General features: G+C 36.1%; 6 protein-coding genes across 6 annotated transcripts; 4 read left to right on the top strand and 2 right to left on the bottom strand.

Annotated features, from left to right (window-relative positions):
* Positions 1–1,636: 1,636 nt before the first annotated feature.
* LOC136821704 (uncharacterized) lies at positions 1,637–8,136 on the bottom strand. Its single transcript, XM_067077910.1, has 6 exons — positions 7,877–8,136; positions 6,409–6,609; positions 5,346–5,551; positions 3,412–3,633; positions 2,334–2,591; positions 1,637–1,794 (listed from the first exon to the last, which is right to left on the bottom strand). The coding sequence occupies exons 1-6, from the start codon at positions 8,119–8,121 to the stop codon at positions 1,637–1,639; spliced, it is 1,290 nt and encodes a 429-aa protein (XP_066934011.1). The 5' UTR covers positions 8,122–8,136.
* Positions 8,137–10,533: 2,397 nt separating this feature from the next.
* On the bottom strand, positions 10,534–19,091 carry LOC136821677 (tyrosine aminotransferase-like). The gene is made up of 12 exons (XM_067077890.1): positions 18,894–19,091; positions 18,041–18,145; positions 17,477–17,544; positions 17,064–17,222; positions 16,135–16,273; positions 15,743–15,795; positions 15,383–15,465; positions 14,848–14,914; positions 14,120–14,248; positions 13,896–13,979; positions 12,366–12,464; positions 10,534–10,736 (listed from the first exon to the last, which is right to left on the bottom strand). Exons 1-12 carry the CDS (start codon positions 19,042–19,044, stop codon positions 10,623–10,625), a joined length of 1,251 nt encoding a protein of 416 aa, XP_066933991.1. The 5' UTR covers positions 19,045–19,091; the 3' UTR covers positions 10,534–10,622.
* Positions 19,092–27,239: 8,148 nt separating this feature from the next.
* LOC136821676 (alanine--tRNA ligase, cytoplasmic-like) lies at positions 27,240–53,376 on the top strand. The gene is made up of 21 exons (XM_067077889.1): positions 27,240–27,578; positions 40,474–40,662; positions 41,025–41,164; positions 41,383–41,574; positions 42,444–42,588; positions 43,032–43,177; positions 44,678–44,825; positions 45,494–45,602; positions 45,948–46,072; positions 47,056–47,200; positions 47,517–47,686; positions 48,064–48,177; positions 48,720–48,857; positions 49,453–49,593; positions 49,698–49,804; positions 50,094–50,202; positions 50,509–50,634; positions 50,816–50,935; positions 51,214–51,300; positions 52,070–52,183; positions 52,806–53,376. Exons 1-21 carry the CDS (start codon positions 27,336–27,338, stop codon positions 52,980–52,982), a joined length of 2,985 nt encoding a protein of 994 aa, XP_066933990.1. The 5' UTR covers positions 27,240–27,335; the 3' UTR covers positions 52,983–53,376.
* Positions 53,377–53,685: 309 nt separating this feature from the next.
* Positions 53,686–55,205, top strand: LOC136821703 (bifunctional peptidase and (3S)-lysyl hydroxylase JMJD7-like). The gene has a single exon (XM_067077909.1). The coding sequence runs from the start codon at positions 53,686–53,688 to the stop codon at positions 55,165–55,167; it is 1,482 nt and encodes a 493-aa protein (XP_066934010.1). The 3' UTR covers positions 55,168–55,205.
* Positions 55,206–56,730: 1,525 nt separating this feature from the next.
* On the top strand, positions 56,731–70,856 carry LOC136821693 (protein-L-histidine N-pros-methyltransferase-like). Its single transcript, XM_067077901.1, has 5 exons — positions 56,731–56,882; positions 57,435–57,625; positions 61,208–61,420; positions 69,519–69,697; positions 70,561–70,856. The coding sequence occupies exons 1-5, from the start codon at positions 56,796–56,798 to the stop codon at positions 70,830–70,832; spliced, it is 942 nt and encodes a 313-aa protein (XP_066934002.1). The 5' UTR covers positions 56,731–56,795; the 3' UTR covers positions 70,833–70,856.
* On the top strand, positions 59,445–60,843 carry LOC136821692 (uncharacterized). The gene is made up of 2 exons (XM_067077900.1): positions 59,445–59,603; positions 60,326–60,843. Exons 1-2 carry the CDS (start codon positions 59,570–59,572, stop codon positions 60,787–60,789), a joined length of 498 nt encoding a protein of 165 aa, XP_066934001.1. The 5' UTR covers positions 59,445–59,569; the 3' UTR covers positions 60,790–60,843.
* Positions 70,857–71,227: the final 371 nt, after the last annotated feature.

The raw sequence follows: 71,227 nt of genomic DNA, 5'->3' as shown, positions 1-71,227 counted from the left end.
AGGCATTAGGTGTAGAAAGTTTACTATATCCCTTTTCATAACTTATTTTCAATATCCAAGAATCTAGAGTGAGTTATATGAAATTTTTTTCTAATTTTGGTGTTGTGATATTTCCTTTAGACGTAAATTATGTTATTTTGCATCTGCCTCAAACCATCAAAAGCATGCTCATTTTTAAGTATAACCATCATTCATTCAAAATAAACAAAATCGTCTAATTCTGATAAATCTACAGGTCATTTTAATGACGACCTACGTTTTGGGGGCCGTCTCTGTTTTTACAGGCATCTTGCAAAGTCATTATGACGTCATATTTTATTCATGTCCTCATCGATGATGTCCTAAGGGAAATTAATTTTGTCATATAACAAAAAAAAATCTTGACACCCATCATCGTTATTTACATACAAATAACATACCGCAGTGCAGTGATTCTAAAAATAGACATCAAAATAACTTTTTGTCCGAGTTTTAGTCCATTATTCTTTGCACTAACTGCTTTTGCAAGTTAATTAAACTTATTGACGATACAAAAGTAATGACTTGCAGGCATTACGAATCAAGATGAAAAGGATTGTGGGATTGAATTTCGGTCAAATGTTAAAAGTAAGACGTGCTATTAAGGATAGTCATGAAGGAAGGCTCTGGAAATTCATTGAGTATTGTAGATAAAAAAAACTTTTGGATATAAATTTCTTCAAATCTGGTTGGTTTGTTTTATTTTAGTTTGATTGTGTTATGATTGTTGTATAATTACTTTCTGGTTATTTATGGTCAAAGAGAAAGATAAGTGAGAGATACATTAAAGGAAGAAACTTTGGCAAAAAAATCGCGAAATTTTGGAAATTTACTTTCACGAATGGCCCATTCAACTATATTTCATGAGACCATACGGTAGGTCGTTTACCTTAAGTCCCCCTACCCTGGGTTAAAAATGCAATGATGCTTTTCTTCAAAGCTTAAGTGCTTGTGTCATATCTTATTCATATACACCCCTTCGTCTTTTTGTCACAGGACCGCTTTTACTCCAGCCCCACTTTAAAATCTGGCAAAAATTTTGTCCCCGGTGGGAAAATACCCTTGAATTTCAGCCCCACTTGGAAATTTATTTTGATTTCATCCCCATTCGATATTCAATGTTTAAAGATTACACTCCAAAACCATCCCCATTGTTTTTTAAACCTTGGAAGAATGAAATATCCTTCCCCATTGGAATTCCCTACAGAAGAAAGAATTTCCACCGGAGCTGTGAGACGGGGGTGTTCATATAAATGATTGTAAAATAGGTATTTACAGTTTTTTTTTTTATAAATAGTCCAAATCAAAGAAAAAATCGGATCTAAAAATCTACAAATGCAATTACGAATACATCATTTTTGAATACAAAACTTTTTTTGCCCTGGGAGTACACGACGACAAAATTGCCGAAATTTGAGGAAAATAATCTCCTCAAGGGTGGTACGAACGAATGTCAAAATTTTGCCTTCTTCTTCTTGTAGATAATGGATTGAGATATTATACCAGAGGATTTCTGAGCAAAACTTCCAAGTCTGTTCACCATTTCGTTTTACTCCAAAGTCGAGATATTATAAAGTTACATGTTTTATTTTATTATATAATTCCAGGTTTTAGAATTTTAGTAAAATGGTTGTTGAGCTGGCGTATAAGGCGGTTGTTGAGCTGGTGGGTAGGGCGGTTGATGCTGCATTGGCGGATATGGTGGCTGATTGAGAATGGGTGGAGGGAGAGTAATTCCATCAGTCTGTGGCCCTGGATAAGGTGGCGGTGGTATTTCTGAAAGGTGGAATCAGTTAATAAATAATTACGGCGACTCTTTAATTAAAGATTTTATTTTTACATAAGTATTCCCGTTTCATATCAGACACATATTTCATATCATGACAGTGTCTGCCTATTGTTATATGTACTGATATAAATAAAAAAATGTTTTTCTTGGCCTCTTTCGAATCAATCTTGCTCCATATTCGTTTCAATCTAATGTGAAAAGCTTGTAAATTAACATTGACGAGTAAGCAAACGATATCACTCTTATTTAAAAACAAAACCTTTAATTGCCTGTTTTCTGAGAAAACAATTTAATAGCTTAAAAGACCGGTATACTGACAAAAAACAAGGCTAATCACCGTCACTGTCTGATTTTAGAAGACCGCTTTTCCTTCTCTTTATTCGTCAAATCCTGCAATACCGTACTGCTGAAAGTACAAACCCCCCTGAAAACTATATTGTCAAATATTGTTCGTCAATATATTGTGTAGTCTAATTAGCCCTTAAAACTATAAACATATGGTTAAATTAATCGTAAAGCATTTTACCTTCACTATTTCCATATTGAACGTATTGCTTTTGAGTATTCAAAGCTACCGTCTCTTCTGATTTGGCGCCCGACATTTCACAATCAGCATAACCTGTTAGTGAGGCATTCTCTTGAACGTTTGTTGAGGCAACTTGGTCAGTTTGTCTTCGATCCCACCAACGTTTTTTAACGAAGCACAACACACAACCAGCAATGATGATACCAACAACAATCAAAGCTATTTGCATCACAAGTATCACTTTAGCAATCAACTCATCTGTTGGTTAAGAATTCAAAAAGAAGTTCAGTTAAAACCCCTGTCTCATAGCCCCTTTGAAGGTTTTTCTATCGAAATCCGAATGGAAATGGAAATCATAGGCTTATGTTCTTCCTCTAGCGAAAAACTTTTCTTATATATAGGAAGTATATTGGTCTGCGATTAAGACTATCGAAATTCCATTGTTCTAAGCCTGGAAAGTTTGGTGGCAGTGGGGATGGTTGTGAAGCTTCAAGAATATTTGGGAAATTTCACCTTTAGACTCTCACTTATTCGAACTTCTTTTATTCGAATCTTTCTTAATCCTACCTAAGTTACGCGGCCTTTGAGCGGCCCGTGTGGTTTTAATACAAATTCCAGATTGAAAGTGAAATTTTCCGCTAAATTTCAAAAAATATACGACTCAAAAAAAACAAAGAAACCGCTAAATTCAATCCGTCGTTCAAAATATGGCGTATACTTCAAGGCTTTACTTTTTCTTGACTGAGAAAGGTTGAAGATTTCACTTTCACTCTCTCCCTGGGCTTCTATCGGAAGAAACCCTTCACCTAATTCGAACTTCATACTTAAGTTAAATACAAATTCGAATCTAAATTCAAAAATCAAAAAAAACAAAAAACCGCTGTCGTTCAATATGGCGATACTTCAAGGCTTTACTTTTTCTTGATGAGAAGGTGAAGATTCACTTCTATCCCTCTGGGCTTATACTTCATTGGAGAAACCCTCTTATAAAATACTTTCAATAATTCGAATCTCCTTGTAATTCGAACAAATAACATTCCCCCCTTTCGAGATCGAATTAGCGAGTGTTAACACTGACCGTCCCTGTAATGCACATATCCCAAGATAAATCCACGTCTTTTTGAGGGTTGGTAGTAACCACCTTTGAGTTCAACTTCGATTTCATAATAACTTGTCGACCAAGTAAATGGTTTTTCTGTTGTGCAGAACTTTTTCACATTTTTTCCTTCGATAATGACAGTTTTCTTCTTCTTGTTTTTTTTGCCATCACTTTGACCATCATTTGTAACTGAATGCTCTCCTGAATAAAGAGTTGACAGATTTTTTCTTTAAAGGGATATTAAAGTACTGACGAAATTTGTAAACAAACCGTATGCAGCGGGATACAAAATCAAAACAAATGACACATGTCAAAATAAAAAAATCAAAACAAATATGGCTGATTTTGATTTTTTCAATTGTTTTACAAGTTTGTTTTGGACACGTGATTTTAATGCTTTAATGATATTCTACTTTTATGTCCCTTTAACACCCCTGTTTCACTGGACCGCTGGGACTGAAGCACTTTTGGAAAATTTGCCCAAAATTTTGTCCACCGTGGAGAAAATACCATGAAATTTCAGCCCCATTGAGAAATTGACACTGATTTTATTCCCACTTAAAATTTTATGGAAAATTTGGACTCCAAAACCATCCCCATTGGGAAAATTGGACTCCAAAACCATCCCCATTGGGAAAATTGGACTCCGAAACCATCCCCATTGGGAAAATTGGACTCCAAAACCATCCCCATTGGGAAAATTGGACTCCGAAACCATCCCCATTGGGATTTTGATAAAAATCTTCACCCTCACTGATGAGATCAAAACTTTGACCAGGGCTGTGAGACAGCAATCTGAATTGTAGTCATCTACAAAACCCCAGGAAGTATAAAGGGCACAAATCCGTTAGTGGTTGCCAGTAGCCTAAGTGAGACAAGGGTGTTCCTAACCTATAACGAAAACCCAATCAGATAGGAATGGTTTTATTATATCATTAAATTCACAAATTTGCTTTTTTAGTCAGTTTTGGTGAAAAAAAATTTAATTAAAAAGAACTGGTCTCGCCACCAACCTTGTTAAGGTTAGCCAATGACACTTATACAGCGAAGCGTAGTGCTTTTGGATTACCAAACCCCTCACTATGTATAGCAGGGCGAATACATATTTTCAACCGTAACCGTCAATTGCTGCACGGGCATTTTATTGTCCGTTTTAAAACCCTAAAACAGTCCCAGTCTTTTTTTCGCACCTATAGACAATAGAAAAACAGGTGTGGAAAAGGATTAAATCGATTTTAGGGGAATGATTAAATAATAAAGTGGCACACGCCCGACCGCGCGACTACGGTTGAAAAGGCGTATAAACCTTTTCGACTGTAGCTGCCAATTGCCGCGTGGGGGTTTTTTGTCCGCTTTATCCCACTAAAACCATCCCAGTCTTTTTTTTCGCACCTATAGACAATAGAAAAACAGGTGTGGAAAAGGATTGAATCGATTTTAAGGGGATGATTGAATAATAAAGTTGCACACGCCCGACCGCGCGACTACGGTTGAAAAGGCGTATAAACCTTTTCGACTGTAGCTGCCAATTTCCGCGTGGTGGTTTTTTGTCCGCTTTATCCCACTAAAACCGTCCCAGTCTTTTTTTTCGCACCTATAGACAATAGAAAAACAGGTGTGGAAAAGGATTGAATCAATTTTAGGGGGATGATTGAATAATAAAGTGGCACACGCCCGACTGCGCGACTACGGTTGAAAAGGCGTATAAACCTTTTCGACTGTAGCTGCCAATTGCCGCGTGGGGGTTTTTTGTCCGCTTTATCCCACTAAAACCGTCCCAGTCTTTTTTTTCGCACCTATAGACAATAGAAAAAGGTGTGCAGATCGAGTTTAGCGGGATGATTAAATGATAAAGTGGCACGCGTCTGACCGCGCAACTACGGTCGGAAAAGGTGTATGCTCTCAAAAATCACCTGTTAACTTTAACCTGTTTTTCTTGTAGCAATCAGAACTGCCATCAAAATCGATATCCATCACATTTATTTGTATCACGTTCAACTTGGCTGCTTTGATATCCCATTCACACTCCTTACTGCGACCTGGTAAATCATCTCCAGTGAAACCTATTGGCCATTTTGGTGACGCAATTACGCCAGCTTTTCGATGCAAGTCTGTATCACTAGCAAAAAAAAGTACAATTAACTTGAGCTGAAAATTATCTACAATCAGTTCCAAAATAATTGCCATAAATGGGAAATCCCCACGAAATTTTATAACCACAAACAATTTGGAAGCGCTCTAAATTAGGTTGGAAGGGTAGAAGTTTTAACTCTGAGTTTTAACGCTAGACTTAGAATCTTAGGTTCTGAGAATCCAGAAGCTCAAAAATAATCCGGTAGGGCTTGAATTATAGCCTAGAAACCAATAAATCCCTCCAAGATCGAAATATTCGATGAAATTAAGTTGAAGGCCCGAAATTGACATTCTCGCTCGAAATTCAATTTTCGAAAAATGATGAAATAGCCAAAATTGCCAATATGTTATGGCACTGATTGTAGATATAGTGTCGTGTGTAAAATTTCCGTCCAAGAGTTATCCCAAATCTGCCGATGATTGTAAGATTGCAAGGTGGCTCAATGTTCAAGGTTCCTTTTTCGTATTGTTATGGTGTGGGGTTATGTGATTGATGTATCTCTTTGACTTCGGTTAAGGCTTGGGGATACGATAAGTTTTTGTCGCGTTGGTGCAATGCAACATCATCCATCCCACCAACCTGAAACACTTTCTCGTCTCTCCACCCCACTTTTCTTTCTACCAATAAAAGTGATATCTCACTTTTGTCACTGGGACAATGGAGCAAAATTGATTTACATTTTGTTAAACACACGCAACAACCTTCTACTCAGAATCATGTTCGAGCTCAATACTTTGTTTTGGGACACCCTGTAGAACTTTGTTGCGACCCCCCTTTTTTCAAGAATGGATAATCCCAAAATCCCAAATGGCTTATAAATTCAAATCAAAAGATTTTCTTACCTTCTGCATTGCGTAGCAACGTTAGCATATCCTGTTGAAAATACTTCAAAAGAAGCCACAAATCCGGTCTGCCGAGTAGAATTTTTCTCAGAGGCATGAAGCCGAATTTTCAAACAATTTTGATTGGTGTAAATGTCATGTGGTAAGTCGCCAATCATATTATTGGAGCAAAAACGAACCAATTTGACAGGAGATTCACATCTGAAAGTAAACAGAATTTTCATAGACAAAGCTATCCATATTTTTTTTCAAAAATTTTGATTAAAATACACTGCTTGTTAGCTTACACATTTTTTTATAAGAACATCCAAAATTTTTTAACCCTTCAGAACTTTTTAACTTTTTCAGTTTCAAGCCTAACAATGTTCTTAACATGCATTTTTCCCATTTTCCTGAGAAATATAGTGTTTTTGAGTCCAAAAGCCTTCAGATGTTCTTAACTTGTTCTTAAAATTTGGCTATCGAAGCCTTATGCTCTTATACAGTTTGTTCTCATAAAAAACGTGTACTCTTTACATTATGTGAAGAATTAAAAGCAGCAAAGACAGCTAATTCTAATTTTGACACCCTTCTTTAGAGTTGAAAATAATAAGACGGTCGGAATCGCTGATGGAAACTATATCTATTTGACACTCTTTAAAAAAAAAGTTGCACCGGGGCTGTAAAACAGGGGTTTTATTAACTTAGCAGCGACCAGAGAGGAAAAAAACTTTGTTCTATCAGTGATTCTGATCTTTCTATTATTCCTAAGTCTAAAGAAGTGCGTGGTTAAACCTTTAAACAAATCTGTTCCATGAACTTGTATCATCAGGTGAAAGAATGATACAAGAAAGATGATGAAGCTGAAGATGAAGAAGTTCAACCCGAAGACGAAAACGAGGCTGAAGAGGAATCAAAGGAGGCTGAAGAAGAAAAAAGCGAAGAACAAGAAAAACCAAAAGATTGCAAGTAAGTTTGCAGTATTAAGAAATATTTGTACACCCTGGAAATATTTGTACACCCTGTGTCACACACCCACTGGGACGCTAGCCCAGTAGCGTAGACAGATGTGAAGAACGATCTGCGTAGGAGAGCAGATTTTTACGACAAATCACTTACCTATTCATCATATAAAAACATAATTACTGTGTCGTTTCAATCTGCTCTCCTAAGCAAATGTTCCTTCACCCCTGTCTACGCTACTGCTAGCCTCACTGGAAAATTTGTCCAAAATTTCGTCCCCGGTAGGAAAAATACCCTTCAATTTCAGCCTCACTGAAAAATTGGCTTTGATTTCATCCCCATCCAAAATTCAAAGTAAAAAGTTGCACCCTAAAACTATCCCCACAGGATTTTTAGCCTTGAAACAATAGAATTTTTATCCCCATTTTGATTTCAATGAAAATATTTATCCCCACTGAGAAAAAAAGTTCGATGGAACTATGAGCAAGGGATGCATGACTTTTTATTTAAAGAAAAGTTTTCTTACCCTGAGTAGACTTCAACAAAGTCATTGTTGCAACTCGGTAAAACCCCATCAACCATGAACTCTTTCCATGTTAATTTGATATAAGAAACATGTACGCGTGGTGTGATCTCCCAGAAACAATCTTCCCCTCTGCTGTAAGGTGAGTACGATGAAATAACACCTTCAGTACCATTAAAAGTTAAGCCACATGATTTCTGTGAGTCAACTTTATTTGCCAGTAGAATGAGAAAATACAAACATAACATTCTATGTGTAGTTTTTTTTCTAAATTGCAACATTTTTGTGATTATAGGAAAGTTACCGATTCCTAAAGAGTGCTTTGTTTTCTAAAGAGTTTTACTCAGAATTTTCTGGATGTGGTGGGGCAAAAATAAATTTCTCTTTGAAGACGTAGTCTGAACAGGTGGTATTCCCAGCTGGCACACAACGTTGTTTCAACGCTTATATAACGTTTACAACGTCCATATAACGTTAGATGAACGTTAAAACAACGTTGTGTGCCAGCTGGGATTACCTTGTAGGGAATAAATTTTGTGTTTGAGTACAAGAACCTGACACATTGTTCATTCTAACGTAGTGTTGTGGTGGTCATCGTTCTTGACTCTCGTCTGGGAGGTCTGAGTTCGATTCCACTATAGTACTACGGTTCAATTGGCAAGTGAATATACCTTCGCCCGGGTCAACCCATACCATAAGAGGGGGATACAAGAATGCGGGTGATATTCCTGGTGATTGGAATTGGGAATTGGTGTAACTAACCAAGGCAAAGATTTCGGCGTGAAAAATTGCCAGATAAAGTTTTGGCCACCCTGGAGTTTGCATACGTTCTTTGGGATGGCTTTTTTAACTAAGCCCAATATTCAAACCGTGCGTCCTGTTTGAAATCTTTTTAAATACTTAAAATGCCAAAGGTCATTTTGATGGAAGTTGTTTGAATATTTAGCTACAAGGTTCTTGACCACAGAAAAGATTTTCAAATTATCATCTCTCAGCCCATGATCTTCATTTCACATCAGTATATCAATAAGAAATCATAACATGGATCTCCAGGCTATGGACAGTTGCTAGACTAAATGAGACAAACCCATTGACTTCCAAGCCCGAAGTGCTAGACTCGAGACTCCTGGAGTCACTTATTTCCCTTCTTGAACGCCCGCGCGTGGCTTTTACACAAACGCCAAATTAAAATTTACAAAAATGCAGACCTCAAAAACAAAGGAACCGCTAGATACAATCCGTCGTCATGATTACGGCGCGTTCTAGGCGCGTTTTGGATGGGAAATAAGTGGCTTCACTTTTTCTGGACTGCGAAAGGTTAAAGATTCTATTCTACTCTTAGCCTTTTAACTCAATGAGACAAACCAAATGCAAAACACCAGACCACCACTAAAAACAGAAAAGATCTACGAAAAAAGCTTATTTCAATTTATGTCTTTCTTAATCAAAAATACTCCTTCGATTTTTTTGATTCAGAATTTTTAATTCCCATTGAAAAACATCAGAAATGTAATAATACAATCGCAATCAATTCTACCTACCTACCTACACTGTTGATAGGAGCTCCCTGCTGATATAATATTGATATGTACTCTGAATGACTACAGCATGTTAAATAAAATTCAAAACATAAGACATAACTCTGATATGAGCAGGGATTTGAGATCTGAGATTTTTTATTGGTACATAGAAGTAAACTATCTAACTAAGTTGTAGTATTCATGATATACACCATTGCAATGTCTTCTGACATTACATCACGGACCCAACAGCTGATTGGTTGCAAGTGACGTATTGACTGATATTACGTCACTTTCAACCAATCAGCTATTGGGTCCGTCGAAGATATTGCAATGGTGCATATCATGAATATGGTCGATTGATACACCCCTGTCTTACATCCCGGTGGAATTTTTTTCCTCAGTGGGGGATAAAAGAATACTATGGGGATAGCAATTCTTTTGTTCAAAGGTTAAAAAATCCAGTGGGGATGGTTTTGGAGGTGCAATTTTTAAACATTGAATTTCGAATGGAGATGAAATAAAAGTCAATTTCCCAGTTGGGCTGAAACTCCGGGGTATTTTCCAGCCAGGGACGAAATTTTGCTCAAATTTTTCAGTGCGAGCATCAGTGGAGTCCCAGCGGGTCTGTGACACAAGGATGTATTAATAAAAATTAGAAAAATAGAATGGGACAATAGATAGATAGAGACACAAGATGGTTCACTTACACTAAAAATATACATTACTACCTTTTTCTGGTCAAAAAAATATAAAAAATTCTCCTTATAAATAAAAAGATTGCTAAGTATAACAAAAGTCAGTAACAAAAAAAAATTTAAACTTGTCATTAAAAAAAAGTCATTCCAATTAAATACATGAGAGGTAAATTATATAAAACACAGTTAAAACTAAAATTTTAGCATATTTTCAACATACCTTTTACTAAGATACAATAACGAAAACTTTAGACGTTTTGGGCTATTTATAATAATAATTTTCAAAATCAATTATTCCAGAGAATAAAATTTGAGAAATTGTGATTAGAAAACATTTTCTTTTCTATATAAAAAGTATTAAGAAATCATATTCTCTCAAAGCCTACTAGAATAAACTTTTGAGTTGAAAACACAAGGAAACGTTTGCCACGCTTTCCCATATCTCAAAATTATGTACCGTTGTACCAAAGCTCAGTGAGCCTTAAACGACCAACGCCCGGCGCCCACATTGAACGCCCAATTGGCGCCCGACTATGAGATAGCGATGACTTCTTCACAAAACTCTTTGATGCGGCTACACGCTTCTTGGATCATATGCGGTGGAACGGTCAAAACGATTCTGAAGAAGTTTGGATATTTGAAACACTGAAAGAAAAGAAATTGTTAGAATTAATGAAAAAAAAGTTCGCTGGTGTAGAATACACCTTTTCGACCGTACCGCCAATTTCCGTGCGGGCATTTTTTAGTCCGTTTTACCACCCTAAAACCGTCCCAGTCTTTTTTTCGCACCTCGGCAAACAGTTACCATGATTCCTATCCTTGCAAAGTTAGATATTTTTTGTTTCAAAACACAAATTGTTTGCTGATTTTAAAACAATGAATGGTTAACCCTTTAAGTGCCACGGTCATTATTTCTAAGCTTTTTAAAGAAAATCGCTACTTCAAACTTTAAAGGCTTATATCTCCGGATCTAGAAAGAGTTAGAAGCTTATTTATGGCTCGTTGGATAGCTATAGTCCGCTGCGCGGACCTGCCTGAACGATAGAAAGGTGCCCAGTGGTAAAACTTCAAATTAATTCGCTGGAGGACAGAATTAAGTAAAGCAGGGCCAAATTTGGAGGTTCTTGGATCACTATCGTTGACCAAAAATGGTCAGAAACGGTCAAATCTAAAAAAAAGTGGATTTTTGTCAAATTTCTGAATTTTTTGACTTTTTGGCTTAAAATCTTGCTTGAAAAACTCGCTTTCGACTTTTTTGCTTGACCATGAAGCCCAATCCAATTCCTACGAGTTAGACCAAAAATGACGATTTTTAACTCAAACTGGGCATTATAGGAGGGCTTAGCCCTCCTACATAGACCATGTCTGATGTATACCTCATTGGCACTTAAATGGTTAAGGTAAAAGAAAGATACTACATCATATGTGGCGCATACAATACCAAAATTGCTAACGAGATAGGCGTAAAGCTTCCTCAACCACATTTAGAATCAAATGTTCCTCCGTCCTCAAAACGATGTATAGTAGAGAAAAACTTGCCAGTATGAGTATCTTGGTCAATGATGGTATGTTTTCATCATTTAAAGGTTTTGCTTTGTTTTTGATAGGTTGGCGAATGAAAAATTAACCCCGGCGAATTCTAGATTCTAGTCCAGCGGATTCTTATTAGACCTGATATTGTATTGATTAGCGTGCATACATGAAGATTAAGAAACGGTGTATTTCTTCTCAATACAAAAGTTTCTTGTTTACGCATTCATCGGTTGATTAGAAATTGTAACTTTCACTATAATCATCATAATCTATAACTTTATGTAACAAGCTTTACTTAAGTTAGTTAGTTTCCGCTTAAATATTGAGCATTCTTAATTGTGTAGAGAAACACAAAAAGATTAGCGTGAACATGTGCTTGAGGCGGCGAACCGAATTTTTATACCGGCGAATTGTAATTTTTTTTCTTGTCTTAAAACGGCGAAATTCGCCGTTCGCCAGGCCTAAGAAAGACCCATGATCATTCTTTCCATAAATAACACCATGTAAAAGGTTTATTGTTTATATGAGAGCTCAGTTAGGCACTGTATAGTGAGTTTATGTATTTGAGGTAAATCGAAGGAGATGGCATAAAGCAAAGTTGACATGTCACCATCCTTTTTTTCCAAATTCCTGGTTAGGCACTCTATAGCGAGTTTATGTAATCGAAGGAGAAGATATAAAGCAAAGTTGACATGTCGCCAAAATCGCTGTCCAGTTAGGCACTCTATAACTCGCTCTTACCGTTCCAGGCAGACAGAAAACTGATTTGTTGGCAAGTAATTGTTCGGTGAAATGTATATCACTCTCAATGGTGCCAAGTACTTCAGTGTCTATACCAACCTACAAATGATGGAAGAAAGATTTTAGTTATTTAAAAGGATATTAATTACTATAAGGTTAAATGAAAATTAGCCTGGATATCTAAGCTTGAAATTTCAGAAAGATAAACTTATACCGGGTGTCTCTGAAAAAACTTCCCCCTGTTTGATTCAAAATTGCGAAAAAGTGAAAAAATGTATTAGCTTGATTTTTTTGAAATCGTTTAGAGGAGGGTTTAAGTTAAATTTTGGTATATCAATCTTTAAAATTGCTTCATTAGATCAAAAGTTATGACAAAAAGAGTAAAAAAATTGTTTTCAAAAAGAGCGCAAAAAGATGAAAAAACAGGGTATCAAATTAGACAAGAAAACATTGTTTTAATTTTGAACTTCTGTGTATCTTATTTGTTTTATTATTCGTTTTTAATGATTTTATTGCTAATTTAGAGCTCCTTTTGGATTCATTAATGAGCATGAAGTTTAAACAAGCAACAAACTTTTATCAAAATTTTTCCAAAAGTTTCCAAAGCTTAGCGAGTCTATTTGAGTGGAGAAGAGAAAGTTTGAGTGTCTTTTTTTCTAACAAAAGATTTGATACCCTGTTTTTTCGTCTTTTTTCGCTCTTTTTGAAAAAAGATTTTTTACTCTTTTTGTCATAACTTTTGATCTAATGAAGCAATTTTAAAGTTTGATATACCAAAATTTAAATTAAACCCTCCTCTTAACGATTTCGAAAAAATCAAGCTAATATATTTTTTCACTTTTTCGCAATTTTGAATCAAACTGGGGGAAGTTTTTTCAGAGACACCCGGTACTTCAACATACAAAGCTCTGAAATTACAGCTTAGTCTCCCAAAAATGAAAGTACGAGTCCATGTTTCCAAAATTTTTCTAGTCAACCTTGGGCGACAAAACAGAAATCAATAAAAAGTAGCCTTTAGCAGATATTTAAACCCATTTAAATCATAGAGTCCATAAGCAAGTTTGCATCATAATCATTTACCACCTAGATATTCAGGCAAAATAAACGATGTACAAAACTGTCCGGCACAGCAGCCTGTTTCTCAATCATTAACAAATTTATAAAATTGGATGTGTCAGATTAAATAAAATAGACAGATTTGGGATAAAAATAAGCGGAATCTGATCGCTTTTTATTTTACAAAATTTGTTACTCGATTAATTACTCTAACTACATCGAGTTTTAGGGGCTAGATGGGAATCTTTGACCTCAAGCGAGAAAAAGTGAAGCCTTAAGATTTTTTGTATGACAATTCAATTTTGTCTTTTTTTTATTTTTGAGCTGCATATTTTGCGAAATCTAACGATAGGGTTTACTTTCAATCCGTTGTTTGGGTGGTAACCACGTGTTATGAATGGGAAATAAGTTCATTTCCCATCTAAAAGTCTCAAATCTAGCCCCTTCGGGACTTTGAAATCAATGTAATCTTACCATCATATACATAGCACCACGTGGCTGAATAGGTTCCAAACCATTGACTTTAGACAAACGGTCCATCGCTAATTTAGCATTGTCCTGTGAAAAGTAAAAGACAAGCTTTTGTTTTTCAATGAAGTCAATGTTTTTAATCAATTTTCACCATACCATCACCTTATAAGTCCTGGTGAAGTATTGATTACTCTGTGAAAAAACAAACAAACAACGATAAAATGTACCTCGATATATCGTAGATTTTCGTCGAACCATTCTTTCGGAGTTTCAGATAAGATTTTTGGTAAAGCTCCCTGTGTGACGGAATTTGCACCCAAAATACGAGTCGCCAGGTCATATAGTCCTTTTCGTACCTGCAGAGAATTACCGATCAAAATAAAAGCAAACTGGTAATGTTATCATCAATTTTACGAGTTAAGAAAAATTCTTTGGGCCGAAATTCGTGGGGGAGGGGTTTGAGTGGCGTCTAGGTTATACTTATATTCTCAGTCTGTTTGGAACAATTTGAGTCTTTAAATCTCATAGTAAATTTTGGTTTTTAAAATGTTGCAGGGAATTCCCCTTTTTACCAAATATTGTGGCTTTGATTGTATACTGGACATTACTCTCGGGTGCCAAGTTGAGGAGTGGGATTTTTTCGAAATTAAATAGCTGTAGGATGTGTTAAGAATGTCCTAGATAAAAGAATTTTGAAGATCAAGCCCTCAGAACAGTCAAGGTAAAAGAAAGAAGTTTCTCGAGCCAAAAAGCATCTAATCCTAAATAAGATATCATCGTATAAAAACTTTTGTTGCGAGCTCCCTTGCAGACACTAGTCCGTTTCCCCGGGATATGCTATTTTCCGCTAGCCAGGGGTGTCAAAAATATTTTTTCCCTTCCTGAAGAAGAAAATGAATTAGATTCGCATTATTCAAAATGGTTTTACTTTCACTTTCGTTTTTGTTGAACATACCTCTGCCAAAACGTCGTTTCGATCGTGTATCTGTATCCAACCAAGCCTCCAACCAGGTACTAAAAATCTGAAGGGAAATGATACAATAATTTGAATCTAAAATGAATTTAAACAATTCTACAAAATATTCTTCGGTTATACCAGATGCCTTCAATCCGTAATAATATGTGTCAGCTTACGGAATACCCCTGTGTCTGATATCTTTTTTGGATGGGGCTTTAAATTTTATTTTATTTATATAACACCCCTGTCTCACAGCAGTGGAGATAGAAATCTCCATCGAAACCCCAGTGAAGATAGAAGTTCTGTTGTTCCAAGCTCAAAAAATCCAGTGGGGATGGTTTTTTGGATTGCAATTTTTTTACATTTGAATTTCGAATGGGGATGAAATCAAGTCTATTTCCCAGTGGTAAGGTAAAATTGCAGGGTATTTATTTCCACCGGGGACGAAATTTTTGCCTAATTTCCCAGTGATGGGGGGTGTCCCAGAGAGTCTGGGACACAGGGGTGTTTTATACATACTATACTACCATACCTTTTCGAAATTGCACAACAAGATAAAATAGGTACGGTCGTGGTCAAACTTGCTAAGGGATAAAATGTCTCTCCGGAGAAAACCTAAAAAAAGAAATAGTTTGGACGAAATTTAGATTTTAACATTTTAACGTTTTTAAAATTTTTCCTTTTTTTTGGATCGGCTTAGCCAGAAGTGAAACAACATTTTCATAAATTGTCGCGAGAAACTCTTAACTCGTTTTCAAAATATTGCTATAGTAATTGATTTCAAGAGGAGTTCATAAAAAGTTTAGTTTATACAAGTAACACTTGAAGACTCAAGGGATTTAATCACCTTGGCAATGGTTTCGAAACGATGCAGTCGTTAGTACTAACTTACGGAATAAGCGTAAATTTCGTCCGCTAATATCGGAATTTTGTGTCTTTCAGCAACTAAAATATAAAAATTACGAATTCAGTACAACATATTTTACAGTAGAATACAGTCAAATTTTTCTAATTCAAGCCTCCATAATTCGAATCTTTCTCTAATTCGAAGAAAATTGACGGCCCCTTGAAGATCGAACTAGAGAATAATCGTTCATAAATTTATTTGCAACACAACGCATTTGCATATAAAATACCAAAATCATGTAAAAAAAACCAAATTATGTTAAAAAAACAAAACAGGTACAGACGAGTCTTTATATCTTTAATCTCTATTTCTCGAACAAATTTTCGTTACTTGTCGATATTCGAGTTATAGAGACTCGTCAACTGTAACATTCATACCTTCTAAGATATCAATAAGATGTTTGCGCGAGTAAACTGAACCGCAAGGGTTTGATGGATTTGTGACCAGAATGCATTTCGTTTTTTCATCGATTTGTGATTCCAAATTGTTCAGGTCGACTTCCCATTCTTTCTCAGGCTAAAAAGAAAATTGTTTAAATTGTATGTACTTGATAATTACATAGGTAAGCCCTATTCAATGCAGTTTTAGTCATGACTGGCTTTTTCCTTACAGAGGATGTTCGGTTCTGTATTGAGTGGTATAAGAGTCGTCTCGTTAGAACCTTCTTACGCTGTCGTTTATACTGCCACACAGTTTTTTTCGGATCAAATGCGTTAATCCGGCGTGAACCACTAGGGAACTAGGTCAGCGCACTCTCACCTCATCCACGATGTATTGTGGAATCGATTCCTAGCACAATCACCGACAGGCTTCTTGAGTTTCTGTCTACCAATTTCCTCTCACATGGAATGGGTTGGCCAAGTGAATCACAGCAACGAGTGGGAATCGAACCCCGACCTCCTGGACGGCAGTCAAAATTGATAACCACTACACTACTGCATTTGTAAAAGTTTATTGACAGTAACTGTTGTGCCTTTTAACACCTCTGTGCCACAGACTCGCTGCGACCCCCTAAACGCTTTTTTATCCCGTAATCCTGTAAAATGGGTTTCAATAAAAGGAAATATAGAGGTTAGTGCTCTATCCTCATTAGAGTCATTCTTGATTTTGATTTCCTTTAAAATCTACCGGATTTAACAGAGCCCTGCTACCATAAGTAAATGTCTGTTCAACAAAACTGCAACTACCACTCATATTAGCCTGTACTATTCCAAACAATGGGATATTTCTTCAGCGAAGGAGAGTCTGGTATACGGGCTATAGAGCATAAACATTTTGTCCGAAAAAAACAACACTTTATACTTACGAGTAAATTATAAAATCGGACATCGAGAGCGTTTGAAACACCAATTGTTTGATATAAGGAGAAACCAGGTCTAGGACAAACGATGTTGTCTCCAGCATTTGCCAGAGCTGACAGACAAATCTCGATGGCTCCTGAACACGCGGAGGTGATGATAATATCCTTTAAAAGCATTAAAAACACAAAAGTTTAAACAATAACAATAACATTTTGCGCGTCCGTTCTAGAAAATATAGTGAAATATTCTCGAATTGCGACCCTTTCCACAACGTGCTCTTTGGAAAATCTAAAAGTACCCTTAGGGTCCGCCGCCTACTTTGAGTGCACCACCCTCCGCAGTTTTTTCGTTTCTCGACTAAAAGATTTGCAATGTTTAAAATCCAAAAACAAAAAAAATAATGTCTATTAAATGATACCTTTTCCGTAAGTGGTGCGCCAGGGACAGACATATATTCTGCGATTGCTTTCCTTGCTTGCGTTTGACCTAACATACGGAAGTTAAGCGTGTTAATCTTTTCGGATATAAAAAATCTCGAATTATAAGTTTAAGCTCACCTACACAACAGGCTCCAATACTTGCAACTTGTAATCTTAAAGAGATAATAAAATGCTTTGAAATCTTCCGCGCTGTGGATTCCTCTTATGGAAATGAGCTAAACTTCCAAAGTAGAGATACACAAGTTACAAGTCTCTCCAATTCGAATCTTTCAATAATTCGAAATAAATACTGGTCCCCTCAGCTGAAAAGTGGTCTCTATAATTCGAATCTTTCTCTAATTTGAATGATTGTTTTTATTCTGTATATGTCTAGAACCCATTTTGACAAGTCTCAAATATTGATTTTGAAACACACACCTTAGACAAAAAGATTAGAATCTTTTGTTCAAGACCATAAACGAAATCTTTATGCCAAATACTCCATTATCTCCATAATATACTTAGTGTATATAAAATTAAAAAATTATAATAAAACCACTCACCTACTGCTGGAGCATATCCATTATTCTTATGCGAGCGTAGACTTTCTTCGATGGCTTTTAAAATATTGGGATGTGGTAGCAGGTTACCGAATATCGTTGGGTCGCCTTAAAATGAAAGGAAATCGATTTATTTTATCAGCGGCGATTTTCAGAAAACTCATCTCCATGTAGAGTGCGGAACCCAGTTGGCGTGATAACCCATTTGGCGTGAATTTGACTGACGCCAACTGGGTTCTGCACTCTATAGCAATAAAACCAAACTTGGACCCAGTCCCTTAGTACGCTTTTTTATGATTCTGAGATTCTGATAGCGCTCACGAAAGGTTGTATTATATCAAGTACATCAGTAAAATTAAAGAAGTGATGCAGAGCGAGGGCTCTGGGTACGAAATTGAGAAAAATATCTCTTAAAGATCATGCACGTGTGGTACATGTAAAACGAGAGAATTTTCGTAAGTCAAATCTTCGGTCCGTACAAAATATGAGGCCCCAAGCCAAGAAGCTCCCCGATGTGATGTCGTGATAGGGACTTTCTTTCGAGCGTGATTACATGATTTGAAAAATGTTTTTTTTCGTGTTTGCAAGATTAGAGGTCAAAACGTGATTCTGATTTGAAATTTATGAGCCGTGATGCGTGATTTGGACTTTGTTCAAAGAGATACGTGATTATCCAAGTTATTTGCTGATTTGCATAATCGTGATTAAAGACAAAAAAATTCGTGATTGATATCGTGATTAGAGTTACCGCTGGGGATGCCTCATACATCGAATGTTAAATGTTTTTCAAACCAATGTTATTCTTCTTTTTCAAATTACAACTCGCTGGAAGGATAATTCTAAACTATAAACATACCAATTGAGAGTGAGATAGTTGATAAATTAGGGTTAGGTTCGATTTTCATATTATCCACTATTCTTCGAATTGGATTGACTGTCCGTTTAGCCATGTCCGATGATTGGACAACCCATTTCCGCTTTCTAGAGTGTCCGTTACATAGTTCCATCCGGTCTTCACTGTTATTATTACTGTTACTTTTGAGAATCCATGTTTTTCGTTTTTATTTTATTCGTTTGTTGTTGTTGTTTGTTTTAAGTGAGTGTAGTTTTGTAGTTTTTTTACAATATTTTGTTGTTGTCGTTGTCTCTCTAGAAAAGAAGGTTGGAGTTTCATCAGATTTGATACACAATCAAATACACGTTTTTTTTTATAAGCAAAACGTTTATAAGGAACTCGAGGCTGAAAATGGTTCAAAAAATAAGGAATTGTTAAGGAACTGCTCAGGCTGAGAATAAGAAAATAAGTTTTAAGGAACAGTATTTTTGCAAATCCAAACTTAGCAGCTATGTAAATAAGGAACTCGATAAGGAACTTTGAGGCTGAAATTCTCCGTAAAAATAAGGAACTGCAGGCTCAGAGCAAAGTTTGTTTCTTTCCTTTAAAAAGAATGCTTTAGATATTTGAACATGATATCAATGACAAGTTTATGGATCTCTCCTGAAAATTTCACAAAAATTAATCTAGAGGAAAGGAAGTTATGATAGGAGTTCTTTACCTACCGTTTCTCTGGTAGGTTTCCTTACGAGAACCGGAATTTTAAGTACCGTTTTTTACGGGAAAGAGCAGTCGCTAAGATCAAAACAATGGAAAATTGTTTGGGCGCGTGCGCAGGCGACACTACTAAACGGTGTATTGTCCTCGTGATGTTTATTAAGGTCTAACAAGAAATATTCCAAAATGTACCAGATAAAATGTGACGCGTACAGTTGATGAAAAATGTCAGTCCGACCCGTTTTTTTATCTCTAATATGTTATATTAACCTGACATAATGTTGAGTGACCTACAGCAATCTTGAAATATAGTCTGTGCCATGAAAATATGATCATAACATTCAACTTACCTTCTAACCTACATTTTCAAACCAAAATCAACAATGAATATATACAATACATCTTAAACGTTATCATTCATAATTTACCAAGGCGATTTGAAACACAAATGCATGTAATCTTATTATCAAAATCAAAAACTTTTCTCAATTCTTAATAGCATCAAGTGGGAATTTCCCTAGCTACCTTTAAAATATTTGGCTCGAATAAAATAATCTAATTTGCAGACAGATGCAAAAAAGACGCCGTTTTCTTAAGAGGAACTCGGAGAAATATAGTGATCTTTGAATAAAGAATACCTATTTTAATTGGTTTATATATTTGTCAAATATATTGTATTAAATATATTTGACCGGGTAGCTCAGTCGGTAGAGCATTCGCCTTACAATCTAAGGGTTGTGGGTTCGATCCCCGGTCACCGCCAACTCAGCGGATGAGTAGCTTAGATTGGGGTAATCTGATCTAGGCGGTAAGTTACTGGGAGCTGAGGGTAGGTGTGGCGCTCCACCTCAACATTCGATCTCCCAGGTCTAGCGCAAATAGAAAAGGGGATAGACTCCCTCACTCCCGGCTCCGCCGACAGCCACCAGATGAATATACTTTACTTACTTTACTACAAATATATACCTATGCCTCAGAAACTTGACTATTTGAATATTGGTATTCTGAAATTCATTTTAGCGAGACTCAAAAGTCCCGAAAGAAGTATGATGACTGTGAATTAGGACGAATACCAATGGTCATTATGTAATCAACTGAACGACTGAAAAACGGAAAAAAGTTTCTAATTGGTCAAAAACCCCAAAAATGTTTACGTTTGAACCTCATAAACCTAGCTGGCATCAAATCATTTTGTGGTAAAAATGATAATATATAATGACTTGCGATAATTAGAGAACAAAGTCAAAGGTACACACTAAAAAAAGTTGAAGCTTATGGCAAATTGCATACAGAACCAAACAATATATTTTTTCGAAATCTCACATTTTCAGTTGGCGCTTGCATAATTATTCTCCAAATTTAACCAATCAAAACTTTCTCTTAAGTAATTATTTCATAAGGGAACATCAATCAAATACAGGTTTTTTTTAGAACAAATTATATAAGAACAGAAGGCTTCGATAGCCAAAATATTAAGAACAAGTTAAGAATATTTTAAGGCTTTGCAGACTCTTAGGCTTAAAACTCTGAAAGTTAAGAAGATCTTAAGACTTCAAAAGTTTTGGATGTTCTTATAAAAAAACATGTGTAGAAGGAATGCAAAACGTGCTTCCGTATCTAAGAGATAACAGTCCAAATAATTATTGATAATTTTGATTTGTCATAATTATTTAAGTAAATTTACTGCTTTGTTAAGTAAATGTCATGCTTCATGCTATTATAACTGTAGAATTTAAGCATGGAAATAACCATTTAGTTCATTCGTTCATCTAATAAATAAATATTATGATCGACATAGACTGAAGTCGTTGAAAATGCGTGTAGCGAAATTTAGTTTTTAGGATCCTTTTCTACATTCTTCCAGCGTAAACTACCTCGTAAACTGAAAATATAAATGAAACAAAACTGAAAATATAAATGAAACCATAGAACTTCAGTATAATTTCATATTAATGAAAGAAGAAAGATTTATACATCAGAATTAGTAATATTTTATCCATTTCTAAAGTGTCTTAAAAATAAAATAAAATAAAATCAAAAACCAAAATTTGAATGAATCATGATTTTTTAAAAAGGTTAGAAATAGAACAAAATACTTTAAAGTTATATTATTAATAAATGAAAGGAAATGCCTCACTTCTTGACAGCTCTTCTGATCGACTATATCGAAGCTGTGAGACATGACTGAGAATTCAAATAAACGCAATTCTTGTTTGCCCTGGAAAGTGTTTCTTCTTATTCAGATACACATGTTTTTATAAGAACAAACTATATAAGAACATAAGGCTTCGGTGGCCAAAATGTTATGATTTTAAGAACATTTTAAGGCTTCCCAGACTCTAAATCACCCAATTTCTTAGGAAAATGGACCAAAATACATTAAAAATGGGGAAAATAAGAATATTTTTAGGCTAAAAACTCAAAAAGTCAGAACACCTGAAGGCTTCAAAAATTTTGAATGTTCTTATAAAAAAGATTTCCTCCAGACTTTTTTAGTTGGAAAACACCTAACCTAGATAGAATCATCTAAATAAAGAAAAATCAGCTCACTTATGAATAGGATTAAAGTCGATTCCATAATCTCATGATTAAAACTACCAAGCTTTTTTACACTGTTTTATAGTAAGCCACAATTTGACTCAACTGCATGCAACACTACACAACATAGAGAGGTCTGATAAAAAAGTCTTTTTAAACAGTTATTTCCCAGTACAAAGAGAAAAAGATAGTTCTAATGCTCCTAATCCAATCACTGGCATTTGGGTGAGAGAGAGGAAAAGACATTAATATCATAATACCACAATAATAAGGTTCTATTGTTTGAGAAATATTTAATCGCACTGCAGACAGGAGTGGATTTTTATTCGAAATTCCTCACGTCTCTACTTTGCCCTGTTTTGCAAATCAAGTATAGTATAGAGGGCAGCAACAAGGAAACTTGTCAGCAATAAACCGCTAATCGTGATGAATAAACAGAATCAGATCTTTCCTGATCATTAAAAAACTGACAGATTTATAGACCTTCTTTGTAATTAAATCAAAATAATTTGAGCCAAAACATGTTAGTATTCTAATAGAAACTTTTATTAAAAATGTACAACTCCTGTTTGCCTATCTTTTCCATATTTACCCAAGCCCTTCTTCAATTAAGAAATCCAAAATTTAGTATTTCTTATTTATCAAAGTATCTTTTAAAACTTATAAATAATAATTTATATCAATCCAGAGTCTACTCAAAGAATTTTGAAAATTTGTCATCCAAGAACTCTCATTTTCCTCATCTTTCTGTTTCTCAACAACTCGAAAATATATTATTCAAGATTTTTTCACTAACATTCTTTTAATAATTCATTACATGTTACCTCATATTATATAAATAGTCTCTTCTTTCAATGAATAATCACATTTTTTCCTGAAACATTATCAAAAAGGAGACAATCACCCAACTACATTTTCTCATGTATTCTCAATTTAACAATTTGTTATAACCAGTTGGATTTTTAATATACCCATATAAGTAAATACATGGAATAAATCATTAAAAAGTGAATTGTGAACTATAAATTTTCTACCGAGATCTTGTTACTATCAGCTAGCTTTAATTTAGAAAAAGAACATCAATTGTATCTTGTAATCTACAAAAAGCACCTTATCAATGGTACATGTGAGCAGGGGACATGAAATAAACTTTTTAATATCAACAGATTAACATTTTCTAAGTTTCTAAATCAGTTACATAAAATAATCTTCTGAGCCATGCTTTTAAATAAAAAAACATACTGAGGTAGATATATCATTCCTCATTCCTAATTTTCACCAGAGTGGTGTTTCTTAATTTCATAGATGACCTTTACATCAACATAAAGCACTAGTTAAATCTTGCTATTAAATTCAAAATACAATTTCATTTAAGCTTTTACTCTGTTTTACTAGTAAAATTTTTTGAATTAGATGTCATTTAAATTATCAAAAGTCTGATTGATTAGAATTACAGAACACTGTTCTGGTTAATAAAATAACAAACTGTGTTTTGTTTTTCTCATTCTATATCCATTCAAGGGAAATAGATATTTTCAAATAAAAACAAACAAAATGTTCAAAAAGATAGTAAAAGAATCTAATCTCTAAGAATATTGAGCAAAGTTGAGCAAATTAGAATCTCAATTCTTTCCTATACTTGATCATACTTAACTGAAATTAACCAGTCAAGCATTTTTGACTTGATGAATAACTTTTGTGAAACTAATTTTTTCTTAAGTGACTTGAAATTCTCATTAAAAACTGTAGGACCTAGGAAAAATTGCATAAAAAATATGAGAAGAAAAAATTAATGATAACTTATAATAAATCAGCATTAATGTGTTATTGTTTTAATGCTGGAGTTTTTAATTAATCAACATGACATTGTGATTAGCAAAAATTCTATAGCAATTTGATTGTGTTCAATTAAGTTCGATTAATTCAATTGCAATTTTATTTGTTTGAAGTTATTCAATTGGCACCAATCCCGTAACTTTGTGTAATGCCAAGATACCTTGTCTAATTCCTTCAATTTGATTGTGTTCAATCAGTGCATCACAAACAGCCATATAAACAAAACTCAACATTCTCACAAAAGTTGTCTTTTTGATTTCCCAAACATTCGTCTAAAGCGTTCACTTCCACAATAATTTATGTAATTGCAATTTCGGTCAGTCCATAGTCGGCTTCAACATATGCACATGTTTTTATTTACGTGTCTACTAAAACAATCCGGGGGTAAGTGGCGAAGCAACACAGCAGATTATTCGTAAAGTAAAGAAATATCTTTTGGCATTGACAATCAAATATAATATATTATATTATATTTCCTTAATTCAAAATCAAAAGTTCATTTTTCATTCGCGAAAAATAAAAAAAATCAAAATAATGAATTAATATTACATACTAAGATGCCCCTGTCTTTTACTCTCGTTTAATTTCCGATCTCGGAACGTGCAAAACGCCCGTTCGCCCAATATCCACCCAATCAGCTTAAATTCACTTTGATTGTCCTTTGACTTTCAAAAAATAGTATTTAAAAATCATGAATTTATAATAATTACAAAAAAAAAAAGTTTGATACTTCATTAGTGAAATATTCAATAAATTCCTAGTTTCAATTTTCAGTGGGCGTTTTTCTAGTGCTTCGTTTATCGCGCAATTTTTGCATCACACAAACTTTCTCAGTCGCTCGTAATAATTATGCATTGCCAAATTTGGTTCTCCTTTGTCAAGTCAGGATCGATGGTGACGTCACCTAAGCATAAAAAAAAAAGGATTTTGTCAGTTTTATGCATATATTAATTAATTGCGAGGTATTCTATTCGCCGCGCGAGCGCACTTTTCGTAGACTAGTCGGAATACTTTCTTTTACTCGCGGGATTGATGGTAACTTTCATCTTCGTTATTTTTAAAATGAAGCACGCCCGAAAAAAAACGAAACTTCAGAAAGTTGCGTATTTCCAGTGAGTAAACGATTCTGACATTTAACAAAATTGATGATAATGATTTTTTTTCTGTCAGGCAAATGTCTCGTATTGGGGGTTGGGGGTTGACCCCTAAGCCTACGGGAGATTGAAGCGTTTGGGTAAACGAGACAAAACTCCAAAAAAGTTGGTGTTTTGAAGCGCTTCCGTGCGATCGAAATATCGCTGTTTGTGACGCACTGTCAATTAAGTTTGATTAATTCAATTGTAATTTTATTTGTTTGAAGTTATTCAATTGGCACCAATCCTGTAACTTTGTGTAATGCCAACATACCTTGTGTAATTCCTTCATAGCAAATTTCTGGTGCTTTTTTTCAAAACCTATTTTCATGAATAATGCCTAAAAAACCTGAAAAAGATTTTTTTTCAAGAGTTTTCCTCATTATTTAGTCATATGTATTGGAAAATCCATAAAATTTGCTCTATTTTCTTACCAAGTATTGGAAAATCCAAGATTTTCCCATAAAAGATCTTGAATGTTACGGAAATCCTGAAGTTTTTCAAAAGTAAATTGTTGCGGAAAATCCATGTCGTCCACAAGGGGGTAAGTAAGTTAGTATTTATTTTACTTACCTTTTTAACACATCTGAAAATGATACAAGAGGCGGAATCAACAAAATAAAAAGGAAGGAGACCGCCTTATAGCTAAGCTAATCAAAAAAAGATGCGGCCACCTAAGTGCCGAAAAAATTGAAGCAATAAAAAATAGTAGAATAAATTTTTGCTTTCTTGGTTGGGGAGGGGGTGTGCTCAGTATTTCCCAAACCAGTGAGTGAAGGCAAGAGATTTAATGAAATCATAATCAGAAGTCATAATCAGGTTATATCAGGGTATGATCGCTGTAAACAATTCCATTGTGTTATGCAGGTCTTAGTAAATGATTTGTTACCAAAAGTTATAGTGTTAAAGGAAGGAACAAAGAGAACAAAAAGAAGTTTCAATTTTGCTCCACTGGGGTAACGGACTATAACTTGAACCGCCCAATGTAGCTATGTGGAGTAACTTTTTTATTCAATAGACTACTACCGTCAGTCTGAGAAATCCTTCTAATTGCACGCTTAACTTCCGCAGGCGTAAACTTTTAAATGCGCACTTATCATAGTCCGCCCGAGTCCACCCATGTGCAATTGCACGCTTAATTTTCCGCCCTGCTTGAAGAAGCTTGAGCAATATAGTGGGGCTTACTTTTTTAAAAACGGATGGAACCATGGTCAAACGGACAAAAACTGATTTTTGAATTGGAATCTTCGTAAAATTTTGCGTAAAATTGACCAAGCATTCCAGATTTTTTTCCGAGAAAACTCGAGGAAAATCGTCAATTTTGAATTCGCACAAACGAAAAGTGTTTTCATTTCTTTTCTAATAACTTGTAAATGATGTATCTCAATGTAAGCAATGATTATAATACTGATTTAGATTATTTGGAACATGAAATTGATAGGTAAAAACACTTTTAAAAACCTTACAATTTGATAGCCGTGCAATTACGCGTTTAAATCTCGGAATTTTAAGCGTGCAATTAGAAGGATTTCTCAGACTGACCGTGAGATCGGGTAACTTGCATCAGTGTGGAGGCTAACACGCATAGCCCTCAAATGAATGACCTGGCTGGTTATTAAAATACAAAATTAAATCAAAACAAAAATGGTAGAGTAGAGCTGTAAGCGGAGCTGTGTAGTTCATTTGTTTTGAAATTTTGCTGCTTAGATTGTTGTTGCCTCCACTGATGCAAGTTACCCAATCTCACGGTATAAAAAGTGACTAGTAAGGCTTTGTTTAATGAAGACAACAGAGTAAAAAAAACTAAACCAAATGACATGAAAGATGAAAAAAAAACCTCCATTTTGCAATGATATCATTGAGGAATGACTTTGAACAAGCGATAAAACAACAACTCTTATTCAGGAAAAAAACAAATAAATAACCAAACCAATCATCATTAAAAATAGATGTTGACGACGAAATGACAGGGTCGCGCGTAATCTTGCTCCACACACCTTCGAAATGCCTTTTCTAGTCACCATCTTGAATGTATTGCTCCACATTTAAGTCTATTTTCCGCCCGTTACCGCCAAATCTTTCTGCTAAAAGCCATCTTGTTGAGGTTGAGTCTGTAAAGTACACTGAAAATTGTTCTTTCGCCAAAATTTCATCAGCCAAAACCACCCCCCACGCATGACGCAGTGGAGGCCACATCGACCATCGACTTCAGCTGGCCAAATCCTGGTTCCAGGGTTGTATGTTTACTTCTAAAGTTTCATTTGGTTTGAAAACATTGGTTAATTTTACAAGAAATCCTTGTTTGAAGTCTTCTACACGAAATTTTCACTGTAAAATGGATCCTAACACAGACTCTAAGGCTTTACGCCAAAGTTTCATTGACTTTTTTGTGAAGAAGTATGAACACACTTTTGTTCCATCCTCCTCCACGATCCCTCATGATGATCCAACTCTCCTGTTTGCTAATGCAGGGATGAATCAGGTAAACTTGCATAATCAGTTTTGATGGTTTATATTTATGTGTTTTGTCTGAGAGATAAAAAGATGAAAAAAAAAGAGATTTGTTTTTTGCAAAGTCCAGCGTCTCCCTGCTGAGGATGGAGAGATGTAAAGCAATTTTTTAAGCTCAATATTTGGTTAGAAAATGTAATGCAATATAATGTAATGTAAAATTTATTTGGTCAAGAAGGTCTAAAATTTAGGCATTATTTATAAGCATTAATGTGGGCCTACTATATATATATTCTAGACGTCCGCGCTCGATAGTAGCGACTCCAGAAGTCATGCAACTTTCGTTGACGTCAAACCAAATGTTTCATTTTTCCGTGAACTTTGAACCCTTTGAACTTTTTTTCTATGTATGCTAAAGCGTTCCGGTTTTTACTAAATGAAAGCCCGTGATCTTAGCTTTCCAGCGGTATATAACACTGTGGACACGGGCTAGACAGCAAATTGGTAAAATGCTGAACGTTTTGCAACATTTTGAAAATTTTTTGCCGATGGGAGAAAAAAATTTCCAACTATCGATGAACAAATGTGTCTGGAAACGGAGGAAAGTGTATTTGAAGGCTGAAACTTTGTATGTTTATCAGAAAAAGGGTGAGGAATTCAAAAATCACAATCGCTAATTCTAATTCTTTCATTTTCATGTAGTTTTTTTCACTTTTTTGCTTCTTTTGCATGGGAATGTCCCAAAAAAAAGTTTTTATTTCTGCCGAAATGGATTTTCTTTTCATTTGGGGTTTCTCCTTTCAGAAAAACTTATTCTTTATTCATAAGTTTTTGTTCCTCCATTTCCAGAGGCCCCTTGAAAATGGGTCCTACCACCTTTTTTGACTCATTTCAACCTTTTCCAAGCTAGTTTTCTTCAAAAACAAAAATAAAACAATGCAATGTCTTCTTTTTGCAAAAAAAAGATATATCTTTCATTATTTTGATATAGTCAGGCAGCTGAGGTCACATAAAAAAGTGCAGTAGCTACAAAGTTTGCGAGAAAACTTTAAACAGTTGTTTTCAATAGATACGACCTTTCTGAACACAAAATCATCAACCGGACAGTTTGAAAAAAATTACCGAACGCGTCCGAAAATATTAGGGGGGGATGTTATTTTGCAAAAATGGCATAATTTCTTAGCCCATTTGTCAAAAGTTGCCTTTGGGTATAAAAAGAAGAAAAAATTATGTTAAAACCCTGTGGTACCCTTTTCAAGGTTGCCACGGGCAGGGTGCCACCGTGGCTCCGCCAGCAAAATCGAAATTTCAAAGATTTTCAAAACATAGTGAAGTGACCCCTCATTTGAAAGGTATCTTCATGCTGGTTAAGAAAATCAATATAATGAGGTTGAATAACACTGTCACAAAAAGTAATTTCCAACAGTTGGCAAAATTTTGAGGATTTTGCTAAAAACGCAATGTTTTGATCGTTTTTCTTAAGTTACTTCTTGTGAGAGTGTCTTTCACCCTTACAATATTGATTTTCTTAATCAGCATGAAAATACCTTTCAAATGAGGGGTCACTTCGCTATGTTTTAAAAATTTTTGAAATTTCGATTTTGCTGGTGGAGCGGCGGTGGCACCCTACCCGTGGCAACCTTGAAAAAAGTTCCACAGGGTTTTTACATGAATTTTTCTTCTTTTTATACCCAATGGCAACTTTTGACAAATGGGCTTAAAAAATTAGTCCTAACATCCCCCCCTAAAAATATTTTCGTATTTGATGACGTCACAAGCAAAATGAAAATTTTTATGAAAAAAAGCATGGACATATTTGTAGCGTCAGGATGAAATTGAATAAACAATAACGCCGTGTTTGTAACACTGTTCAGTGCATTAATTTATTGATGTGTAGTAATGTAGTGTTCAAACTGAAAATAAAAATTGAAAAATACTAAGTCTAATGAATGAAAATAAAATAATCTAACTTAGGTACAAAAGGATGTAAGTCTATGAGAACAACAGTAGAAGTAGAAAACAGCAAATGTATAAATGAATGATTGAAGTACTAATATAATGTAAAAGAAAATCTAACTTAACTTAGGTGCCACAAATAGAGACAGAGAAAAGAAACAAAAAACTCACCAGCTGGCCTGAGGTAGAATGCTGTAAGCAGGCAGCAGAACACAGGGTGTGTCAAGACTAACACCAACTGTGTGAAATGAAAATTGAATGTGCTTGTATATGTGAATAACTAAAGAGACAATTGATTGATTTCATTTGATTTGAGTTGACATCATGTCAGAGGAGGTCTTCACTCCTTGAAGTCTCTGTTGAAGTGAGGTCTGAGTGATGATGTGGCATTTATAGGCAGATCAAAAAGTCTAATTTACAGACCAAAATAAATTATGAGAAAAATTGAAATAAATTATAACAAAAGGAAATGCATATCAAATTGACATAAATTTAATGAATAAAATACTGACCAAATGCTTATCAAACACAGAAAAATGCAGAATAACCAAAATGGTGGGAAAAGTGAAATAAAATGCAGACCAAACAAAAACAAACAAAATGGCTGCACACTGAAAAAGGTGAGAGTGTTTGATTGACCAAAATGGATTAAAACTAAGGTTTATGCCTTAACACTCCCCCAACAGAATGAAAAAGATTTTTTTTTTTTTTTTTTTGATATATTAGAAAATTTTAATTTTTTGAGTTATCCAATTGTTTCATCAAATCTATTTCTATTTCCACACCACGTATCAAAACCAACGAGCGAACTGATCGATGGGTCTCACGTTTGACTTTCTCGGTTGAATTTTGATACTGCACAATAACATCCCGAATCTTTCCGTCACGTCCTTTATTGATGCTCTTAACGATTCCAAATTGATAGTTTGCGGATAGGCTCGACTCCTGCTTGGTGAAAAGAACGATGTCTCCTGGCTTGATGTCATTGTCGTTTTTGAACCACTTTGGCTGATCCATTAATGCTGGTACGTGTGAAGTGAGCCAACATTCAAACCACGAGTCAAAGATCTTTTTGTTGGTTCGTAGAATCTTGTCGGTGTCATTTGTGACTGTTAAGGGCTCTGAGGGTGAGCGGTCGTTGTTGCGGCCGAGGAGTAGGCGGTTCGGGGTGATCAAATCTGACATCTCGAACTCCTTGAAGTTGCCAACGGCCAATGGCAGATTGTTGATTGAGTTCGAGATTGTTGATGCCAGTGTCTCCCAATGAAGAATGGACAAACGTTGATTTCCGGCAGTTTTATTATCGATCGACTTCTTGATCTCCTGAATCTTTCTTTCTACACGTCCGTTGACATTATGTCCACCAACAGGACATGTCTCAAAATCGATATTCATTTTTGAATGAAGGTGCTGTTGTAGGTCGACGAAGTTAAGTTGCATTGTTTCACAACCCTTTACGAGCTGACTTCCTTCATCAACGAGAAGCTTTTTCGGGTAACCAACCTCACAGGCTAGTCGTGTAAATGCTTGGAGAAATGACGTTGTGTTGTAGCTGTCCATGACTTTGATTTTGACAGCTGTGGTTGTAGCGCAGCAGAAAACGAGTAGCCAGATCTTCACAGTGGTGCGCTTGTGATGTTCTGAATAGGACTGAAATGGTCCAGCAAGATCAGTCTGGGCGACAAAGAAGGCAGGGGCAATCTTTAGGTTGTCTTCTGAGAGTGGTCCCATTATGACTTGGAATTTCCTTTTTAATAGATAACGACATCGAGGACAAGAGGAGCGAACTTGTTTTACGAGTGATCTTCCTTCAAGTATGTAGCAGGTTTGAAGCACATAGCGCCAAGTGGTTTCGATGCCAGAATGGATTGCTGTAGGATGATTCCAGTGAACTTCTTGTACAATTGAATATGCCAAAGGTGAATTTTTGTCGATAATTGGCACACAGAAGGTTAACGCAGTTAGATCCTTCATGATGGCGGTAGCTTTTCCAATAGCGGTGATCTGATCGGTTGGGAGGATTCTTCCAGTATAAAAAAGGATTCCATCCTTTTCTTCAGATATTTTGTTGTACTTCGTTTTGTTGGTGAATTGTTTGACTTCAGAGGTTGCCTTTTTGAAGTAGTAGGATTTGGCTCGTTCAATATCCGCATCATTTAGGAGTAGGTGTCTTTCCTTGGTAGAAGCTGAGGGATTTGGTTTGTGAAATTTTTTGAAGCTATTGATGAATTTAAGTACGTAAGCCATCACTCTGATTACATGGTTGAAATTTCTCCAATTGGGGTCGATCAAATAATTTGAGTATTTGTAGTGATTTGAAACGGCTTCTGGAATCATTGACTTGGTTGAGGATATGTAGCATTCGATACCTTCCTTGTGTACTTCTTCTCTTGACTCTTTCTTAAGATGTTGTTTCTCTTGCGCTGTCAGTGAGATGTCAGTAGTAGTCATGGCTGGGAAGTCCGAAGGGTTGCTTCTCATCCATTCATATCCGTTGATCCACTTTGAATGTTGGTCGACATCTTGGATGGCTGTGCATCTTCTAGTGCCCAAGTCTGCAATCATGTCCTCTGATCTGACATATTTCCATTGGGATGTGTCTGTAAATCTGTGGACTTCAGATACTCTGTTTCTTGTCCATTGCTTTAAATTCAGGTTAAGGTTACAAATCCAATAGAGACTGATCTGAGAATCTGTAAATTTGATGCTCGACTTGTGTTTATCCTTCAGGGCTTGTTTGATTGTATGACCAGAGTGTGCATTGATCATCGCTGCATATAGCTCTGCACGTGGTTGAGTGTATTCATCTGAAATGAGTTTGGATCTACCAAAGATGAATTGACAGGTGAATGATCCATCCTTCTTCTTGAATCGAACATATATAGCGACACAAATGAGGCTTTTGCTTGCATCCCCAAAGTCAAGCGTCTGAATGTCCAAACTTGCAGCATCTTCTGGTACAACGGCTCTTTGATACTTGATTTTGTTTGATTTCATTCATCATATCGAAATGGTCAAGCCAAATGGTCCGGATGTTATCGGGAAGAGCATCATCCCAATCCAATTTCCGAGTGACAAGGTCGTGAAGATCTAGTTTCATGGTGGCAACAATCGGTGTGATTAAACCAGTGATGTCGTAGAGTTCAGCTACCTTGGCCACGCATTGTCGTCGAGTTAGGTTCTCAGGTACCGTAGATACAAGTGTTGGTTTGCGACCTCGTGATTTTTTGGCGAAGTTGAGTTCTTGCACATCGAGAGAGATTTGATCTTTGAGTGGAAACCACTTGAGTCCAGCCACTCCAACCGATTGACCATCAGCAGATAGAGACTCTTGAGGAGGTCTTGATGAAAATGTGAAGCCTTTGAGGCCGAAGCCACCGTGATTGACAGCAACTTCTAGATCGTCTGCTATTGATTGGACTTCTGTCATGCCTGATGAACCTGACAAACAATCGTCCACGTACACATCTTCGGAAACAATCTTGTGGACGGTAGGATATCGGTCCTTGAGGATTCGGGCTGTCTCTCGCAATCCTCTCTCCGCTTGGTTGCCGCTTGACTTGATTCCATAAATGAGTGTTTTTTATGACCTTCTCTTCTGGGGGCTGTGAAGGGTCCAGTGAGTCTTGCCAGAGATATCGTTGGAGTCCCCAGTGACATTGGTCCAATTTGATGGAGTTATACATTTTTTGTACATCAGTGTGGAATACCACAGAGTGGCACCTCCACCGCACAAATATATCAACCAATCGATTCATATACTGTTGCGTCCTTTTGCCAAGATGTCATTCAGAGAGAATCCTGTGTCGGTGGGCATTGAGGCGTCGAATACCACTCTGCATGGCGTTGACACCGAACTCTCCTTCCAAACGGCACGCCATGGTATGAAATTCTGGTAAGGTGATTCTTTGAGGATTTGTTGAGATTCTGTTGATAGATTTTTGACGTAATCTACATATCCAAGCTTCTGAAGTTTTTGTTCCGAATGGAGGATGTCTTCTCTATCTTTGGTGTTCTTTGCGAGGCGATGAACTTGTTGGTTGTAGACCTTCAGTGCGATATGTCGATTTGGTTGCAAACGGTGTGTTGGGTCAGCCATCAGTGGGAGGGTGGCAATTGATTGGTGATTTTGTACATCGACTGTGACGGAATCATTTATGATCTGCTGCTCTGTTTCCTCCTTGATGCTCATGATTTCGTTTGGTTGGTTGCGACACGTCTCACATCCTCTACAATTAACACAGCGAAATGACCATTCGCTGCCAGCACGTTCCGCTTCATTGAATGTGATGAGCTTCTGAACATCAACATCATCGTCTTCGTCAAGTGTGTTGTTGCTAGTGACGTCACCGATGGTTGCAGAATATCCGAGCATGCGCACATCTGGGTTGACTTGATAGCCATTTCGAAAGAGAGCCAATTGATTGGAGATGAAGTGTGTGGAGAGGTGACTTGAGCCAACATTGTTGAAGACCTCATGAGGTCCTCCGATGACACCAGTGGAACCGTCTGCGTTGATGAATTGAGATCGGTATATCGTCAGTCCAGATGGAAGTTGGAAGATGGGTTCTGGGAAGTATCGCTGATATCTGATGCCCACCATAAAATCGACGTCTCCTCCAATGGATTTAGGAACGGAAGGAAGAAATTGAAGTTTATTACCTTCTTTCAAGTATTGAGTCTTGATGTCCTCGTAGACCCTTCCTTGGAGTGGGTAGCTTGGAAAAGTCTCGGTTATGCGATCCATGCAAGGTCCAGTCATCATGGCATTAACTCCGTGGCTGAGAGGAATGGAGATGGTGTATACTCCGTGAGATGTAATATTGACTGATCCACCAACACCACCCATTGAGATGTCCCCAGAGAATTGCTTGATTGCGTTGGATCCAAGATGCCTGACTGCCTCGAAGCGACTGATAAAATCGCTGCAGCCAGAGTCGTAAAAGATGGTGTACGTTCGTTTGTTGATTTGGATGGACTGCAGCATGAAGATAGCACTGTTGGAGTCGTCTGTTGGAGTTGAATGGCTTGATTTGAATGAAGTGTGGAAGATCTTTATATCCTTGGAATACGTAGGGACTGGGAGTCTTCTGATGCATCGGCTCTTATAGTGTTCGAGCACGTCTTTGTTGGTCTGGTCAAACTTGTGATCGTCACATACCAGTACATGTTTCTTCGTGATTTCGGAGTTGTGAGCCGGATTCTTGCAGATAAAGTCTCGTTGACATTTTCCTTCGGCGTGTTTGCCTCTATCCATTTGTGCTCCGGGATAAAGGCATTGATAACAGAGTCCATTGTCTTGGAGGAACTTGAAACGTTGGCTGGTTGTCATGTCGACAAACTTCTTGCATGAGAAATACTGAATTAACTTTGTACCTCTCGGACCATTGGATTTGATATGATTGGTTGCGCCACAGATGAAGCATATTGGCTCTTGGTGTTGTTGGTGTTGGGGTTTTCCATCTGACGAGCCATAGTAAGTTGACGAACCAGACTTCCTCTTGTCTTTCTCCTTGTCATTGGTTGAGTTGGATGTCTTGGTATTCGACTGGATGACAGTGACTTGTTGCTGTACCTTGATTTCTTTCTCCAGAAATTCAATCATCTGTTTCCATTTGTATTTTCCCTCTCTTGGACTTTCGCAGGTCAATGTCAGCCATCTCATCATTCGACTTTGACCAAGTTTGTTCGACAGGTGGGTTAGGGCGTCACCATAGTATAACTCGTTCTCGATGTTGTGGTCGGATGCTAGATGCATTAAGTCCCGCATGACGTTGATGACCTTGCTTAACGATTCAGTGATTTTGATGGAGTCCTTGTGCTTCAAGTCAATGGAATTGAGTTTGGACAGCTTGTTGGAAAGGAGCAGACGTCTATCACCAAACGCATCTTTGAGTCTTGTCCAGATATCTTGGATGTCGGTCACGTTCTTGACAAGCTCCAGGGCATGTTTTCCGAGATGATTGTTTTTCAGTAAGTCAGACTGGTACGATTTTGGAATGTCTGAGAACAGTTTATTGAACTCCGAGTTGAAGGTGTAAATGTCAATGTGCGAGTCATAGCCTGTGAACGTAGGCAATTTGATATTGAGCTGACTCTTTTTAAAGTTATCAAGTTTATCAAGTTCTCTGGTTTTGATTTCCTCTTGAAGACTGCTCTGGTATGACAATCGAAGCTCTAACAACATGTCGTAATCCTTCTTCAGGCTGGCAAACTTGTCTGGTTTGATGTTGAGATCGAGGAGTTCCTTCATCTTTAGAGATAAACTGTTGAATTCTGTGCTGACGGACGATAGATCTTTCTTACGTTGCTTGAGGTCTTCATTGGTGCACTTTCCAGCAATGAACGTGATGGTGGTCTTCAAGTGCTTCATTGACTGAGTGAGATCGTCTATGGCAAACTCTGACTTGTGCTCTTGTGTGGCTTGAGATGTAGCAGAAATGGCGATGTTATATTTTGTGAGACATTTCACATATTCACTGACTTTTGATGTAATTAATGTCAATTGTTTTACTATAACTTTGCTCATAAACACCATCTTGATCTTGAAGATGAAAACGAAGTTCTCTATGTTTCTCTCTGAACTGGTTACGAAGTGTCTCAATTTTGGTAGCACACGATTTGATGAGTTCTGGCGACTCTTTGATGTCATCTGGTGCATAGTCTTGGATGATGTCAAGTATCTGATCCTCAAGACCTGAGGCTGAGAACAAAATGATTTTGATTTCTGTCTCTGCCATTGAGCGAATTGAAGTGTCGGACGACGACGACGGACGAATTGAAGTGTCGGACGACGGATGAATTGAGGTGTCGGACGACGGACGAGACGAATTGAGGTGTCGGACGACGGACGACGACGATTGAGGTGTCGGACGACGGACGAATTGACGGACGACGACGAATTGTCGGACGACGACGGACGAACGGTTGAGGTGTCGGACGACGGACGAATTGAGGTGTCGGACGACGGACGAATTGAGGTGTCGGACGACGGACGAATTGAAGTGTCGGACGACGGATGAATTGAAGTGTCGGACGACGACGGACGACTGAATTGAAGTGTCGGACGACGACGGACGACGTTGAAGTGTCGGACGACGGATGAGCGATAACCTTTTCTCCGGTTGATGCAAGGATGCGATAGTCAATACGATCTTTCTTCCTCGTGTTCATTGACCGCGCCCACAAACAGCAGTGATGTTGATTGAACGGTCCTGTTTGAATGTAGCGTCAGGATGAGATTGAATAAACAATAACGCCGTGTTTGTAACACTGTTCAGTGCATTAATTTATTGATGTGTAGTAATGTAGTGTTCAAACTGAAAATAAAAATTGAAAAATACTAAGTCTAATGAATGAAAATAAAATAATCTAACTTAGGTACAAAAGGATGTAAGTCTATGAGAACAAAAGTAGAAGTAGAAAACAGCAAATGTATAAATGAATGATTGAAGTACTAATATAATGTAAAAGAAAATCTAACTTAACTTAGGTGCCACAAATAGAGACAGAGAAAAGAAACAAAAAACTCACCAGCTGGCCTGAGGTAGAATGCTGTAAGCAGGCAGCAGAACACAGGGTGTGTCAAGACTAACACCAACTGTGTGAAATGAAAATTGAATGTGCTTGTATATGTGAATAACTAAAGAGACAATTGATTGATTTCATTTGATTTGAGTTGACATCATGTCAGAGGAGGTCTTCACTCCTTGAAGTCTCTGTTGAAGTGAGGTCTGAGTGATGATGTGGCATTTATAGGCAGATCAAAAAGTCTAATTTACAGACCAAAATAAATTATGAGAAAAATTGAAATAAATTATAACAAAAGGAAATGCATATCAAATTGACATAAATTTTATGAATAAAATACTGACCAAATGCTTATCAAACACAGAAAAATGCAGAATAACCAAAATGGTGGGAAAAGTGAAATAAAATGCAGACCAAACAAAAACAAACAAAATGGCTGCACACTGAAAAAGGTGAGAGTGTTTGATTGACCAAAATGGATTAAAACTAAGGTTTATGCCTTAACAATATTATATACCGATCGAGGCGTTTTTTGAAGTAGATTAAGAAAAAGGTCAGTAACTATGTCTGAAAATTTGATAATAAAAAGTTAAAAGCTTCCGAAGTTTTGATGACGTCATATTTACACTTTCATTTTCAGATATGGTTACTGACCATTTTCTTAATCTACGTTAAAAAATGCTTCGATCGGTATATAATATGTCTATGTTGGTTCTCAAAATTTTTTCAGTTAGCCTATGGGCACGCATGACGTCATCAGGTACTAAAATATTACCGGAAACGTCCGGTAAGTAATTTCAACAACTCCGGTTGATGGTTTCTAGATATTTAGGTTGTATGTTTTCAATTAAAAGTGGTTTGGGATTGTTCGCACCCGTCCAATTTTTTTGTGACCTCAGCTGCCTGTCTAATAAATATCTGAATATTTTACAAATATTTTTATATAATAATATTCTAACACCATCAAAGAATTCTCCCTCCAAATTTCAGGTCTCTAGCTACACTAGAAAAAGAGATATGCAAAATTGAAGAAGCATGACTGGAAAATTTCTTTTTTTCTTTTTTGACACATTTTTCGAATTTTTCCAAGCTATTTTCCTAACCTTCTTTTTGACATTTTTAGTCAAATTTTTGACACTAAAATTTGAATATCTTTACAACCACTTATCCTCTGGAGGCCTATGACCCCTCATTTTCTTTCTTTTTCAAAGCTCTACAAGATAGGATAGGTTTTGAAAAAAAAGTTAAAATTTGAAAAATCTTCTGGAGTTGCTATCGATAGGAAGGATCGATCATCGGAACGGCTCGATGACAGATCGATATGTGTGATCGATAGAGGATCGATACTCAAGATTTTTAAATTAAGCTTATGATTAGTTATCGATTATTTATCTATCTATCATCGATCTTATCGACCCTATCGACCCTATCGACTCATACTCGATTTACGATCGATAACAAATCGATTAACGATCGATGACAAATTGATTAACGATCGATGACAAATCGATTAACGATCGATGACAAATCGATTAACGATCGATGACAAATCGATTAACGATCGATGACAAATTGATTAACGACCGATGATGAATCGATATACTCGGTTGAAATACTAGCTCGATAATGGATCAACGAAGGATCGATACTCAAGACTTTTTAATGGCTGAATCTTCCATCGATCTCCCATCCGGATCGTTAAGTAATCCATCGGTCACATATGGATCCGTCATCGAGCCGTCCCGATGATCGATCCTATCGAGGGCGGACGTCTGGTATATTGAAAAACCAGCAGTGAAGGTGTGCAAGAATCTTTACCATAAGTTGGTCTAATGTCGACATCACTCATGTAATTCTGACACCCTTTTTATAGATTAAACGGAAGGTCTGAATCACTGATTGAAAAAAAGATTTTTCCCTCTCTACATTACCGTGAACAGGTAACTCGCATCAGTGGAGGATCATTAAATGCATGACTAACCAAAGCAGCAAAATTTCAAAACAAATATAACGGTGCAAGAACTTTGCAGTTTTGCTCCCAGCTCTACTTTCCCTTAGAATCTCATATTTGCTGCGCAGGCATTTTTGGTGAGTTAGTGGTCAACATGATCGCAGGTAACTTAGACTGGAGTCGTTTATAATGCATGTAATACTAATAATAAACACAAATAATGATACGGGATTTAGTTTGTATAAACGACTGGAAGAATCCGGTGTTCCAGCCTTATAGATACCGGGCCTAGCTACGCAGAAACTTGCGTAGCGAGAAAACAATTTATTAAGCAACAACAAACTCTCAAAATAAAATCAACTCAAATGAAACATTTTTAACACACAAATCCACACACATTTTATTTTCAAGAATTTTTTTTGAGCGGGAAAAAATTTTAATTGCGATATTGACACTTTTTTTTTGTTTGGAGTTAGTGCACAAAGGTTTCTAGACGACTAAAATTTACTTTTTTGCTTTATTTCTAATATGTCTGAATTAGTCGTCTAGCTTGCTAGACTACAGGTAACTAAAACAGTGTGGTTTGATAATGATAAATTACGCAAGATCCTAAATTTTAAGATGGTGGGAATTCAGATGTTTCTCAATGGCTGCTGGACATGTAATCTCAAATTTAGTAATGATATTAATCATAATTATGCATGACATGACTTTTATGGTCAGGAGATATACATTTTGCGACCCCTAAATTTTGTAGATTAGATTTGTTTTGATTTAACTTTGTACTTTAATGACCACGCAGGTCATTTATTTGAGGGATATGCATGTTAGCCTCCACTGATGCATCTCTTGGTAGCAATCAACAATTCCGACTTTCCTATTATTCCCAGGCTTAAAGAAAGGTCAGTATTACACAAGGAATGTCGACATTAGACCAACTTACACTACATGTTTTTTTATAAGCAAGTGTATGCCCCTTGGTCAGGCTCAAATTCTCAAAGCATCCGGGCATAGCTTATGCTTATTATATGCTTATGAATCATGCTTATGATTCACCTCGAGCCAAGTTTTTAGTGAAATTTCAGAAATTTTGTAAAAATTTGTTCAGATTTTGGAGCAGTGGAATGTAGAAACCGTGGAAAGTACTTGACCTCTACCAAACCTTTTAAACAGATTAAAAATGACAACTGGAAAAATATTTCAGGCTGACATATATCCTTATGTTATGTTTAGGAATTCTGCAAATCCGAGCCTTCATATGCTTATAAGCGTTATGCTTATAAAAAAACATGTATTTGGCTTATGGTAGATTGTTCTTTCTATTCACAATTTTAATCACTAAAAATTTGAATTAAAAAGATTTTAGTCAACAGACCTAAACTGGAAGACCCGTGAGTATAGAGTAACTTTCCCTTTCCTATATTAAAGAAAAGTTTTAAACAGTATTGGCAAATTCGAATTCAACAATTTTTTTGAATTTTAATTTTAGTTCAAGCCTTTGTTCCTGGGTACCGCAGATCCTAAATCTGACTTAGCCAAATTAAAAAGAGCAGTGAACTCACAAAAATGTATCCGTGCTGGTGGTAAGCATAATGATTTGGATGATGTCGGCAAAGATGTTTATCATCATACATTCTTTGAAATGTTGGGGAACTGGTCGTTTGGAGATTTCTTTAAGGTATGTTTTTTGTTTTTTTACCACAATACATTTTTATAAAAACCAATGAAGCTTTTAGAAATCTACATTAAAAGAATTTATATCTATTATATCTATATTTTATCTATAACTATTTGACCATTGAATGATTGCTGTGTTGCATCATTTTGCGCGTACAATAAAAAGCAGGCTCCACTTTCACCTTTAAAATATCAGCGGAGTACACACCATAATTTCAGATAGATATCACTTCTAATAACAGTTACACTCCTAAACTCCGCAAAGTAAAAATTAAAAAGTTCAATTCAATACATACTTCCTTTTTTTAAATGACAAAGCCTTTGTCCTACAACATTCTTAAACAGTAACTATTTATGTTTTAGAAAGAAGCAATCCCTTGGGCTTGGGAATATTTAACAGATGTTTGCGGTCTTGATGGATCAAGGATGTATGTGACATATTTTGGTGGTACTGATGATGTTCCGCCTGATCTCGAATCAAAACAAATCTGGCTGGATTTGGGGTAAGTGAAGAAGGGTTTCCACAGGTTTCCATCCAGAAAGACACAATCACTCTCAAAATATTTTAAAGTAGAACTGAGCTGTATGAGATAAAGAAATTTTATTTTGATAAAAAAGAGATATCAAATTATTATATTATCAAACTATTTTAACACAACCCGATATTGTTAGTCTGCAATCTGCAATCATCATACCTTTTTGTTTTTTTACATGATTTCAGAATTCCACCTGAAAGAGTCTTACCATTTGGAATGAAAGACAATTTCTGGGAGATGGGAGATACTGGACCATGTGGACCATGTACAGAAATACATTTTGACAGAATAGGTGGAAGGGATGCTGCACACCTTGTTAATATGGACGTACCCGATGTTTTGGAAATTTGGAATCTTGTCTTCATGGAGTTCAATAGGTACTAATTACTCATCAAAAAGAAATTCTTTGCCACAGAAAGTCATGTGATATGCTTTTCAACCAATAAGATTTAATTATTGCGAGGGGAAAACAAACACTATGGTTTAACTCACTAAAAGATTTTGTTTAATGCTTACACATAATTATCTTTAGTAAGTGTTCTGTTTCCTCCCAATTGTGACGTTGTGCCGTGGCAAAGAATAAAGTAGTAATACCTGATGTACCAGAAATTTGCGAACCTCTTTTAAGTGCAATTGTCTTAATCAAACCTCTTGGACGGCTGAAATCACTAAAATGTTGGTAAAAACAGCTTTTCCAGTCAAAAAATACTAAAAGAATGCCCGTGGCCACCAACAGACACTGCCCAACGTTTCTAAAATATGGTCTAAAAATTATCCTGAAATCAATGAAAATTATTTTCCACTATTGCTGAAAAACATTGATAGGGTAACTTATTTCTGGTACACCCAGTATAGTCAGTGCTATTGTAAAATGTCTAAACAGCTGGTTTTGGAAATCTTATTTGTTTAGTTTGTTGAATCTCTTTCATTTGGTTATTTTGAAATTATTAGTACAATTAATTACTAGTTGTCACCCAGCATCACACCCACTGAAAACTGAAAAGGGATAAGCTGAATGCGTCATTTAGCCTTTAGATGTTGGGGAGGGTAGAAAGATTTATTAATATTAAAGCCCAAAGAATGAAATATAACTTAAAGTTAAAATTTAGTGTTTTGTGACAATTGTATAAGAATTATATTCAACACTGTATAGGAAGAGAACTGAAAAATTGGATGAAAAATCAGTTTAAACTTTATTAACAACAGTCAATCAACTAAATAACATAAATACTTTCCCTTCTTCTAGAGAGCATGGTGGTAAATTGACACCACTACCAGCTAAAAGTGTTGACACTGGAATGGGTTTGGAGAGAATTGCATCTGTCATCCAAGGAAAAATGTCTAATTACGACACTGATATTTTCATGCCATACTTTGATGCTATACAAAAGGTGAGTTTTCTACGTTCAGTTATCAATTTTGCTAATTAAATTGTAGCTAACTGCTGACTGCAGGTTGCATCATTTCAGATAAGTGATAGTACACTGGCACCTCAACACACACCTAAATAAAACCTATGGGCAGTGAGATCAATCTTAAATTTAGATTTCACAACTAACAGTTGTTAGATTTGGCAAAGTTTTCTTAGGAGTGTGACTGAATGCACGTCTACAGTTCTCAAATGTGAAAGCCGGTTCCTCTGTTTCGTTTATCACTAATTTTGAGCCTTAAAGAGTCCTTATGGATATATCACTTCAACATGAAACATGATGATCATTCAATTTTCTAGATTCTAACCTTTTCAGACATATTGAGCTCTTGTACTTTAAGGATTATCAACAATTGTTACCCTTTACTAAACATCAGTAATAAAGTCTCATGTTTTCGTGCATAGTCTTCAGGGATCCGAGCATACACAGGTCACGTGGGCGAAGAGGATACTGATGGCATTGACATGGCATATCGTGTGTTGGCAGATCACATTCGTACATTGTCTATCGCTCTTGCTGATGGTGGAAGACCAGATAATGCTGGTAGAGGGTGAGTCTCAATGAAGTATAAAGCCCAAAAGGCTACAATCAGGGTCATAATATATTGGCACTTTTGGCTAATTTATAATTTTTCGAAAATTGAAGTTCGAGCGAGAATGTCAATTTTTAGGCCTTCAACTTGATTTCATCAAGTATTTCGATCTGGGAGGGATTTATGGGTATCTAGGCTATATTTCAAGCCCTACTAGACCATTTTTGAACTTTTGTATCCTCAGATCCTAAGGTCCTAAGTCTTAAGTCTAGCGTTAAAACTCAGAGTTAAAACTCTACCCTTCGAACCTACTTTAGAGCACTTACAAATCGATTGTGGTTTCAAAACACCCCGGTGAATTTCCCTCTTGTGCCAAATATTTTGTCCCTGATTGTCTTTGAAAATTAAAAATGCCGATTTCTACTCTGCTGGGGGTCTAAAATTAGGAGAAAACCCAAAAAATATGAAAAATAACCCTTTTCCGACCATTTGAGGCATTTTCATAAGGTCAAAATCAAATTTTTGTGAAATATTTAACTTTTTGAAAAGGTCCAATTTACGAAAAGTCAAAAACGTGAAAATTTCAGAAAATTTTGACTTTTTTTCAAGTTTTAGCCCCTAAAATTGACAAAAGGCGGATTTTGAGCCCGAAAAATTGCTTGAAACTTGAAATTAGACCCCCCGCTGAGCAGAATTTGGCATTTTTCAGTTTCTTAGACAATCAGGGTCATAATATATTGGCACTTTTGGCTAATTTATAATTTTTCGAAAATTGAAGTTCGAGCGAGAATGTCAATTTTTAGGCCTTCAACTTGATTTCATCAAGTATTTCGATCTGGGAGGGATTTATGGGTTTCTAGGCTATATTTCAAGCCCTACTAGACCATTTTTGAACTTTTGTATCCTCAGATCCTAAGGTCCTAAGTCTTAAGTCTAGCGGTAAAACTCAGAGTTAAAACTCTACCCTTCGAACCTACTTTAGAGCACTTACAAATCGATTGTGGTTTCAAAACACCCCGGTGAATTTCCCTCTTGTGCCAAATATTTTGTCCCTGATTGTAGAAGCGAATCTTTAACCTTCCTCAGGCAAGAAAAAGTGAAGCCTTTGAATATACGCCTTATTTTTGACGACAGATTGAATTCCAGCGGAAACCATTACTTTCAATTAAAAATTTATATAAAAGCCACACTGGCTGCTCACCAAGGCCGTGCAACTTAGGTAGGATTAAGCGGCCTCAAATCCTACCTGAGAGATTCGCTTCTAGCCCTTCGGGCTTCTATTTCATTGGTAAGGCTTATATTTTGACTGTCATAAATGTATATAAACGGTACTTTTAGGCAATCAAGTTTGTATTCGCACAGTAGCATAGTATTACATTTGCTGAGTAAAAGGACAATATTATTATAGAGTTATTTAAAAGAAGGTTTAACAGGTTTGCTGAATTCAATCAATAATGTATAAGATTTGCTCAATTATTACATATGGAAACTCTACTATACTGCTTTCTATTTCTTCAGATATGTTTTGCGTCGAATTTTAAGAAGAGGCATCAGATACGCCACAGAAAAATTGAATTGCAAACCAGGGTTCTTTGCATCGCTAGTCGACATTGTTTGTGAGAGCTTGGGTGAAGCTTTCCCTAATCTACTCAAAGACCCAGACATGGTGAGTTCTTAAATCTGTTGTTCATCCCAGACAGTGTATGATATTTTCAGCTTTTCTAAGGTTTGATAAATTTGTACTTATCATATTTGTACGATAAATTTGCAACCACATTTATTTTGCCTCTTGAGTCTCACTTGAAGTACCAATATCTATTAATTTAAAGGTTTTTTTAATAAAAGTGATATCGTTTGCTTACTCATCAATTTTAATTTACAACTACAAGCTTTTTCACATTCAATAGCGCACCGCGCTGAATCTAAAAATAGATATTTTTTTGTTGACATAATCAGTACTCTCGATGTGTTTGTACGAGTTCCAATCCCATCAACCTTTGCGTTAATCTCTTTTGCACGTTAATTGCATCGTTTGACAAAAGATATGTAACAGCTTGCACGTATCTTTACATGAGCCCCGTTGAATTGTGGGATTGCAACTCGTACAAATGTCAAAAAAAGTTAAAAGTAATAATTATGACGTATGCATTGCGGATTGCTATTGACACAGATGTGGGACAAGAATTTTTATTCCGCACAATATAACGATAGGGAGGCACCTTCCTGATAGATATGAGACATGTGTTTGATATGAGACATGTGTTTGATATGAAACGGGAACAGTTATGCAAAAAAAACTGAATTTCAATTTTCTTTGTTTTTATTATTATTCAGATCAAAGAAATCATTAATGAGGAAGAGGTGCAATTTTTGAAAACGTTATCAAGAGGTCGAAGACTGTTCAACCGAGCAGCTGAAAAAGCAACGGATAACAAAATGTCTGGTAAGAAATAACTTGTTAATTCCTGATAAATAATAGGATGGTTGACTGTGGATGCTCTCAAAGATATTGGTCATATGCAACATCTGAAAACTCGCCTGATACGGTTGCCTAGCTTTTTGAGACCATAAAGTCAACCAGAGCAGACTAGAGATGCTTGCTGTTTGAAATAATTGCCTTATTCTTAACTTTGAAGATCTTTAGAAAACTTAAAGTATAGTATGAAAAATGCAACAAAATTGATTTGTTATCAATAATTAATTTCAAATGGTATATGGTATATTTCAACTCAAATCACTATTTACTTTGTTAGATTAAAGAAAATATACTTCCCCTTAATATTTTTAGGTGAAGTCGCCTGGCGTTTATATGACACGTACGGATTCCCTATTGATTTGACTTGCCTGATGGCTGAAGAAAGAAAAATGACTGTTGATATGACAGGCTATGAAACTGCTAAAGCGCATGCTCAGGTAAAAATCCAAGTTATAACAATAGAAAAAATATGATTTAATAATTATCTTTATTATTGTAGAGGGAAAAGCTCATTTTCAGGGTTTTTTTGCTTGCGTCTGATAGGGTTGAATTTAAAGTAAGTGTCTTTTGATTGATGACAAATATCCTGCAAGCTGCATCCAGTGCCAAAATATCTCTAATAACAAAAGCCCTTCAAAGGTTTTGTTTTGAAATAAGAGTGATACTCATCAATTCTAATCCACTTGTTTTTCAATATTGAATTGAAACGGATGTGAAGCAAGATTGGTCAGAAAGAGGAAAATAAAAACATTTTTTGCTTATATCAGCACAATATATAATAATAGGAAGACACTGTCCTGATATGAGGCAAGTGACTGATATGAAACGGGAACACTTTAACTAAAATAAAAGTTACTAAGGCTTTGGCAGTCTTTATTTGATGATGAAACCAGATGAAGCCTAAAGCCATTTGATGATTCACCTTCTTTGCCATCAACCCATTAACTAATGTCCATTTCACGGTCGAAAGGCATCATGGGTAACCGGGACCACTGCGTTCTAACAACGACTCTCCGTTGGTCTAAAATTGTGGATGTTTTTGCGTCTCTAATAAAAGGGAAGTTGTTATAAGGGCGCAATCAGTCCTCATTACCCATGATCCATTTCGATCTTAAAATGCCATATGACGGGGTCCACCACGCTACCGGGTAAAAAACCACGGTTGCGCCTCCCTATTCACTATATTCATTGCTCCCCCCACCTTAAGGCTTGAGCCCTGAATAATATCAAATTTTCTCCTCATTTTTAGCTAATAGCAATCAGTCCTCATTACCCATAATTCATTTCGATTGTGACAGAGTCCACTTCACAGGGTAAAAAACCATGGTTGCGCCTCCTTAGACACTATATTCAATGTCCTCCCACTTTCAAATTCAAGGCGTGGCTCCTGTATGACATCAAATTTTCTCTTCATTTTTAGCTAATAGCAAAAGCGAAAGGCTCAGGACAAGAAGACTTGTGTACATTGGACGTCCATGCCATTGACGAGCTGAAAACGAAAGGCTTCCCTGCAACAGTTGAAGCTCCTAAATATGACTATGAAAAAGATGGGAACAATAAATATGGTAGAGTAGACTTTGAGTTTTTCTGAATCTTATGTATAGAAAATGCTCAGGGCAATCATGTCTTTTGTCAACAGAAAGTATTTACCGAAACTAGAGCAAACTTTCAGCTATGATAAGGAGAAGAGTCTACTTCTGACTGAATAAATCTTCTTCCTAAAGATTTTGTTGGAGCTGAGTCCAATGGAGTAGACTAGAGGATATCGCCCAATTGGGATATTAGATAAAGTGTTTTCACCGTGTATTTCGTCCGATATAGCGATAATCATATTTTCCAAAAACTGTGATTTCAACTCAAATCATTTTTCTTCAAATCCAGTTTTCAAGTCAATACAAGCAACAGTTGCAGCACTTCGTATCAACAAACAATTCGTCGACCAGGTTACCACTGGCAACCGTTGTGGCGTGTTGTTGGATGCATCTTGTTTCTATGCAGAGCAGGGAGGTCAAATGTACGATCTGGGATATATGAATGTTGAGGGAGACGAAGTATGTTTTCTTATGTCTGATTTTTTAAAGGCAAATTAGACACTCTTTTTGTTTTGTTTTTTTCTAAATCCACTTTTAACGGCCTCCTTTAATCGAACAAGGTTCCTGGTGTCTTTAGGTAACAAACCTCTTTAAAACTCGACCAAACTTTCGATTCCCTGTGCTTGTTCGAGTTCAGTAGACGCTACTTTTCACCCATGAGGGTTTTAAAAATTTATAAACATCAGAAAAAAAAATTAGCTCAAATACTTTGCCCATTTAAAAGATATGACTCGTCGTAGCAATGGGGACCTGAATCGACCGACCTTCGCTTTTGCGCTAATCTTTTGATTTATACAAGAGAATTATATACTTGCAATGAATTTGAACATTTTCAGAGTGTGGAGTTTGCAGTAACAGATGTTCAAGTACACGGTGGATATGTTCTACATCTTGGCAATCTGGAAGGAAACCTCAAAGTTGGTGATAAAGTCGTCTGCAGTATTGACGAGGTTTGTTTTTTATTAAGTGATGATAAGCAACGGAATTTGCCTATAATGTTATTAAGGAATTTCTGGGGAAACGTCAAGCCCTCTATGAGTGGTATCAAATGAAATTGTATATATTATTCATAGCGCCTCTATGTACCTACTGGTGGTATCCAGTCAAAAATAGCGTGACATCAACGTGTCGCACCCATTCTACAGATTTATAAATCCCGATGGGCTAGATGTCGTGCTTTTGCTGAAAAGTGTGCCGTACTTAGGAAGGAAATCCTACCTAGGTCACGTGACATTTATGCAATAGACTTTCAGCGCTTGACCAATCAGAAGCTTTGCGGATTTTCGAAAACAATAGCAACTATATTTCTTGCGATATTCACTTTTTTTGCCTGCGATGGCTTAATGCACGACTCTTATAAATCTGTGTCCGATTCTCCTTAAATGGCCTTCTTAAATCATAAAATAGATTTTTTAAACTTCTTTTTTAAACTCCTCTTTTCCCAATGAGTGCGTAGTCACTGACAATTTTGTTATTCTTCTCTTTACCATAGCAACGCCGTCGCACGTTAATGAGTAACCACACAGGAACACACGTACTCAATTATGCACTAAGGAAAGTTCTAGGTGAGGCTGACCAGAGAGGCTCCTTGGTCGCACCTGACAGACTTCGATTCGACTTTTCATGTAAGGTAAGAAGAATACATATAATTAACGATTGTTTATTGAAACCCTTATTACAACCAACAATTTTTATACAACTCTTTTTTAAGGAGAAGATACCTTCCAAAATTTTGGTGTCGGAAACTTTCCTAATAAAAGGGGTCAACGTGTGATCTTTGACCGTGGAGAGCGGATAAATCCTTTCTGGTTATTGTTGTTTAGTTACTTTATATTTCGTTCCCAATGGGAACATTCCTGAACGCTCGCAAACGATCCGTTACATCCAAAGGTTAAATATTAAACTTAAGGGAATAAATTTTCGCGGGGATTATATTTCGCGAATTTTCGTGAGTTTTGCCTTTCTCGCGAAATTTAATACTCGCGAAAATTAAGTTTTTTGATCGAATTCAGAAACAATTTAAATCGAAATCGAAACGTTTTGGCAACTCAATAAGAACGCTCAGCAATGTTTTGGAACGTTCCCGAACGTTCTACGACATTCTTAAACTAGTAAAGGAAAGACAACCATTAGGAACGTTTCTGAACGGTCCTAGAGACCGTTTATAGAACGTTCGCACACGGAACGCCGAGTCACAAGCTCAAATCATAGTCTTCCTCTTTCAGAGCGCCATGACGACGGAACAGCTAGAAAATGCTGAGAATATCGTCCGCGGAGTAATCAACCAGAAACAACCCGTATACGCCAAAGTATCTGCACTTGCCGTCGCTAAAGATATTCAAGGTTTGAGAGCCATTTTTGACGAAGTAAGTACAATTTTGTATGCTTTTAATGAGATCGTTTCGGAACAAAAAATCGTTTTACTTTACAAAGCGAGACTTACGATTTTTCCTTTAATGTCTCCCTTCAGGTGTACCCAGATCCAGTCCGTGTCATCTCTATCGGGAACACGCTGGAAGAATTACAAGCCGACCCGCAAGCTGGTTTCAACACTTCCGTTGAATTCTGCGGTGGCACGTAAGTCAATGTTTAAATTTGCATTATACAGGGTTTTTTTATAAGAACGTACAGATTTTTTTTCACCATCATGTGAGTATTTTTGTGCAATTTCCTAAGAAATTGAATGTTTTAGAGTCCGATCAGGTTCGATGACTAAAAAATGTGACTGCCTACTTCACCGTTTTATCATTCGATCTAGGAAGTTCGAAGAATTTAGCGGAACAGATATCGTAAATAACTATTGGAAGGTAGGTGTGCCGAAACAAAGTAATCGCTACAATGATCAAATTTCTACTTTTACTTTCAGACATTTGAGGAATACTGGTGATATCGAAGAATTTGCTATCGTTTCCGAAGAAGCCATTTCCAAAGGCATTCGACGGATTGTTGCAGTGAGCGGCCACGAAGCGGAGAAGGTAAAAATGGGTAGGGGAAAAATAACCGGGCAAAATCACTTCAGTGACCCCGGTCTGGTAATGTATTGTTTTAGCTTTATTGTCAACCTTTCCTTAGTTGTAAATAAAAGGTTGCGATTTGCATACTTTTTGATCATTTTACCCTTTTCGACTATTAGGATTGGTTTATGTTCTAGTCACTTGATCTAAAACTATGCATAAAAGCCCATTTAAGGTACGTCAGCATTGACTGTTAATAATGAAGAAAAAAAGCCTTCCAGACCAGGTTCGATAATATGAATGATTTTTCTCATTTTCATCCGTCAGGCACACAGCAAAGCTGCCATTTTGGATGGAAAGCTAAATGATTTGAAGGAGTCGATCAATCAAAAACGAAACACCAATACGCTGAATCTCAAAGAAATGTCAACGCTCATTGCACGACTCACCGATGTAAGCCAAAAAGTGTTTGAGTTACAACCATCCGTTGTTTTAAAACTTGTGGTGTTTTATCTCAGAGCCAGTGGTATAGACCCTTTCATATTTAACGGCAGTCACCTCGTTTGCTGGGTCAGTCCGCTGTCATAAAACATTTCTTCCTACAATGTCTCTTTTTCTTACTTTTCCTGAACAGGACATTTCTGAATGTTCCATTCCACAATGGAAGAAGAACAAACTACGAGAAGATTTGAAGAAAACGAAGAAAGAACTTGATGATGCAGACCGTGCCATGAAAGCTGGTCGAATGCAAAGAGTATTTTTTATTACCTTCTACCATTAAATTACTACCCGCATGCAAATAATTCGTCAGCCATGTCTCTCGCCTTATTATCTCTCGCCTCCCCTTCTCGCTGTTTAGAGAAGTATTTGACTCATTTTTGCCATATATCCAGCTTAAAAGGGGTAAGTGGAACCTCCAGATTCATTTACAAAATGTCATTGCTGTCATAAGTGATAACTAGTCCGAAACTAGTGACTCTTTGTGGGTGAAATAAAAACAAACCATAATACTATCCGATATTATTTCATCAGGTCGTCGAACAAGCAGTCGAAATAGCGAAAGCCAATCAGGATAAAGCATTCATCGTCGAGCAAGTCGAAGACGGTTGTAATTCAAAGGTAACACCTTAGTAGCCATGGCAATGGTCTCAGAATCATTCCTTAAGTTTGTTTATTATGCTGGCTTCTTGAGCAATCGTAAAACCAATGACGTTGTTTAAAGCCGGTCTCAACTTTCGCGCCACATGAGCGAAAACTTTTTGACGTCTTTGTAAGGTCATTGGTCGGTTGAAAAATGAAGCAATTCCATTGGTCGAAATTTACGTAACGGATGAAAAAAGTAAAAGTTCCTTCAACTTTTTTTTTTGTTCGCACGAAACTTTTTTATGACGTAATCTTTTCTTCAAACAAAAAAGGTTGAGAAAAAAACGGTCGCCCATTTCGCGTGAAAGTGGAGTACAAGTCGTTATTCATGATATGCACCATTGCAATGTCTTCCATTGACCCAACAGCTGATTGCTTGAAAGTGACGAATTGACTGATTTTACGTCACTTACAATCAATCAGCTACTGGGTTTGTGATGTAATGTCATTTAAGACATTGCAGTGGTGCATATCATGAATATCCTAGTAAAACCGGCCAATTACAGTCATTCCAGGAAAATGATTGGAAATTCGATACCCGATTGAACTGCCTTTTGGGTGCTATCAAATGGTGCATGTATCACAACCCAATGGTGTTACCCGGACGAAAAGGAGCCTAACTCGAAGTAGCCTAACTCAAAAGTAGCCGGTGCTCTGGAAAGGCCAATTTTTGCCAGTTCTGTTATGAAAAAGCTATGGTATTGTATTGTCAAAATTTTTCATCTTTTTTCTTTTTTTTTTTCAGGCTTTAGACGCTGCTTTGAAGCAAGTGAAAACAAATTCACCAAATCTTGCCGCCATGTTCTTCTCAGTCGACCAAGACACCAAAAAAGTTCTTTGCCTTTGCCAAGTACCTAAGGTAAAATTACGGTTTATCTAGAAAAGATTGTAACATATTTATATAAGATCCACTGGAGTTTGGAATTAGTGTGAATCAAATTACGGAATTTCTTTGTTCAATAGATAGAAATTCCCGAGATGTGTTTTGAAAAGTAAATGGACTAATTAGGTCATAAAACCCCAGTGACGAGGGGCCACTGGGCTTCGTTATCGATGAAAAATCCATCTTTCCTTTAAAATAGCTTAATAACAGAGATTGAGTAAAGTATCTAACCTTTTCCGTCATCAAAAAGCAACGCATGCTGAAACTGGTGGTAAGTGATGAAAGATGAAAGATGAGTATTACTTCAATTTCTTTTCAACCGTACGTAAAAATAGACTAAATGTCTTTATAGATAGATCTTTTCATAAATTACGTCACGATCAACGCTTACCTCGTTTTAAAAATATTGCTATGGTTGTTGATTCCAGAGGAGTTCGTAAAAAGTTTACTCCATTTAAAATCTAACACTCAACTTGGTAATGGTTTTTAAGCGAGGAAGTTGTAGTCGTTGAAGCCTATTGTCTTCGATCGCAGCGCGTCCTCATGGAAATTGATCTTGAAAAGGAGGCTAACATTCACATCCCTTCTATTCTTCTAGGATGTTGTTGATGGCAAAGGATTGAAAGCCAATGAATGGGTTAAAGAAGTCTCTACAGTGATTGGTGGAAAAGGTGGAGGAAAACCCCTCTCAGCGCAAGGCTCAGGGGAAAACCTTCAGGAGATTAACAAAGCTATTAGCTTAGCGAAAGAATTTGCAAGCTTGAAACTATCGTAATTAGAATATGGGAGAGGACTTTTTAGTAAAGCAATCCAAACTCGAACGGTTTTGTCCATTTTTCTAAAAATGAATTTTCTAACCTTTTCTCCACCAGAACTTTCCAACTTTTTTTAATTAAAAAATAATAATTGCCTGAAGTCTTTTGCAATACCCCGATGGGTATAGAAACGTTCAGTCACAGCCTTTCTCTTGAGCATCGTGTCTTTCGTTGGCGGAGAATTTAAGTAGACCGAACCAGCCGTCTCTAGATTGCCTATTCAGTTGCGTCTTTTTATCCATAAACGGCCTCCTTACTTCAAAAGTAAAACACCAAAAACAAATATTTTTTAAAATCTAGAAATTATTTAATTGACAAAATATCCCCCTGCAATCAGAATGCGTTTATATTGAATTGAAATGATTCGAAAATTCTTATTTGTGTTTTGAACGTATCAATTTTGTTTATAAGGGATATATATTGAACCCCCTCCCCCCCAGCGCTTGGTTTTCTTTAAAGGGGTATGTTTTAGAAAGAATTTCACTTCCCGCCCTAGAAAATTTTCTGAAATTGCGACTCTGGCTCTTCCAACCTGTTGTTTTGGGTTCGTAGTGTGAGATTTATTCCATTCCTTTCTAAAGTTCTCGTTTATATTACATTCTAATTTCACATTACTTTTTTCCGTCAACTTTTTATATTTTCTAGTAAAAAAAATAAAAGAAAATGATATTGCCCATGTTTTTACTACTTTGCGGTCACCATTTAATGGGCGTGGTATCGACTGAGTTAAAGGAATACACTTTACAAGAAGTCTGTGCGAAAATTACACGATATCATTTCCTACTTGGCACGGATGAATCAGTCCGCACTTTGTTGGAAAGCATATCTTGGTTGTACCGAAATGAGACTGAACTTGTAGTCGGTATGTACCGTAAAGAATTTACGGATGGTGGGATGCCATGGAAAGAGCAGAAATATTCAAATAGAGATGCGTCAATCGCGTTTTTCAAGCAGAGAAAAATTGACCGGAAATGTTTGATCCAGGCTGATTTCCGTAAAGCGGTAAAAGCTGAATCGGTGCTTTATAAATCGGTTGATGAGCTAGTACAGTTTTTGAACGAGCAATGTTTTTATTTTGTCACTCTTGCAGACGTGTTGAATCGAGCGGGGATGGAGCGGAAAAGTATCTTAAAGGATTTGTATCACGTGCCAGGTCCGGATCCAAATCGAAAGATAGTGAAATGTGAAAGGATTCAGGTACCGCGTAACAGTGCAGAGTTTGCTCGTAATTTTTTATTTCGCTCGAAACCAGTCATCATTGAAGGCGCAATTGATCATTGGGACGCTTTATCGAAATGGAGCAACGATTTTTTACGTGAAAAATACCAAGACAAGAAGGTTCATGTAAAATTAACACCAAATGGTGAGTTCGAGGGATGCGATTTAGCACAGAAATTCGATAATTATGACACGTTTTCCATTCCGAAGAACGTGAAGGAACAATTGCCGTACCCCGATTTAGTCGTCGTACGCCCTGCTGTTGGTAGTATGAAATTTGGTGAATTTATGGACTTGGTCGAAGGGAAAAATAACCCTAACAACATGTCTGCTTATCTAGAATATTCATCTATTCGTGAGTATTTCCCTGAACTCGAATACGATCTAGACCAAATGCCATTCGCTCCAGACCTTTTGAAATTATCGCATTTGAACATTTGGATCAGTAACGGCCGGACACTTGGTAAACTCCACTTCGACCCTTTCGATAATTTCTTATGTCAACTCCGTGGAAATAAACGGTTAACTATTTTCGAGCCGCATCGGAATTACGACTTATATGAAGCTCATATACAGGAAGCCATGCTGGGATATAATCCAAAATCGGGGAAATTTCGGAATCACGAATTGCTTGATAGTACGTCAATGGTTATGTCTCCGATTGATATTTTGAAGCCCGATTTTGACCGCTTTTCAAATTTCACAAGAGCCAAACCAATGGAGTGTCATCTCAATGAGGGTGATGTTTTATTTTTACCAGCCTTTTGGTGGCATGAAGTTCAGTCTTATCCAAACGCAGTTGAGCAAAGAAACTTAGCGGTGAACTTTTGGTACAAACCCTTCTTAACGAAAGAATTTCCATGCGTTGACTGCAAATTGGACGTGAATCATGTTTATAGAGAATTACTTGAAAAATTTGCTACTTGAAATGCGTTTTTTACCACTTTGGGGATAGCTGGGGCTTCAGTCATCACTTTGGATCCATATGCATATCTGCATATAACATCAATCAAGAAACTTTGTTGTCTTGGAGACCGAAATATTGATGTAAGAGATGTAGTTTTTTTACAGTCTTAGATTTATTTATTTTGATTGGGAGTTTATTTTCTGTGATATAATTTAACATATTTATTGGGCTTTTTCGAGGGGTTTAGGTTATCTAAAAATAGTATTCAAGGCATTTAGAGGTTTTTGAGAATTCTAAATTTGAGGTTTTAGGGTTGTACAATAACCTTTAACGAAACCCTGGATTTATCTATATCCGCCATCTCTGATAAGACTTTTTGCGAAATTTATTTTCTCATTGTATGATCCCTTTGGAACTTCACTGAAGACTTGGATGTAATTCTTTTTGGCCTAGAGACCCATGGAAAGTCAATTTTTTAGGTTTGTTACTGACAAAAACTGAGGGGTCATTTGTCTCATGGTCCCCCAGAAAAGTACGGTACGTCATTTTTAAGAAAGAATTTTGACGACGAAATCATTACTTTTAGCAGATGTGTCTCGAAGAGTACTATCGATTAGAATTATAGTTTGTAGGGTTTCCATGGCTAGATCTTGATATATTTTGGTTTGAAATTCTGCTGTCTCAGCAGAAAAGGAAATATTCTTTAGGCTTGAGCTTCGATGCTATTTTGTAATTTATGGTCTCTCTATTTCATTTCTGGTAAATTTTGGAATTTAATTTTTGAGATATTGTAACAACTGAGACTCAGCCTATGCCTGGGCTATGCTTGAGTTTTTTTCAAGATTTGAGCCTGGATATGTTTATAAAAAAAGAATTTATTTTGTATGTACTGGTGGATGTTAGTTTTAATTTTTTTTTAATGAAGCGGTGTATATAGTCATAGTTATTGTTCAGCCAACGTCTATTTCAAATAAATCACACCTAAGAACAAAATTCACCATCTTTTTCAATTTCTCCAAGTTCAATCATATATAGTTTTGGAGTATCCTACAGAAAGGTACCAATAGCTAATTGCTGTTTTAAATAAAGCTAGAAGCATACAAAAAACTTATTCCATAAGGACTAGTTCTTAAGGCTAAAGTCACTCTTATCTTGCCTTCGTGTGATTTTGTTAATTTATTTGGTTGCATTCCAAGTTTTTAATTCACAACTTGACTCCATTCGCTTTAAGTGTGCGCCCTCTTTCGCTATCATGTAAAAACCAGTCTTAAGGGAGTCGGTCTATTTTGCCTTGCATGGTTTTCACATTGTAGCAAAAAAGAGTACACATTTAAATCGAATACCGGGAAGATTTCAATTCTCAGCCTAAGATTCTACTGCCACTCTCTAGAGGATAAAAATAGAAGTCAGGGTAGTTGAAAATGAGTTTGAGAAAGTTAACTGGTTTGCTAACTTGACACAAGTTATTTTTTAAACCCTTTACAATATTCAGCCAGCCATCCTGTGAAAGAAGCGAAAAATCCAAGAAATTTAGTTTTAAGATTAGTTCTTGAAAATTTTGTACTGTATATTTTCATCTTTCTAGACCTTAAAACATTAAAAAAGAAAAAAAAACTACAAAGAAAATAATTTTCAGAACCATCAGATCATGCTTGGACAGTACTCGCGGAACCCCCTGGTGAAGAATTATCTATACAGACTTGCTGAGCGACAGAAACCGATTGATACAGAAAAGGTATTATTTATGTACCATAGAAATTTTTAGTGTCATTTTTCAATTTATACATGATATTCATGACATAATGTTTTCTACGGAAATACCCCGGTTTTAGCTAGTAGTGGCAAATATAAACGTGACAAAAGTTGTATAAAATTTGCCACTACTGGCAAAAACCGTGGGTCTTTGCGTAGAAAACATTACGTCATGAATATCATTAATTAAAAGAACTTCGGACAAGCTTCTATTAGCTAATTTTAGTTTTGCTTAAATGCTTGAATCCAAACATATATTTATACCGTTCCTAAAAATTCTGAATTTTCTTTCTCGACTATCATGGTGCTCTGAATTATCTTTTCAACAGTATATGCGAGGATTCGTTTGAAAATGGCAAGGAAAACAAAGATTAGCGCACACTTCAAGCAAATAGACTTAAGTAAGGTGGAAATAAAATCCTTATTCGTTCGTTCAATTGTTTCCCAAGTATAGATCATACCAACACGCTACTGGTCTATAAAATACACAAACAGAGGCAATATCATGGATCAACTTGATTTTCTATTCTTTTAGTGGTATTATTTAAACAGTGAGCAATTTCCAGCCCATTTACAAAGCAAGTTTCTTCAAAATTCATTGGACGAAGAAACGGAAGAATTCTTGGAGAATTGTTATGAGAAATCTGATTGGATATTCACTCAAATCTTCCACAATGTCTTCAGAGTTGTCTTAGGGTGGTTCATGTCGATGACTACAGTGAATGGGTAAGAATAGTTTTTTGGACCTACCCCGTAGGGTCTTTAATTTAACCCGTGTCCGTTCGTTCGTCTGTTACCAGCTTTTCTCTAGATTGGCTCATTAGTTTTTTTCAGATTTTTGGCACAACGATGCAAAATGGCAATACCCAAAATGTGAACTTACGGCTAAATCTTCATGATGCACCGAGACTTAGAGAATTTTTAGAAACTTTTCAATGTTTTACCCCGATTCGAACCTACATGTTTCGTAATCGGAATCTATACAACTAGGCCACGACGGCTGTTGGTTTTCCGAAATTCAAGGTTATTTATAGAGTGACATATATATGGTATATACGAGTGAACAGACCTTGCGAGTTAGGCTAACTGTTATGATCGCCATTCCTCCAGGAAGACCCAACACACGGGTGCGCCACCGGGAGGGTGAACAGCCGCCTGGGTGCATGTTAGGGATGAGCAACAGGGTGGCTAGCCTCAGGAAAATTTATCCATGAGTAAATGTGATAGAGCCTGATTTTCAAGAGAAAAAAAAATAGGCCAAAAAGTGCCTAAAAATGAGGCTTTTTGTACTTTGTGTGAAATGGCTTAATAAGTTTTTTCTGATTATTGGCAAAGATATAGAGGATAAGGTTCTCTTAAAAGTTGCTGAAGCCGTTTTCTCCGGTAAATTCGGTTTAGCCGTAAAAATCAGACTTTCTTATTTGGGGAAATTCACTTCTGTTATTTTAAGGGAAAATGAGCATTTCTCGCGATTGGCTTGGTATTTTTTTCTGATTTTCTAATTTGTATTTTTCTTATTGTGCAAAAAATTGAAAGCTGAATTAAACAAAAATGGTTGACACTTTCGAATAAAGCATCAAGTTCTGAGCAAAAAAGAATGTTACAACAAGTCTTGTACTCAAACATATAAAGAAATAGGCTTTTGAAGTTTAAAATTCTGTCAGTTAAAGTACGATTGACGTCAAATTTTGTCCAAAACGTAACAGATTTCACAGGATGTAATTTCGAACTCTAAATAGCCATATCCTTTTTATGTGTTTTTATGTGTTTGAGTATAAGACTTGTGGTAGTATACTTTTTTACTCACAATTTCACGCTCTAGCCGATGGTATCAATCATTTTCGTTTAATTAGTCTATTTTTATCTCATTTTGAGAGGGATAGGAGTTTTGCCTACGACGTCAGTTTTTCCCGAGGCCCTTCTTAAACAATTTTACTAGCCTCATTCCCAAGGCCCCTCCCAAAAAAGTCTCAAAATCCTATCTACTTTCGAACCAATCAAATGTGGTTGCGTCCCACAAAAAGATGTTACAGATCATAAGAATTGGCCCGTATTATAATAAGTTAAGTTTTTCCTCATTGACTTTTGAAATGAACGAAGAAAAAGCTTTCTCGACATTAAGCTACATTAAGAGAAGAAATTTTGGCGAATGAGCCCATTCGCAGAAAGAATTTTTGGCGAAATTGGCGAAATTTTTAGGCAATTCGCCAAATTCGCCAAAATTCCTTTTCACCAAAATTTCTTCCCTTAAGGTAACGAATTTTGTGTCTAAAATTAAAAGGCTGGTTGTTACTAGGTGTTCGTTGGCAATCAGGAAATAGTTAGAAATAGCAATAAAAAAGTTAATATAAACGAAATAATTATGAATGTCACAAACAAAGTAATTACTATAGTATAATCAAAAATTACAAATTACAAATTACAAATGCCTCTCATATGTCTCTCATCCGAATTGTTTGATGTCCCCGTCCTGATTTTCAATTTACAAATAGTTAAGAAAAACTAAATGTTTTCGTCAAGAATATTTTTATTAGTGTCTTGCGAAATACGATATCCGCGCCATATGGTATAAAAAAGTGTTTTTTTTCGGTGAACAATCATCTTGAACTTTAACTTCAACGAGAAACACAAAATACAACACACGTAGAAGAATTCAAACCACAAACTAAAATGAAGACCATCATTGCTTTTACACTTTTCGCCGGTAAGTTTTTTGATTTTACACTATCGCATTTCTTTGAATCTCGTTTTTCATGAAATTAATAAACTTACTTGTCAGGGTACAACTGCTATTGGGCCATTCCATTTTATATCCATACAGGTGGGTGGACGAACATTTTCAGAGGATACAGTAATCTGAGAAAAATTTCCAGGGAGTGTTTTTTAATTTTTTTAAGGGGTAAAAATTTATTTTAAAATTTCCAGGGAGTCAACTGATTTTAGTTCGTCCACCCTCACTTCAAGGTATGAAAAGAAATTTTCCAAGAGTTTTTTTTCCAAATTTTGTCATTTTCCAGGGGGGGGGGTATCCGCACATTTCAAAAAAGGTGAAACTTTTTGGAATCAACTTGGACCAAGCACGTGTTCTGTCTATTCTATCCTTCTAATCCTTTCCCCCCCCCCCTTGCATCGGTATCTAATTCTCTTCCTTGTATAAAAGGAGCCACATACTGGTCTCATAGCAGTTATAAACGCCTCGGACGGATTTCCGTCTCAGTGTATAAGTATATAAAGAGGCTTCCGTCTCAAAATTCTGCATAATCCACCAAAAATTCAAGAATATGTGCTTCTAATTTGCTTTGTGAAATCTATTTTACGTCTTAGACCCAAAAACCTTGCTTCGGCCACTGTTATATATACTTCTACGTGTAGGTAAAATATTCTAAAATAGACTTGTAGATTAATATCTGTTGCTTATTTTTACAGTTGCTTCGGCCATCACCAACCCACCCATTACTGGAACAACACCACCAGCTATTCCATGTCCTAACTCATTATGTAACGGAAGATATGATGGTAATTTCGCCGTACCGTACTACAAGAACTATTTTGTCCAATGTGTCGGTGGATTAGCTTTCTGTCAAGCTTGCTTTCCTCTTTCCCTGGAATTCAGTCAAACTTGCAACCAATGTTTGTACAGCAAATATGATGACTGTCTGACTACACAAAAATGGCACCCAGCCACGACTTTCGCTTGCCCAGACAAATGCCCCCATTATGGACCAGAATTCAGTGGAAATATTGAAGATCCAGATCAACCACGACAATATGTTGCTTGCTGGAAGGGAGTTACTGTCGGATGCGTTGCTTGCCCAGGAAATTTGAAATTCAATCAAAAAGAAAATGCTTGCTTGTACGATGGCAAATACCTCACCGAGCCATCCCATTAAATTAATTTGTTAAGAATCCTTATAAATTAGACATTTTATGTTCAAAGAATATGATATAATTATAATCAAATCAAAATGTAAACACATATCTTTTATTTCACCCTTTCCCGCTGAATCTGATGGAAACATGAAATTTCCGATTTTCTGACTCTCAAAATTCGACTCGTAAAGCCCCTCCTTTATAAAGTAATTTTGACCTTGGTGAAAGAGAAACTTTTATTGTACGTGTAAAGGCTGGCGCAAATGCATCCAACATTGGATCCAACATTGTTGTTCCATGAAATGTTGGATGCATTTGCGCCAGACTAAACATTTGGAAACTTCTTGTATAATACTGTAAGTAAGTTGGTTGAGCTCATTTTAACCCTCAGCTTATGGACTTAATAGTGAGACTTAATGTGCTCGGAATCTCTTTCAGGTTATTAAACCGTGGTTCCATGTTTGTCTTCTCGGAGAACCAATTCTTGGAGCTACTCAACGTCAATCGCTCAAGTTACCATGGAAACTCGTATCTAGATCTCGGCGCCGGTGATGGGAAAACCACGGGAAAGTTGAGCAAATATTTCGACCAAGCGTACGCGACCGAACAGTCTCCCACAATGCAATGGAGGCTCAAAGAAAAAGGCTTTCAGTAAGACGCAATTAAAATTACTTTTAAAAGTTTTATTTTTACATGAGTGATCCCGTTTCATATCAGACACATGTTTCATATTAGACTATGCTATAGTCTAAGACGAGTTTCATCTAAGAGGAACAAACGTGAAGACGGGAATTTTTTTCGGGGGTAGCTGTTGTCTTAGACTATATCAACTCGGCAAAAACCGAAAATTTTGGATTTTGGTTAGCGGTGTGATCGGCCGACCCGGCTCGAACAAATGTAAACAAACAGTCGGGTCTGACTGGTAAATCCCGCGGCAGTTCTTGCTGCTAATACCAGAGATTTGGGAAAAGAGGATAAGAATCGCCGCTGCCGCTCGCTGTTTTCTCATTGTTGACCATTGAATTCGGCACCCTTTGAAGTCGCTAGGCTAGGGAACAACTTGGCCAAGAAGTTGCAGTGAAAAAAATGGCGTTATGTGCAGTATTATAAGAGTTCAAGCAAAACTTCCTTAATTTGCTTCTTTGGAGGGGTTTCCTACTAATTTAAACAACTGAAAAGTAAACAACTATCTTTTGGGGTTTCCACTGACAAGAAATTCAGCTGTGGCATGCTTTATTTTTTGAGAAAAAGATGGCGGAAGCAGGCATGCTAAAATTGGATGTGAAATGGGACCTTTTTATTTTTAGCTAGTTTGCCTTACTGGAAAGTCTTTCAGAGTCAAAATAAAGTGGTTTGGGTTGGCAAAAGGTTGTAGGTGACTAGCCTAGCTTTGGTTTTTATTGGCACCTCCTAGATCTTTTTGGCACATCCTTCAAAGATAGCTGAAAAATTATATTAAAAAGTGTATTTTTTGTTTGTTAAGTTGAATAAAATTAATTTTTTTTGTGTTACAAACATAATTTTTATGGGTAGCAGTAAGGTTGAATAAATGACAACCTATAGCTTAGTTTTACATGGCAAATCTTCAAACGTTCTTAGCATTTTGATTGAAGATGGGCAGATGGGCAAAATCGACTAAAAATGTTGTTTTTTTTCCTAGTTTTAGATGAAAAAATAATGTTATCCTAGCAAAACTTGCTTGATGGCAATGGACAATGGATTTTAGATTTGGTAAGTATGCTAAATTATCCTTGATGCCTTTTTAGCTTCTACTGAGGAAAAACATTTTTTTGGGGTTAAAATTTCAAGTTTTTGTATGTAACAGAAAATTGCAATTAAAGTTCTAATATTTTTACTTACAGTATGTAATTTATAAAACTATGACTCTGACCGGTTAGTAGATTGGCTCTGACCGGTTAGTAGATTGGCTCTGACCGGTTAGTAGATTGGCTCTGACCGGTTAATAGATTGGCTTTGGCTCTGACCGGTTAGTAGATTGGCTCTGACCGGTTAGTAGATTGCTCTGACCGGTTAAGATTTCGACTCTGACCGATTAATAGATTGGCCTCTAGACTCTGACCGTTAATAGATTTGGCTCTGACGTTAGTAGATTGGCTCTGACCGGTTAGTAGAGGCGACCGGGGCTCTGACCGGTTAATAGATTGTCCAGTTATATAAGGTTTATTTCACCGGTTATTGTCAGTGGTCGGTGGAATTAAGATTTGTTGTTTGTGTTCTGTATTTGTTCATGATAACTTGCTGCAAAGATCCTAATTCCCATTTTCATTATTATATACTTTCAGGTTAGTTACCATCATACTGCCCAATAACCTAGATCCATGAATTATTTTGTACACGTGGTTGGTATACAATGAGAATTGGCTTAAAATTTGTGTGAATTTGTCACGTACAAGGCTCAATATCTTTGTAAACACCAACAAATTCTGCTAATAAGATGGACGAGTGAAAACCGTATTTAACTCTAAGTCAAAGGAAACAACAATGGAATAATTCTATCAAAATTGATTATGTGCATTATGTGTACCTAACAATTTGTTTCTTGGATGTTTTTGGATTCAAATTTTTCCCTGTAAACTGATGTCAATTGATATCATATTCCTCTCTGGAAAGTACATCTTGATTTGATTTTGATATGTAATGGCTGTAATTGCCAATGAAAATGAATTCTTATGTGTATATAATGTATGTAGTATGAAATTTATTTTTTAATTGCAACTGAATTTCAATGCCAAAACATGCTGCATTATGTTGATTATGTACAAATCAGTTTTTTTTCTGATGACGTTGCTGATGTCATGGTTTGTTTGCAGTTGGATTGGGGGCTTTTTACCCCTGTTTTACCAGGATTTCCTGCTTGATTACGCAAATAGTCCCAAACAAGACACCTGAATGCGGGTAGACTACAATTACAAGATATGAACCAACCATAGAGATATCAAAAAACTTTAATAGAAATTCCAGTTTGGACACTGAACTATTTTCATGCATCACATTATATAGTTATTCATCTTCAGTCTGGTTATATTTATGCTCTTTTTCTATAAAATTTAATTTGAAAGGGTAAATTGCTTTTTATCTTTGAGTCACACCTCTATTGGAATTAGTGAGCCCCCCTAAATCCAAGAGTGTTCCACAATATATATGTTTATTTTCCAAAGTGCTTTTAGTGAGGAAAAAGTTTTTTTATTGTAATTAATTTTCTTGCAGTAACTTTTTGGAAGCAATAAGACAAATAAAATTGACATAACAAGAATCAAATTAGTCCAGAAATTTAACCAGTTTATTATTATTTTTTGTTATTACAACGCGACCAAATAAAGATTTTTGTATAATTTTTGTTTTTAATGTGTGCTACTTTTTTGTATTTATTACTATTATTTTTCGCTTTGTTGTGTAAACTTCAAAAAGTTCTTTCAAAAAAATTCATGATATTTTTGATTTTTTGTCATTGATATCATGAATTGTCATTGTTTTAGTCCTGTTTTTTTTCCTTTCCTTCCCTTCTCCTTCATTGTTTTAATATTCAACCAAGCTAGCTCTTTTTATATGGTTGTCAAAACACTTTAGCCCGAGAAGTAATGAAAAACTATATTAGTTTTACCAGCTTCGTTTTGTGTTTAAATGCAATGAATTTTAAATTCTTTACTAGTAATTATTTTTATTTCTACAATATAATCTGTGACATTGGTTCGAGCATTCCTTGAGGAAAGTATTTTGGCTAAAACTGAAACTTTTTGGCTCGACCTACACTGTATCCGCCATGTCCAAAATGAAAAGTAAAAGTGCTTATAAAAAATACCAAAATCCCCGATATTAGAAATATTTTTATTTCACTTTCGATATCAACCACGGCTGCCATTTTTTGTTTGTACTTCTAGTCTTGTGCGCATAGAATAATCAAGCGCTCCGATTGGCTCAGAACTAAAACAATCGATCGGGCGCAGATATTTCAATAGAACAAAAGGCTCCCTAGCCTATATTTCTATAGCTGAATAGCGCAATTCTTATCCTCTTTTCCCAAATCTCTGCTAATACAGATTGACCCGGCTGGAATAATGATTCCAAAACAGGGCGACAGAAAGTTGATCTGTATGTGTGGAAATGTTTTATGCAATTCTTTAGTATTTGAGTCTCTTAGCCTCCTATATTAGTTAGCACTTTAGTTTGTAACTTCTTTGCAACAAGGTCTTTCATGTAAATGGTTTGTTTTGAATTTATTTTTAACAAGCAGAACTCAGATTAAAGAAAGTATCATATTTTTTCAAGAATAAAAAGAGAGAAGAGGTAAGCAGTAAGGCTTTTTCTCTTTTAATTTGAAAGGCTCGTCTTTTTATAATACAAACTTGTATCCACCAGGTTTATCTCCAGTGCATGGAGCTTGTTTTGTCTCATTGCTCTAGGAAAATTTTATTAGAGTGGCATTTTTCAATCACAGCTTTTTTACTAGTGTAGCTAAGTGTTATGCATAATTTTTCTTTATCAGAAATTTTTTAATTTCTCTAAAAGGCATAATTGTTGGTTTTGATTTTTTGTCTACATACACTGTCCAGGCGAGACCAATATAATTTGTGTTTTTTTTACAGGCCGCAATAAGCTAAACAAAAAAAGAGCATCAGTTTGGTTTGCAAAAAAAGAATGAATCATATTTATTAAAACGTATTGTAAATAATTTTATACCCATGAAAACATCTGCAGTCTATAAAAGCAAAAATCAGTAATTATACCAAACTTGTGAAATTAAAGATTATTGGTGAATTTTGCAGTTTTATTGAAAAGTTGAGCATAAAATTCTGGAAAACTTCAGAAAGCTTTTTAAAATTTTGAATAAAGCAGTAGTCTACTAGTGACACACAGCAAATTTTTTTTAAATCACCATGATATTTTGGGTGAATTTACCAGATTTCATTTTCACAATTGCAACTTTTTAAAGTGAATTATGTGAGTTCACCCAAAAATTAAGGTATATACTTTTTAAGATTTTTCCTGTGAGAGTATATGATCAGCATTAATTTTGATTTTTTAAATTTTAGGTTTGGTCGGGCCGTAAAACAACAAATCAAATTGGTCCCACCTTATTGTCTTCTAAAACCTTTCAAGTCCAACTCAGGAAAAATTCAATATAAATTATATTGCATGACTTTTTAGTGAATTCACGGTGAAAAGCTGCAATTAATAATTTACGATGAAAAGGTGAAATTTCAACGTGAATTGTTGTCAGATTGCAGCTTTTCACCGTGAATTTCATAGATTTTTTCCCTTGCCATTTGTCATATACTGATTATAACTTTGATAGTTATTAAAAATATAAAAGTTTCAAAATAAATAATTTAGGTAGTTTCAAAATAGTGAAAAATTATACAAGTAGCGTGCTAAATTTTTTGTTTTTAGAAAGGTATATATACATAATAAACATTTCCAATAATTTTGACCAACTTGAATTGTGGACAAAATAGCCAAGATAGCCATTAAGAAAAGAATTTTATTTAGTTATCTTCTTATTGACTGCTATATGTTAGTAATAGTTGCTATTTTGTCCTACTGTATTCAAGATGGGCATTATATAAAGACATTATATTCAATATTGTGTGAAATTTCATCAAATTTTTGGTTATCTTTTTTTTAAATTACGTGGGATTTTATGGGCTTGCCACTTGGATCATTTAAAAGGATAATTTGAGTACTCTTAGGTGCCAAATAAACGGGGGGGTTGGAATAAACGGGGGGGTTGGAAAATTTTTGAAATTTCAATAAACGGGGGGGACCTAATTGCCGGGGGGGTTGGAAATTGTACTTATGAAAACCCCAAAATAAGGTAAATATAGGCTAAAATCAGGCTTTTTGGAGCAAAATAAGGGGACTTCTTTTAGCCAACTGAAAATATTCTTTAAAATTAATAAACGGGGGGGTCCTAATAAGGTCCGGGGGGGTTGGAAAATTTTCGAAAAATTAACAAGCGGGGGGGACCGTTTATTTGGCACCTAAGAGTAAAGAAATTTAAAACGTGGTTTTTATTTTGACTATTTTTTGCAAAGCATCCGGTTCGGTCAAATACGCCTTCTCGGCCTCAGGTCTAAAATTGAAAATTTGAACCACAGATTTTTGGGGGAATTTTTTTTCACAATTACATTTCAATCATCACAGTGACCCTAAATTTCAAATTTAAAGTAATTTTGATCATTGGTTCAGGAATCATGATAAATTTTTAGTTTTTTACAAAATTCAAACAAAATTTGTGTTTTCGCAGGATAAATAGTTGTAAAATTTTAGATGAAATTTGCAAACTACCGGTATATCTGACTATATCACAGAAAAAAATAAAAGGAAATTACCTTGACGTTTTAGATGAATTAGCGGTGAAAAATCGTTCAATAGTTACATGGTGATTAGCTGAAATTTCACCGTAAATTATTAAAAGGTTGCAGCGTTTTACCTTGAATTGCCCTAAAAAGTCAGGGGAAATTTTTATATCTTGCATTCTGTGTTGATTGGGTAGCAGATAATTTTGCATTTCTCCAGAAGAATGTGAAAATTTGAAGTCAAAAAAAATTCTTTTCGATACAATTTTTTCCAATGTCGTAGAAATGTGTCCTAAAAACATTTTTGTTTCAAACTTTCAATACCTGAGACCTGAGCCTTAGAAAAGTTGTTTTTGAATGAACCAGCTGCTTGCTAAAAATATAGTCAAAAAGAAACTTTTTGTTCAGATCCAGCTTGAGTACTGCTCTCAAATCATCCTGTCAGAGGTGTCGTTCAGATGTTGTGGAAAGTGTTATTCAGATATCGTGGAGGGTATCCTTCAGTCATAATGGAAAGTGTTGATCAGTTATCGTGGAATGTCTTGTTTAAGATATTGCAGAAAGTGGACACGGTGGAGGATGTTGGGTCTGATATCGTGAAAGGTGTTGGTTGAATTTTGTAGAATGCTTTGGTCGAAATATGCCAGATAACTGTCACTCAAGCGTCAAGCTGAAAAATTGACTATCAAAAATATAAAAAATAGCGAAACATTAAACACAATCAAGCCCAATAATAACTAAATAAACAGTTAGTAAAATCTATTTAAAAAGTTTAGGCCTTTTTTCTTAGAAGAAACTTTAATTGAAGATTTTTAACAAGCACAAACCCATTCTTCAGTCTCAACTAGCACTGATTCCTTCTACCATAAAAGAAACTACAAAACTCAGTAAATATAAACCTTATCCATAGACAAGGTGTCAGGCATTTATGTTGAAAAAAATTGTTTGTGGGTGGTCTTGAGGAAAACTATCCCTTCTAACTAATATTGCCAAAAAAGCAACAGCAAAGATTTTAAGCTCTCTAGCCAAGAATATTTTTCTTCACCAAACCAGAACCTAGTGCTCCAAGAAAACAACCATGGATAAAGTTCACTCATGTCGTGTGCTTGCAACTGCTTCCCCTTTCTGCCTTTCCTTCCTTCGATGTTTTTTTGTTTTGGTTTTCTCTCCCAAGCTCGGCAATAAATCTACGGGATTTTTTCGCAAAAATCACCGACCCTTCTCCATGGTCGGTCAGGGCAAAGTAAAATCAAGAAAAACGCCGAGTTGATATCGTCCGTAAACACAGACTCTATCCGCCGCGAAACATATTACGTTTTAGATAATATACAAACTATGTTATATCATAATAATACATTATACGGACGATAGCATCGTCTAGTTTCATATCAGGACGGATTCTCCCTATTGGTATATTGTACCGAATAAACAAAAAATTGTTTTTCTTTTCCTCTTTCTGACTAATCTTGCTCCACAACTGTTTTTATTCAATATACAAAAGCTTGTAAATTAAAATTGATGAGTAAGCAAACGATATCAACTTAGTTTAAAAACAAAACCTTTTTAAACCTAAAATAGCTCTAATCTAGCTATAAAAATCTTATTAGGCCATACCAAAGTCCCATTTTTCAGTCACATTAAAAAAATTGAAACCATTCTTTGATGATGTCTTGAAAATCTTGTTTTTTTGCAACGTCAAAATAGTGGTGATTTCCTAACTACTGTATTACTTCGAATAAACGCCCACTTTTTTCCTTTTAGGAGGGGCGTTTATTCGAGGGAGCGTTTAAAAACGTTTTTAAGTCATTTTAACAGAATTAATGGAAGCCTTGTTTTGCCTTATATTTTCTTAGAGGGGGTCATCCACTTAGTACTAAGTGGGAGGGGGTCATCTCAAAAGCATATGCTTGTGTATAGGGGGGGGCAAAGGAAAATGTACCTACGCAGAGAAAATGTTTTCATAATCATAGCCCTTCTTTGTTTGTTATTTTGTCGACCTTTACGCTTCTTATACACATCAAGGAAAATGGTTTGAATTCGAAATTTTCTTCAACCGAGGGGGGGGGCGAAAGAAAAGTACGTACTTACCAGGGGCTATAGCCGTTTGCGTACGCTTGCGTACAGGGGGAGGGGGTACTCGATTTTCAACATTTTAGTGCGAACGTACTATGTGGACGGCCCCGATAGCGAATACGTCATTTTGGAGATGTAAAAACAGGTCAAAATTAGTTTGAATACTGAAAAAATACAATTATTCACATAAACATCAATCTGCCTTTTCCTCTGCGTATGATTCTTCTACGCATTTATTGCTTGTAAAACGCCCTCCCCCCTCCCCGGGAGGCATTTAGCTGGTCAGCAAAACTGGTCTCCCGGCAACTCTAATACTAGGAGCCACTATCGAAATGTTTTTCCCCTTATCTTCACACCAGGATTCTCGAGATAGACCAATGGCAAACGCCCAAAAAATACTCCTTGATCACCGCCCTCAATTTGTTAGATCGCATCGACCATCCGGTGAAGCTGGTCAACGAATTACGGACATCCATTGCAGACGATGGATTCGTCATATTAGCGATTGTGTTGCCCTATAATCCCTGTTATGAGACAGGTATGTTAAAGTCTTTTTTGATAAATATTTGTCTAACATGCTAGATGACTAAAGGCCGGTCTCCGCTTGCGCGCGCTGCGATCCCACCTTTTGGCTTCAATCCTTTTTGCTTGGAAAAAAATTACGTCACAAAAATGTAGCGCGCGCTCGAAAAAACACATTTCAACTTTTTTCGCAACCGTTACCTCAGATCGCGCCGATGGAGTTGCTTCATTTTTCAACCGACCAATAGCGTGGAAGCATCGATCGAAAAAGTGCGATGGAAGCGCGCGCAAATAAAGACTGGCCTTAATACAAGGTAGGAAATAAGGGAACAATAATTTTCCAAAGTGTTCACATCACTTTGGAAAATTTTTATCATGGTATATCAAAAACGTAATTATAGATCCTTTGTAGAGGAAAAGATTGGTCGAGTTAAAGGACCACTCGCATGCCCTGAAAAAGAGATAAATTTGAAGTGAGGATGTTTACTTGAATTTTAAATGAAAAATGGCCACTGAAAAAGAAACAATTTACGAATGTTTTAAAGTTTTGGAAGTCTTTACTTCTTTTGGGAATCGAAAATCGTTATTTCTAGTAGGTTTTCTACGCGATCTAAGCCACCCGCCCTATCCCGTAGGAATGACGCGTGGGAAAAATTGATAACGTGAGTGGTAGTCTAGCAAGCTACACGACTAATTCAGATATAGTAGAAATAAAACAAAAAGTAATGGAGGGAACAAATTTATACAAACTAATATTATCCGTAACAATTATCGTATTATCATATAACACCTATACTACTGTATTACACACATTATAAACGACTCCAGTCTACGTGAGTGGCCCCTAAAACTGACGAATATTTCTTCTTTACTTCGCAGGAGTCTCATTTCGTGACCCGTCCCAATACCTCCCCATTTGTGGTAAAACAATAGAAGAGCAAATCGTATCTCTACACGACGACGTTTTCGTTCCGGCAGGTTTCGACGTCGTCCGTTTCACTCGATTACCTTATCTCTGTGAAGGAGATTTGAATCATGATTTCTTTGCTTTGAATGACGTGGTGTTTGTCTTGAAACCGAGGCTGGGTTATGAACACGAGGTTAATAGAGTAAGTTCTGACTCACACTGTCAGGCTGGTAATGTTGGATAATTCTTTCTATGGGAATTGGGGGTAGGCGAGAGGCTGCACGTTTTTTTTAATAACAGCATCCAAAATTTTTGAAGCCTAAAGATGTTCTTAACTTTTTGACTTTTAGGCCAAAAAATATTCTTAGCATGTTCTTACTTTCACCATTTTGTGAGCATTTTTGTTCATTTTCTTAAGAAATTGGCCATTTTATAGGCTGTAAAGCCTTGAAGTTTTTTTAACTTGTTTTTAAAATTTTTGTCATCGAATCCTTATGTTCTTATATAGTTTGTTCTTATAAAAAACGTGTAAATTGTTTCAAAGAAAAACATTCTGCAAGATTTGTGGTATTCACACGGGATTAGGCTTAAAGAATTACATAGATTTTTAACCCACTGTAGAATATTTATAATTCTTTT

Source organism: Clytia hemisphaerica, unplaced genomic scaffold (genome assembly GCF_902728285.1).
Source record: "Clytia hemisphaerica strain Z4C2 unplaced genomic scaffold, Clytia hemisphaerica genome assembly, whole genome shotgun sequence".
Taxonomy (NCBI): domain Eukaryota; kingdom Metazoa; phylum Cnidaria; class Hydrozoa; order Leptothecata; family Clytiidae; genus Clytia; species Clytia hemisphaerica.
This window is presented reverse-complemented; position numbering and strand designations above follow the sequence as displayed.

Coding starts and splice junctions, on each gene's coding strand:
- LOC136821704 (XM_067077910.1), bottom strand. CDS start 8,121: ATGTTATGTTTGTATTTTCTCATTCTACTGGCAAATAAAGTTGACTCA. Junction 5,552..6,408: donor GTTGCTACGCAATGCAGAAG/GTAAGAAAATCT, acceptor TTTTTTTGCTAG/TGATACAGACTTGCATCGAA. Junction 1,795..2,333: donor TCAATATGGAAATAGTGAAG/GTAAAATGCTTT, acceptor TCCACCTTTCAG/AAATACCACCGCCACCTTAT.
- LOC136821677 (XM_067077890.1), bottom strand. CDS start 19,044: ATGGAACTATGTAACGGACACTCTAGAAAGCGGAAATGGGTTGTCCAA. Junction 16,274..17,063: donor TCCGATTTTATAATTTACTC/GTAAGTATAAAG, acceptor TTTTCTTTTTAG/CCTGAGAAAGAATGGGAAGT. Junction 14,249..14,847: donor GAAACGACGTTTTGGCAGAG/GTATGTTCAACA, acceptor AATTCTCTGCAG/GTACGAAAAGGACTATATGA.
- LOC136821676 (XM_067077889.1), top strand. CDS start 27,336: ATGTTTACTTCTAAAGTTTCATTTGGTTTGAAAACATTGGTTAATTTT. Junction 27,579..40,473: donor CTAATGCAGGGATGAATCAG/GTAAACTTGCAT, acceptor TTTTAATTTTAG/TTCAAGCCTTTGTTCCTGGG. Junction 41,165..41,382: donor CAAATCTGGCTGGATTTGGG/GTAAGTGAAGAA, acceptor ACATGATTTCAG/AATTCCACCTGAAAGAGTCT.
- LOC136821703 (XM_067077909.1), top strand. CDS start 53,686: ATGATATTGCCCATGTTTTTACTACTTTGCGGTCACCATTTAATGGGC.
- LOC136821693 (XM_067077901.1), top strand. CDS start 56,796: ATGCTTGGACAGTACTCGCGGAACCCCCTGGTGAAGAATTATCTATAC. Junction 57,626..61,207: donor TCGATGACTACAGTGAATGG/GTAAGAATAGTT, acceptor AATCTCTTTCAG/GTTATTAAACCGTGGTTCCA. Junction 69,698..70,560: donor TAATCCCTGTTATGAGACAG/GTATGTTAAAGT, acceptor TTTACTTCGCAG/GAGTCTCATTTCGTGACCCG.
- LOC136821692 (XM_067077900.1), top strand. CDS start 59,570: ATGAAGACCATCATTGCTTTTACACTTTTCGCCG. Junction 59,604..60,325: donor TGCTTTTACACTTTTCGCCG/GTAAGTTTTTTG, acceptor TTATTTTTACAG/TTGCTTCGGCCATCACCAAC.